Here is a 72089-nt window from a genome sequence, read left to right as displayed (position 1 = left end):
CTCTGACTTCATGCTAAGTCCTGGATTACCCTTCCTTTATACTAAAGTTCAGACTTGGGGGTTCTGTTTGACAACTCCTACCACATTGACTAAATCACTAGGAAGCTAGTCTCAAAAGGTTTCAACTTTTTGGATCCTGGTCAGGATTCTCTAGCACAGATCTAAACTTTCCATTGTATTTGGCCTCAGTTGGGTTCATGTCTTTAATCCCAGTACTACAGAGGCAGAGGCAGGAGAATCTCAGGATTTGAGGCCAGCATGGTCTACAGAATGAACTGTAGGACAGCCAGGACTACACAGAGGGCAAGCCAATATGTCATCTCATCCTCTCTTATTCCCATTGCTTCTGCCTCTACAAATCAGAGACCAGTGCAGAAAACAGTTTCCACGTGTCTTTTCTCCTATTGTACTCACTCACTTACACAGGCATGCTCTTTTGGAGACACGGGTATTTATTCCATGTCTTATCACCTAGAATAAAGGTCTTATAACTGACACCACAATTTGCTTATAATCTTTTTCTGTTTGTGCTACTTTCAGAGATTCTCTAGTCTACTGGCAACTCTGGAGGGATTTCCATCCTTGTATGGTGAGCATCATTCTCAAGGATGTACGCTACTTCATACCAAGTAAAGGAAGATGGGTTCCTTGGGATTCCCACCAGGGTACTCCACTATCAGATGGATTTTTCTTGGTTGTATCTGTTGTCTTCATCATAGCATCTCTATAGCAAGAAAGCTTACCACCCCCAACAACATGGGAAAAGTAGCTGTGCTGGGTCAACTCACATGGATCAGCTTTTGTTACATGTCTAATAATCCATTGCAGTAACTATGTAACCACTCCTCCCCAACTCATCTTTGCTCCTTTTGGCTTCTATTTGGATATCAATGTGTTGTGCGAACAAACAAGTGTCTATTCATGCCAGAGAAGACACTGATGACGAAAGAAACAATTCTACCTAATTATGGCTTAGTGAACCAGTTAGTTTACTGAGGTTACTTATGGAGAACGGGTGACTCAAAGGCAGCTGAATCACGCAAGAAAATTATAAAACAAAAAACCAAAAAACCCCATGGTTTGTAGCATTACTTCCCGAGTCTTATGAGGCCCCTTCCTTCCTCTAAGGAAGAATTTTAATTTGGGGGAAATAGCTTACAACTAAGAATATGTGAGCTTACAAGAGACTTATTATGGGTAATAGAGAGAAATGGTGTATGTCTTAATTACTTTTCTATTGCCATAATAAGTCACCATGACCAAGGAAACTTATAGAAGAAAGTTAATTTTATTTGGGGCTTGTAGTTTCACAGGATGAGTGTGTGACCATCATGGAGAGGAGCAGAGCAACAAACAGGCAGGCATGGCAGGTCATGACAGATGCCGAAGCAGTAGCTAAAAGCTTACATTTTGAGAATGCCACAGGAAGGACAAAGAGGGAGGGAGGGAGGGAGGGAGGAAAAGGGGCAGAGTCTACTATGGTGTGGCCACCACCAGCAGGAGCTTCAGGAGCCTCCTGGCTGCAGTGTGTCCCCAGTTTATTTTCTGTTTTTAAGTCAGTCAAGGATCCCAGCTAAGGAGACTGCACCCCTACAGTTAAGGTGGATCTGTGTGCTTCACCTAACCCAATCTAAAAGCTCCCTCTTATAACTATCCCTGTATCTGCTCTTTTGTGTCCCTATGACCTGATTTCTCTGTAAAATAACCCTAGGTGTGGAGTAGTTGGGTCATAAACAAGCACAAGTACTGCTTTGGTGAGCCCTGCTGGACAGTGCTCCAAATAACAGCACCGCTTTCACTTCCCCGACAGTGAAAGAGATTTCCAGTTGCTTCACAACTTCGCTGTGCTGGTCACTTAGTGTTGGCCATAGCTTGATTTAAGTCTTTTTGTGGGAGTGTAGTTACATCACATTGTGGTTTCCATCCTCATTTACTTGGTGTCCTAGTAATACTATCAGGGAATTATTAACTCATCTGACACACAGCAATCACTTTGTTCAAATCATTAGCTCAATATACATTTGAATGGATACTATGTGTCCATATGAAGATGATTTGTCTTTTTAATGGACTTGTAGAGATTTTCATGTGGCTCTGAATCCTTTACTACATAGCAAGGGTCTTCTCAATATGTGATTTTTCAATTCACTTACATAGGGGGAACCAAAAGTTCTTCATTTCAGTAAGTTCTAGGTTAAAAGATTTGTGTTCTGTGCACTTCTTCTTCATATCATGAAGGTATTCTATATATTATCTTAAAAGCTTTGTTGTCTTACTGTACTATATCCAGATTATTTTTTTGAGATAGGGTTTCCCTGTGAAACAGTCCGAGCTGTCCTGGAACTCATTCTGTAGACCAGGCTGGTCTCAAACCCACAGAGATCCACCTGCCTCTACCTCTCAAATGCTGGCATTAAAAATGTGTGCAATCACCATCTGGCCTGATTCTAATTTTTATTGTATGGTATGTACCAAGTGCAGGAACCAATAATACATATTATGTAGATAGTCAATTGTTCTGACATTTTTTACTAGGGAGAATATTGACATCTTCTTGCTGTTATTCAAATATACCTAAGTATTTGAATTCATTTACCTGTTTTTCTCTTCCTGTTTTAATTTGCTTTGCTTTGTAGTAAGTCAACTTCTGACGATAAGTCTCACAATTTGCTCATGTTTTTCAAAGCTATTTTGAATATTTTAAGTTCTGTGCATTTTCAAATCGATTTCACAGTTTGTCAACTTCTTTTCTTTCACTTTTTTTTTTTTTTGTGGTGCTGGAGATGAGACCCAGGTCTTCAAACATTCTAGGTAAAAACTCTGCAACAGAACCATGTCTTCAATCTAGTTTGTCAACTTCTTTTCTTTTTTGATAGTATATGATTCTTTTTTGATAGAATATGATTTTGTGATCATATTCGCCTTCACAGCCCCCTTTCATTTCCTGCTTTACCCCCTCTTCTTTCTACCTAGTTCCACAGTGGCTATGTTAGAGAAAAATGACACCCTGTTTTATTTACTTTCCTATTGCTCTTACAAAATATCAAACCAAGAAACTTATAAAAGAAAGCATTTAATTGCTCCTATGGTTGGTTCCAAACTGTTAGAGTCCATGATGACAGAGCAAAGGCAGAGCAGCAGGAACAGCTGAGAGTTCACATTTCGATGTACAAGTGGGATACGAGAATCTTATGAAACCTCTTAGATTATCCCTAGTCCTCCAATAATGCCACACCCCCAATTTCTTCCAAAAGGTTCCACCAACTGGAGATCAAGTTTTCAAAGGTAGGAACCTATGTGAACCTTTCTCATTCAAGCTACACCTCCTCCAGTCACTAGTGATCATTAGTTCCTAAAGAAGGGATGTGCCTCATGGGTACTGTCATGGATGTTTTTTTCATTAGTTTCCTAATTTCTATTAGAAAAACCACACTTGTAGGAATTTTAGCTGGCATGGCATTGTTCTTCAGGCTCAGTTTGGGTAGACTTTTTTGGCTTATACTTGCAGTCTCTGTGTAAGGTCCTTATCTTCTCCCAGAACTGTTTTAGTGTTTTCAGTCTGAAGGATGTTTACATCTCTCATTAGAAATTACCTTCATTTCTGTGAAATTTTAAGTATATAATTGCTCTACTTCCCCAAGTATTATTTTCCAATTACTTCTTGGCAGCTTAAGGGATAGAATTTATTTATAGATATCCACACTTTACCTATCAACTTGTTAAAGAGGGAAAGAGACTGGAGGAAGATGGAGACTAGTGGGAGCTGAGAAAACAAAAGTATGGGGATTAAGATGAGCAAATAAGAGGGGAGTAAATACTGTAAAATGACGTGGTATGCTTAAGGAGCTTCATGAAATGCAATACCATGAGCAAAGAATAGATACCAGTACAATTGCTTATAAATCTATTAACTTAAAATTATTTACATTCTATCATAATGCAAAATTTTATGTCATATCTTACTTTATTTATTTACTTTACTTTTTTTTTAATATTTATTTATTTATTTATTTATTTATTTATTTATTTATTTATTATGTATACAATATTCTGTCTGTATGCCCAAAGGCCAGAAGAGGGCACAAGACCTCATTACAGATGGTTGTGAGCCACCATGTGGTTGCTGGGAATTGAACTCAGGACCTTTGGAAGAGCAGGCAATGCTCTTAACCTCTGAGCCATCTCTCCAGCCCTTACTTTACTTTTTAAACTCTGTCTAGATGCTCACTTTGGTATTGAATGGGCAATAATGGGCAACCCTCAGTATTCTACCACGGAGCTTTATGTTAAGGGGCAATGAATGCAGGAGGCACACTCCCATTCTTTAGGCTTTTCTTCCAACAGAAGAAGTAAGATGCATGCTACTCCATGCCCCCCCTTGGCTCCTGTTTATTCAGCCCCAGGAAGGGCCACTCACGGATCTGCTTGGTGCCTGTGCTGACTGGTGAAATATTATGTTGACACAAACTGGAGCCATCTGAGAGGAGGGAGCCCCAGTTAAGAATGTTTCTGTAAGGTCTGGTTGTTTGCAAGGCTGAAGGGAATCTGCTCAACGACTGAAGTAGGATGACCCAACTCATTGTGGGTGGTGCCACCCGTGGCCTCTACATCAGCGCCTGCCTCCAGGTTCCTGCCCTGTGTGAGTGTCTGACATGACGGCCTTCAATGAGGTGATCAGTGATGTGGAAATCAAATAAACCCTTCTTCCTCGAGTTGTTTCTGGTCATGGAATTTCATCCCAGCAGCAGTGACACTTTCTAAGACAGTTCCTCTGGAAACAGTGACTACTTTACATTGTCTCTGTAACGTTTGCAGTTTTACATGGTTTTGGGAATCTAATTCATGTTACTAGGCAACTATCATCTCAGCAGCCCATCTCAGTATTTTTTAATAAAACATGTTTGTCTGAGCAAGACATATTCAAAGTATGATATTCAGGGATCCTTGGCTTCTCCTTCTTCATCTGGCCTTTTCCCTGCCCCATTTCCTCTCTGGTGCTCTTCCTAATATACTTTTCCAGTCTTGATCCCCCCACATATGCACACCTATTATGGTCCCCCTTCTTCCCCAGCGGGTGCGATTTACAGGGTGGCTTCCTAATTTATTTCAGAGCTACACCCTCAATCAGCCACCACTACCACCATGTACACTGAACTAAATTAGTCTCTCAGGACCTTGATTGCTTCTCTTGAAATTGGGGATAATAATAGGATCAACCCCACAGAAATAGGATGGAATGAGCCCTCTGGAAGTAAAAGACCTTAAACAACTGACTGACTGGTGTAAGCTCATTGCACGTCATTTGTGCTTTCCAAGCTCCACAAAAGCACATTTCTCATTTCCATTGTACTCATCAAATTTGCTAACCAAAATGAAATAATAAATTGGAATTTGGGGGTTTTAAAATCTATATTTCTGGTAATATCATCAGCCTGAGCCTTTCCTAGGTGGGGATGGCAGTATGCTGCTCTGTGCTGATCTTTTGTTCTTTTGAGTAGCCATGGAAGAGATGAAGAAAGCTTCTCAGAAACTGAATGAAAACAAACTTGTCTGAAAATCTGACTTGAAGCACCAAGGAAGCTCTTCTCAGTGGGGTGTCCTTTGTCTCATCTTTAGCATCTGGACTTCATGTCTTTAAAGTGGAAACACAATAACTCTCTTTTAACTCCATATTTAGCTTTCTCTCATATTCAGATTTAAAATTACTCAAATAGTCATGTCTCTTCAATGAGAATGGTTCTCAAAGGTTGCTGGAGCACTGGAATACAGTGTCAATTTTGCAGTCATGCATGCATGTGAGAATCTGTGTGTCCACTAATACAACATTGTTGAGTTGACAACAGCTGTAAAGAAAGTGGACCAATTACCCAGGACAATTTTCCTACAAATACTAAACAGTTTGGGTTGGAGCAGGTTTAATAATAGGCAAAAAAAAAAAAAAAGAATAACCATAAATTTGAATGTACAATAACCACAGAGGAAAAAAAATCAGTTCTATTGTTTAGGTCATAAATTATGTTTTATGTTTTTATGGGTAAGACTTATGTGTATTGCTACCAATTTTCTGCAACTTTCAGAATTATGACAATTTAGAGACACTGGAAGCTTGAAATAACCTCACTTTGTGAAGAAATGCCCCTAGGAAGCTTGTGTCTCAGAATTCCCTTCTTTACCTCTTTTTTTCTCAAGTAGAGCATCATTTTTGTTCATGCTTCATGTAAAAGGAGAAAAGAGTAAACACAGGAAGTGTGTGTTTGTAAGAGACAGCAACTTCTATTTAAATCAAGCTGCCCACCACGTGACTCAAAGAGCAATGGTGGTGGCATTTTGTCCTTACTGGTCATCTACTGTGTTTCTCCTCTCTCAATGATGTGCTTTGGTGCATGTTTTTAGCAAGCCCTCATGTCTGTTATTATAATTGTAGAAGGAGGAGTAGTTCAATCTAAAATAAACTGTAAAGAGAATTTTAAAATCCATATCACTAAATGCTCCTTACTAATGTAAATGGAAAAATCATTTTCCTTTCCCTCCAGCTCACCACCTGATACTACCTTGGGTAAGTAGCTACCTGAAGACCAAAACAAAGACTCACAGAGCAGAAACCATGAGATAGCTTTCCTGAAGCATTGCCTTCTCATATCTTCTTTAGACAGACTTTTATTCAACTCCCTTACATTTTCTTAACTTTCTGAGATGAGATCTTCAGTTTGCTATATCTTCAAACTCTCCTCCTGCCTCGCCCTCCGCCCCCCACAATGCTGGTTCTACATGCGCAGACCAGGCCCAGGTCAGAAGCCTCCTCACTACCCTAAGTTCACATACTCACATGGCAGCCTCCTCATTCCCAGACAGTCTTGGCTTTGGTAACCAGATAGGCTAATGCACCTTTAAAACCAAATGAACTCTTGGCCTGTCAGATCAAATCCAAAGTTTAGATAGCAGGAAGCTCTCAGCAGCTGATTCTCTAACTCAGTACATCAAGATTTAAAATGAAATAAAAAACAAAACAAAACAAAATAACAATATACAACAACAAAATAAATACGTTGTTAAAATGCAGCTATGGCAGACTTCTCTTATTGTAAGAGTGGGCAGGATTTTACTTCTGTTTAGAGGGTCCATGCTGTTACCTTTTTCTTCTTTCTACTTTTGTTAGATTTGTGTCAGGGGCCTCTCTTTTCTTCCCTCCCTCCCTCTCTTTCTCCTTCCTTTCTTCCTCGTCTTCCACTCTTTTCAAAACTTTCACATTAGGGAGATAAAGAAATGTTACCAAGTACACGGTTAAGGCCTGTGAATCCTGCAAACATTGACAGACATAACTAAAAACTTTGATTCATCCCCCTATCACAGCAGGCAGTCTTGAGGGGTTCAGGTAGAGGTGTTGCGTGTGACTCTCTTTGTGGGTGAATTTATAATGTGTGTGAGTGTGAACATACACAGCACCGATAATAACCACCATGGCTGATCAATATTTTCTGTGAAGGGCCAACAGACTTTCAGAAGTGTAGGAGCTCTTGCGAGAGCAGTCAGCCTCCTCACTGCTGGTAAGCAAAATCAGCCATGCATTCTGAGCAATGAAGGATGAGGCTGTTCTTTAATTGGCAGAGGCTGCCCCTTGCTGACCCCTAAGCACAGTGTAGCACTGGATAAAAAAATATCAATACCAGGGACCCCCAGTCTTTCTCAGTGGACAGCACTGCTGAGTTCTCTCATCTGTCATTTTAAGTAATTGTTTTGTAAACTCAAAAGCGCTGTGTAGGCACCGAGGATTGCATTTGCTCTATCTGTCATTTATTGACGAAATATACATAAAATCCCCACTGTGTGCCAAGAGTGGTCCTCGGATGACAGTGATGATAGAGCCGGACGACTCACACGACGCTTAGGAAAGGCGCTAATGCTGGTGTTGCTGGCTGTCAGGCTGGGCTTCTAGCACAAGATGACTGTATGAAAGTGGGGGTGGGGTTTTACCCCAGAAGGAATGAGTTCTCAGACAGGCCCTCATGAAGGGAAGTGGTTTGTCCTGGGCAGGAAATGAGTACACACTTCGGGATGGGGGCGGCAAAGCTTCTTCCTCTCTCTGGTGCCCAGAAAAGTTGTGCCAAGACTCCAAATTACAGAAAGATCTGGGTGATTCTGTATGGGGGAGTGAGCTGTTTCCTGGCTATTTTAAGTGTGGTTTAGGGTGATTGGCATTATTCAGTTCATAATTTTCCACTTGCCAGTGTCGGTGGCAAAAAGGAGAAATATGGCATTTCTGGAGCAGCCAGCCTCAAAACTCAAGATTCTGCAGAGTCTCAAAAGGGCAGGTCCTTTCCAACAGCCCAGAGTAGACTGTGAAGGGCAGAGGATCAGGCCGGAGTAACTGAAGGAAGAATGTCCACTTCGCAGACATGAGAGGGTCTGCGTTTAGACAGCTGACAGAGCAAAGACACACACACACACACACAGGGTGTCAAGTGTGAGTGGCTGGTGGTGAGGACGGCATGCTCCTGTTGCAGGTCCAATCTAACCTGACAGTGGTTCTTGAAAAATGACGTCTAATTTGAAATTTTATCAAAGAAGTCAAGTTAACCAAGCTGAAGGGGTAGAGGTGGGCAAAATCCTTGTGGATGATGCTTGCACAAGGTCAAGTGGCCTCCTGTCTGCTTGCAGCACACTGAGGCTGGATGAGATTCTGGAGCCAGATGGAGAATGTTTACATCTGGTTCTACAACTAAAAAGTTGCCTATGCTGGGACAAGCTTTTACATTTCTTCGAACTCGTGTTTCTCCAATATATCTCGTGTGACTAGCGGGAGGGTGAAAGGGCTCCAGTTTCTGAAGGTTTCGGCTCACCGCTTGGAACCCGGTGATCAAAGATTCAGTAAGAATTACCCATCATGCTTACGTGCCCGAGTGGACTAAGTCTATGCGCCGTGACTGACATCAGAGGGGCGTGAGAAGAGCACGGTAGAGGTCTGTGCATTTGTGAGGGTGCAGTAGCGCCAGAAACCAGGTCTCCTTCAGCATCTGGGTGCTGGTTCCTTAACTGCACTGCGTGAGGACAGCCAGCAGAAGGAAAGCAGAGAGACAACAGAGGACAGTTGCGACATCTGTGGTCCTGGCCATGGGAATGGAATGGTTATTTACTTAGGCTGGGGATCTTTTGGAGGAAGACTGACCTTCAGCTTCATGTGTCCTGAGATACTTTAGTCAAAAACCTGGGTTGGTCATTCCCTCATTCTAATCTTCAGAGTCCTGTCTGTGCTAGACACCTGTTTCTGTGCTGTCTCAGAGATGGATTCTGTTTTCATTTCTGTATGGACAAGTGGCACACCTGTGGTGTGTCTGGAGTTGCTTCAAGGGGATACTTAAAGAGAGAGCCCGAGCTCTCTGTTTTGTGGGGATTGTGGAAAGACTCGCCCTTTGAGTGTCTGCTTCATGGAGACCTTTGCTGAGGCTGTTTGCTCCAGATGCAGAACGAAACATAATAAACCTCTACTTCTTTCAAACCCGAGTTGACTCATTTTCTTTTGCTCTGCTCCCCACAAGCTAAGGTCTTTCAGAGACGACATCCACAAACACACTCCCCAGTTGCATACTCTTCAGGCTTAGTATACCTATTCTCCCAATGATTGGGAAACGACTCTTCTCATTTTAAAGCAGAGGAATGAGGTCTCTTTGAGACTTGGCCAGGTCAGAAAGCTAGCCATCACTTGAATCAGGACTCACACTTGAGTGTGCTGAGACTTTAAGTCTTTCCCACTAGCCACTATGTGTCTTCTCTCCTTTCTCTGCTTCAGGGAAAGTGCAACCTTCCCTGATTCCTCTGGATGGTGGCCAAAGCTTTCAGCACAATGGCCAGACTCTTATCCTAGCTCCAGCTCCTCCCCAAGAGTCTCAATGGAGAAATCAGGCTAAAATGCAAGGTTTAAAGGCTGATGACAATTACCAATGAATAGTAACATAATGTTGTCTCCGTGATGTGTTCTCTAAAGTTTAGACTCTCACATTTGCCTAGATGCACAAAGGGAAGGGAGACTCTATTTTCGGAAGGCAGATAGAATAGGGGACACAGTGGATTCTAATCAGTCTTCTTTACTAGGGAAGCCAGTGTCCTTCAGACATCTTGGTATTTGGGGATAGCCCACGATCCTTAACAAAATTCCACATTATGTTTCATCTCTATAAGAAATGCTACATTTTATACAAATCTGGCAATGCCAAATACCAGGACATAATTTGAATGGTAAAAATTTGAACCACTAACTTTAATATTTTATTTAATTTAGCACACATTTACACTTTTAATTTAAAATATTTTTAATTATTCTTTACCAGTTGCAGAATAAATACAATGTATCTGGCTCATATTATGCTCCACCCACCTTTATCTCTTCTTGTTTTAATGACCCACCGAATTCTATTAGTTTTGTCTGAATGTTCACGTGCAACCTACCAGCAGTTACACCCACAAAGGAAAATGGTGCTCCTTAGTTATTAATTGCCAGCATTAGCCCCAAGAAATGAGTTTGTACTCAGGTACTGGAGTCAGGAAGAGGAGTGGGAAGCACAGTTGTTTCTTTCTAGGTCTGGGCACCTGGAGTGCATACAATAACTCCATTTCTTCACTGTTTCACCTTCATTCCTGAAACATGCAACAGATAGAACAAAACACATGTGGCACAAGACACCACACACTGCAAGCTATCCCATGCAGAAATTTTTAATTAAAATTTTTATTAATTTTTGTGAGAATTTTGTATAGCATGTCTTCATCATATTTACCTCTTTTTCTTTTTTTTTGATGGGTGTAGTTTCTTTTCTTTTTTTTAAATAAATTTATTTATTTATTAAAGATTTCTGTCTCTTCCCCGCCACCCAATTCCCTCCCCCTCCCACATCAGCCCAAAGAGCAATCAGGGTTCCCTGCCCTGTGGTAAGCCCAAGGAACCCCCACCTCCATCCAGGTCTAGTAAGGTGAGCATCCAAACTGCCTAGGCTCCCACAAAGCCAGTACGTGCAGTAGGATCAGAAACCCATTGCCATTGTTCTTGAGTTCTCAGTAGTCCTCATTGTCCGCTCTGTTCAGAGAGTCCGGTTTTATCCCAGGTTTTTTCAGACCCAGTCCAGCTGGCCTTGGTGAGTTCCCAATAGAACATCCCCATTGTCTCAGTGTGTGGGTGTACCCCTTGCGGTCCTGAGTTCCTTGCTCGTGCACTCTGTCCTTCTGCTCCTGATTTGGACCTTGAGATTTCTGTCCTGTGCTCCAATGTGGGTCTCTGTCTCTGTCTCCTTTCATTGCCTGATGAAGGTTAATATTCAAGAGGTGCCTATGTTTTTCTTTGGGTTCTCCTATTTAGCTTCTCTAGGATCACTAATTATAGGCTCAATGTCCTTTGTTTATGGCTAGAAACCAAATATGAGTGAGTACATCCCATGCTCCTCTTTTTGGGTCTGGCTTACCTCACTCAGGATAGTGTTTTCTATTTCCATCCATTTGCATGCAAAATTCAAGAAGTCCTTGTTTTTTATTGCTGAGTAGTACTCTAATATGTATATATTCCATACTTTCTTCATCCATTCTTCCATTGAAGGGCATCTAGGTTGTTTCCAGGTTCTGGCTATTACAAACAATGCTGCTATGAACATCGTAGAGCATATACTTTTGTTGTATGATAGGGCATCTCGTGGGTGCCAAGAGTGGTATTGCTGGGTCCAGGGGTAAGTTGATCCCGAATTTCCTGAGAAACCGCCACACTGCTTTCCAGAGTGGTTGCACAAGTTTGCATTCCCACCAGCAATGGATGAGTGTACCCCTTTCTCCACAATCTCTCCAGCAAAGGCTATCATTGGTGTTTTCTATTTTAGCCATTCTGACAGGTGTAAGATGGTATCTTAAAGTTGTTTTGATTTGCATTTTCCTGATCGCTAAGGAAGTTGAACATGACCTTATCTTGCTAAAAATAGTGCTCTATACATTCATTAATATCACAATTCAAAGTTTAAATATATATTAATCTTATAAACTTTGAGATAATATTTATATCTTAAGAAAAGTTTTAAAGAGTCAAAGTAAAACCAAAGGATTATGAGATTAGTGACAATAGAAATAGTTCCTGAATTTTGGTATTTCTTCTGTGTTACAAGGAGGGGGTCCCTTGTTTGTCTCAGCCACCAGCTAGCTTACACCTGAAATAATCACACAGAAATTGTATTCTTTTAAACATTGCCTTGCCCATTAGCTCTAACTTCTTATTGGCTAATTCTTACATATTAGTTTAACCCATCTCCATTAATCTGTGTATTGCCACGGGACTGTGGCTTACTGGCAAGATTCTAACCAGCATCTGTCTTGGGCAGAAGATCCATGGCTCCTGCCCTCTGCCTGTCTTCTCAGAATTTAGTTCTATCTGCTCTGCCTACCTACAATGGAAGAAAGAATAAATGGGACCTCCTGAAACCGAGAAGCTTCTGTAAAGCAAAGGACACTGTCATTAAGACAAAAAAGGCAACCCACTGACTGGGAGAAGATCTTCACCACCCTCTTTTTTTTTAAACAAAGGAAAATATCCATAGGCCATTTATTCAATGTTGCCTTTTAATATTTGTGCTGCTGGGGTTATACGTAGGAAGTGGTCTCCTGTGCCCATGTGTTGTAGAGTACTTCCCACTTTCTCTTCTATCAGGTTCAGTGTGTTCGGTCTGATATTGAGGTCTTTAATCCATTTGGACTTAAGTTTTGTGCATGGTGATAGATAAGGATCTATTTTCATTCTTCTACAGGTTGACATCCAGTTTTGCCAGCACAATTTGTTGAAGATGCTTTCTTTCTTCCATTGTATACTTTTAGCTCCTTTATCGAAAATCAGGTGTTCATAGGTTTGTGGGTTAATGTCAGGGTCTTCTATTCGATTCCATTGGTCGACTTCTCTGTTTTTATGCCAATACCAAGCTGTTTTCAATACTGTAGCTCTGTAGTAGAGTTTGAAGTCAGGGATGTATTTACCTCTTTTTCAACTCATTCCAGAATCATTCCCTTCTCTAATCCACCCAACTCTGTGTCCTCCAAGTCCATTGACTCTTTTGAACTGATGTTTTATCTGTTCTTTGAAAATTCCATCCATGAGTCAAACACATTCTGATGGTTCCTGACTCCCTCTCCAACTCTCCCCCACCCAGTTTCATGCCCTCCTCTCTCTCTCTTCATCTTCCTGCCCCTCTCCATGTCTCCATCTCTATCTCACTTTCTTTGTAATATTTCACCTAGTCCAGAGAGTGGCATATGTGTGCACATGGGCTTGGGGACTGCACAGGGACGCATGGGTGACCTCCTAGTCGCTACTCTCCCCCCAAAAAAACGATTCTTATTTCCCCATCAATGGACAACGTATCTTCAGCTATGAGTATGACCTCGTGAGTCCCTGCCTCATCATGTTGGAGATTTGATTGGCTAGATCTGTGCAGGTTTTATGCGCTAAACATGGTTTCTGTGCGTTCATAAGCACAACGGCCATGTTGTATCTAGAAGATGGTATTCCACAGCATTCCCCCACCATCCTCTAGCTCTTACGGCTTTTCTGCCTCCTCGGCTGCTAAGTGCTGGTGAGAGTTTATAATTCTCCCATATAGGGGTGAGCTCGTATAGTCACTTATTGCAGACTGCTTATGACTGGTGCTCACTGCAAAAAGCAGTTTCTCTGACCGGTTGAGTGTAGCACAGATTTATGGTAGGATTTAGATTTAGATATAAGGATTTAGAGAGTAATTTGCAAACTGATCATTCAGCCAATTAACACCAGTGGGATCTTCCTTAGGGCCAAAGACCTCCCAGCCATGGACTTTTGACTATGTTTATGGCAACAGGCAGGAGTTCTATCTGGTGGTGGTGGTGGTCGGGGAAGACCACGAAGGGACTCTCTGAGGAGCAGTTTAAATAGACTGGGGAGGGGCCAAGGTTTGGTGGGCTGCTTTGACCCTCCTCCAGGGGAGGGGCCAAGGTTTGGTGGGCAGCTTTGTCACTCCTCAGGGAGGGGCCAAGGTTTGGCAGCAATGGGGGCGGGGCCTCCATAGATGGAGGCCAGAGACCAGGACTTACACTATCCTGGGGAGAGAACTCAAAGTCAACCAGAAGACAGTTTGTCACACCAATGACAGTCATGCCACCATTGCACCACTGGGCATATCTTGTCTAGTAGACAAGTATTATAGCTTGCAGGGTCCACAACTAGGTAAGATCGCTGATGTCTTTTTTCCTCATTGGTAAATATGGCACCTTTTGGCACTATGAGAGCTAGCTAGTGTAGAGGAAGTTTCCTGGCTCATTTGAGATGGATTCCTCTGTATTCTGCAGCCAGCGAGAGTGGAGTCTTCATTGGATCTTATCATACAGTTATGATGGAAAACTAAGAACAACGACAAGAGACCGTGCTGTTTTGGAGACTGCTGGGGCCTCCCTGACCCAATAGAGAGGTGTCTCATGCTGAACACTGAGATTTTTATGTATTAACTCATGTCTTCTGTGAGCAGCATTGTACTCCCATACAGGGTATCTCTGTTCAATAGCCTTTAAAATTATATTTTTTAATTATTTTACAAATATGGAGCTGGTCTCTAAAGGCTTTTACACGCATCCTAAGTTTTGATTAACCCACTCCCTATAAACTCTCTTTATTCCCATCCTCAAAACTATTAACTTTTAAATTTGTTTTAAAATTTGGGAAAGTAAAATAATTCTGATGCTTAAGTCTAACCTTAGAAATTATAATTTAATATAACTATATTTTATATGATTATATATAGATTTATATAATTATATTAGTAATACAATTATTGCTCTTGTATGGAGTCTGAGATTTTAGGATCAATAAAACCCCACAACTTTTGTTTGATTCAGAGGTACACCAAAAGTTAATAAAAACTCCCTAAAGTTAGTCCCCTCACTAATTATTTCTGATATCAATATGATAAAAAACAGCAAATCTCACTCAGAGTAAGAAGAAGGGAGTGCATCATTCCACAGCATATACACTACAGTTTGCCTAGAAGAGCCATCCAGTAAGGCAAGGAAAGATGGTCTTTCCCCCTTTCAAATTCCTGGAAAGCACAGGGGAATGCTATCTTCTGTATCCTTATTTAAAGGGCCTCCCTGGAGTGTTGAAAATCATTCATAAGAAAGGGAGCACACAGTACACTCAAGTTACATCTCTATGTTTTGGGTTATTTTTAAGTGTTGATATGGAAACAGGAAGTCTTATGCAATGTCCTTTCCATAAAATGGACTTTTATTTTAAATGGCTTTCTTCAATATTCATTTATAAAATATTTAATAAATAGTCTGCCACATCCCAGGAACTGTGCTGACTGTGCAGTCTTAGTGCATTCTGGGATTGGAAGTCAGTGGTGATGTCTGTAGAGATAACCAAAGGATGCAAAGAAGAGTGCAGCCACTGGGGTTGGGAGAGCAGCAGAAGAGCCAGAAGGTGCCTTCAGGAGGAAGCATGGAAAAGAAAGAGAGCGTTGAAAAGGAGAATGGGAAGGAAGCTTCCATGTGAATGGTGACAGGGAAAATATGGAAGGCTGGAGGAATGGGAAGATGGGAAGGAGTTAAAAGTGATTTGTGCAAAGGCAACAGGAGGAGGGGCAGGTATAAAGGAGAGATCCGTGTGACTCCGAGTTAAACTCTACCCTCTGCTGGCTGGGAGATGTTGACCATGCACTCAGTGGCTTGGACTCTGTCATTATCGGGAGCACAGGGGTAATGATGTCTTCTCCTAAGGCTGCTTTGAGGAAGAAACGAGTGCGGGTATGGAAAATGGACAACCAGGTGCTCACTTATGAAAGCTATCTGGGGAGGGGCTTGTAAGGACCGCCAAGGATGTGAGTTGGCAAGGATTTTGGATAGTGTGAGTGAGCTGACGGTGGTTGGAATGAGATACTGGAGGATTGGTCAGATGCCGACTGGATAGGAAAGACCACCAGGAAGAGGACAGTGGCTGAGTGCAGCAAGCTTGAACATATTGAGAGTGTACCCAAAGGAATCATGGGAGTGAACAGACTTCATTCTAGTGACATTACCAAGGCCAACAATGGATTGATCACAGTGCTTTAAATGGACTGACAAAACAGAATGGGCCTTTGCAGGGACAACTTTACGGTCGCTCCCAGAACGTGAGATGCCGCAGTAGCAGTCACCTCCTCAATAATCCGCAACCAGGAGCCTGGCCCTTCCAGAACCATAGCACTGTCATGACCTGGACACCAACTCAACCAGGAAGCTGCTGCACTGCTGTGGACAGCATTGCATTATCAGAATGGATGTTCTCCCTGCTCTATCCAGCCCCCCATCATGATATATTTTGCTTGTAACTGAACACTGGGACTTCTGCCACTATAGGTGTAGAGGAAATCCAAGTGCCTCTCCACAGCTGTGCTTGCTGATTCAGGGGACAAACATTCCCAAGTCCTGCCTGTCCCGGACATCGCATTGGAGTCCTTGCCCCTCTGTAGTGAAGGAAGAATATTTCAGCTTTGAAACGTCTGGATTGCTTACTAACATAGTGGTTTACAAAACATAGTGTGTGACTAATGAGATTATCATATAGTCAAGATGGTAAATACAAGGGTTAATTTGTTATTTGTTTGTTCTTTTTATTCTTGGTCCTAGCTGGCAATGTGAGATACTTCTTCTGGTTTGGAAAGATCAGTTCTGGAAAAAGCAGTGTACTGGCTGGTGCATGCTAGTCTTCAGTATAAAGTCTCAGGAGAGAACCATGGGTAGACGCCAATGGCTACTGAAGGCATGTGACTGGATTTAATGATAAAAGCAAGTTAGGGATGTATTTTTACAAGAGCTTGGAGAAAGCTGACTCAAAGACAGAAAAGTGGATTGTGACCCCATGAGATACTGGGGAAGATGAGGAAAAAGTGACCTGGACCAGACACCAGGAATCTAGTTGTTCTTGGAGAAGAACCCCTTTCTGGGACTTTTCTTTATCCTTATGCATGCTGGTGCTTCTCAGAAAAAGAACGGCGTCCAGAAAGGGCCCAGACTGCATTGGAGAGATAGAGTGTAAATGCACTCCACCATGGTGGGTCACAAACTGGGGCCTTGCATGGGACTTGCTGTGTGCTGCTGCTCAGGACAGGAGTGCCAGATGTGTTTACAGACGGGGGCAGTTCTCATGATGGAAGGGGCATTTCAGATTCCCCGGACTGAGATCCACTTCTCCAGGGTGTTTATGTTCTCCTAGCCAAGGTGGACTAGTAGCTATGGGAATCACCATTTTCCTTTGTATGGAGAAATGAGAGTGAGAGGTGGGAGCTACACACACACACACACACACACACACACACACACATACACACACACTCACACACACACTGCATAAATAGTAAAGCCTTGGAAATAAATTAAATGTTTTTCTTATGAGAATGGGCAAAGGTATATTGAAACAAGGAAATAAATATCTCACATTTAAGTGAATGAACTAGATTTACGTGTGTCAGGGTAAACCTCAAAATTTTACTGTTACATGAAAAAATACAAGTCACAAAATGCTACATAAAGTATATCTTTTATTAAAAAATTTATAATCGCACAAAATTGTACTATATATCCTTATTAGAAAATAAATGTAAATTTATGTAAATGAAAGGCAAGCACAGACTTCTAGACAGCAGTTATGACTCCCTTGAGAGAGCGTGGGGGAGGGGAGAGTAGGGCGAAGCTCTAGCTGCATTTTTCTTATTTTCAAAGAAGCAGATGTAAATATGGTGAAATATTAATAATTATTAAATAAGCTGATGAAGCCTGGGAGAAATATTATTTTCACTTATCTTCTTAATTAAAAATAAATATATAATCATATACAAGCTTTGCAATGCTCAAACAGGAGTCAGGCTTCCTCCCCCTAAGCAGGCTAAGCAGGCTAAGCAGATGTTATACAAAACATGACTGGAAAAGCATATGCAAACATACATGTGTATATACGAACATACCTGTACACTTGCATGTACACCTATACATGTGAATAGGTACAAATTAAACAATAAGCTTTATTATTTCAATCAAGAAATGCTATTGGCTTGATCACAAACATCTACGGTTTAACTTTAACAGCTCCAACCCTCTTCTGTGACTTGGTCATGGACCAATCTACAGAAGCTGGAGATGGCTGGGGTAGAGAAGGGGGATGGAGGATTCCCTGGATGCAGAGCTTGAAAGATATGACCTGAAACTTCACCAAGGCTACGGGGGCCCAATAAAGGATGGTGAGAAGAGCAGAGCAGGAGTCAGGAGGCTGGGAGCCATTCCTCGAGGGCGGGATGAGGCTGGGCATGTGTGTGTGTGTGTGTGTGTGTGTGTGTGTGTGTACATGCTGTGGGTAGAGAATAAGAGGAGCATATGAGTGCATAGTGCAGAAAATCACTGAATTTTTGTTAAATAAGCATATGTATTAGGTAGCCTAAGTATCCAGTTAGAAAAATGTTCTCACAGGCTTTAATCCCAGCACTTGGGAGGCAGAGGCAGGCAGATCACTGTGAGTTTGAGGCCAGCTTGGTCTACAAGAGCTAGTTCCAGGATAGGCTCCAAAGCTACAGAGAAACCTTGTCTCGAAACACAAGAAAAAAAATACCAAACCGAGCCAAAACAAAACAAAAAAAAAAAAAGAAAAAGAAAGAAAGAAAAGCATGCTCATGTACATATGCGTGATGACAATAATTGCCAAGTTGACAGGATTTGAAGTCTCTTAGGAGACACACATCTGGGAATGTCTCTAGAGAGATTCAGCTGGGGATTGGAGACCCATCCTGAATGCGGGCAGCTGTACCCTGAAGAATCCCTGACTGGATAAATCGAGAAAAGGAGGACATGCGATGGGTACTGGTGTCCATCTCTCTCTACTTCCTGACTGTGGATCCAATGTGACCAGCTCCCCACACTCCTGCTGCCATGTCTTCCAGCTGAGGGGACTGTGTCCTCTCCTGAAGTGTAAGACAAAATAATCTTTTCTTCAGCTGTGTCTAGCAGGTACTCTGTCATATCAATGAAAAATATAATTATTGCAGATGTGCCAGGCAGTCCTCCAAAGTATCATAATCCCTGAATTGTACACTCCCTGTTTCCATTCCGGCTGACTTAATAATTATTATCTATTATTTATTTTCATTTTGCCACATTTCACTTTTTCTTTTAATTGAAGTGCCCTCCTTACTGAACCTTTATAGAGATTACAATTAGAAACAGATCAAACCATAGTGCAAAGATCAGGTACCTCTGCCCAGAGGATAGTCTATGAAAAACAAAAATGGAATCTTTCTTGACTCAGAATCTGAGAGGGTAGAACATTTGTTAGTTTTCATGTAGGTTACACGTGCCTTTTCTACAAGGTTATTTCTAGTTGACTTAAGCTAAGATTTACTTGCCCCACATTTGAGTCAGCACAGACACTGCAGGTCCCCTTATTCTCCAGCACTGTGTCCACAACACTTGATTCTTTTTGACCTATACAATGCAATTCCTTTTCCAATACCTGCAGAAGGGAGCCAGGAGGAGAATTGTAGGCTGCCTTCCTTTCTGCTTTGTTTTCTTGTGTTCCACTCACACGTCAAACAGCTGAGTTTTCTTCTTATAATTTTAACTCTTTCCTAGGCTTTCTGTTAAAAACTTTCTCCTCTTTTATTTCAGAGAAATTCATATTTCTCTATCCTTTCATACAGGACAGGCAGGACTTGCTTTCTTTGCTAAAGTGTACCACCTCCTAGGGGCTCCCACATCAATTCAAATAATTTGTCAAAGTCTGTCCCCCACAATGGTGCAGAAATCTTAAGCCTGACCAGACTGGGGAACTAAGTGGCCATTCAGGTCAGGAGAGGCTCTTGCTGTTTGTTGTCCTGAAGGGCTCCCCTTTTTCACAATCCTCATTGTCTGTCAACAACTTTCTTGGGGACTTAAAAGCCACATGAAGAATGGACTAACAGGTGTTTGAAGCAGGGAATCCTATATGCACATCCCAGGAGATGTCAGCAGGTCTTCCCTAGAAAAGACAGAGCATCACCTTGGCATTCCAAGCTCATAGAGTATCATTCTACAAAGCAGCATGGAAGTCCCTGGGACCTGCTGAGATGATGAGCAGACAGATACTCCTGGCGGTATCAGTTTCATTGTGACATGTGGGGCCTGTCTCTGTTTGGGACCTTCCAGAACTCTATCTGGAACCTCAACTCACAAGTTTCATCTGAGATGAAGGAAACACTGGGGAGACACAAATCCACCCTCTAGCCTTTCAGATTCAGACCCTGAGTTTCAGGGGGAGGAAAAAGGTTCAAGATCAAACAATGAATTAGTGGTTAGACTGGGGCTACCCGGCTTTTTCTAGAACCCATGTGAGTATCTGTCCACACACTATATCCCTTCCTTCCTCTCCATCTGAAAGAGACTTCACGTTTCAAGGCTGTGTATTTCCCAAGGACAGAAGGAGAGTACACTAATTCACACACTTTGCTTCAGTTGCAGTAACACTCTCTTGCTGCCCACATTTGGACAGATGAAGAGCTGTCTGACAGACAGCGTTTTTCTACCTGAAGGCCAAGAGAGACTGTTCAGTCTGAACTACTATATAAGAAGAGAGACAGCACGTTTTCAAGAGGAAAAGTGTTTGTGTCCACGTACTGGAAGTTATCCACCACGACTGATATGGTGGAGTTGACCTGTAAGTAATACAGCAAGAACTGAGAGAGATTCTGGTAGATGTTCTCGGTTTGAATTCCAGACTTGCACACTGTTACCAGTGCCTGTTTCTTGACCGTGGTATTGACAAGAAGCTGCAATGTCAGGTCCACAGAATGATTGGAGCATTGCACGAAGAATTGCAGTTGACAGATAATGAAGTACCAGCCCGGGAACTGGACTACCAGGCTTCCATCCTGGTATCCGACTCCATGAATGTGGCCATCTTGGTTCCATGACAGTTTGGTACTGTTGAGCTGTTTTGACACTGGAACGATAGAAGCAGAATTATTACTCAAATGTTAGGTACAGGCTGGAAAGCTGTTGTTCAAGGTCCCCACTAAACAACCATGTTGTCTAGAGCACCGCCCACTGTACCACACATTTAACATCTTCTGAAGTACTCTTTCTAGAATATTCTTTCATAGCTCATTGTTTCTATTTAGGAAGGCACAGAAAGAACACCACCTGTCGTTTTTTTTTTTTGTTTTTGTTTTTGTTTTGTTTTGTTTAATGCTCAAAGCTGGAGGGCTGTATCACATACAACAGAGTGCAGGAAAAGGAAAGACCTAGCAGGAGGGTTTCCTAAAGGAAGGCAGCACCTGCAGATGGTTTTAATTATTTTCTATCACATATGATTGTTGATATTTTCTTTTTACTTTTTTTTCAGTGTCTATGTGTATATGTATATATGTGTTTGTATTAGATCCATGAATGTCTTTAAGTGCAGGTACACACATGTACAAGTGTGTATTTAGCCCAGAGGACAACCTTGGGTATCAGTCTTAACACACTATGTATCTTGTTTCTGTTTTTTCCCTAAAGATATATTTGTATTTGTGTGTATGAATATGTATATGAGTATATGCAGTGTGTGTGTGTGTGTGTGTGTGTGTGTGTGTGTGTGTGCTTTTGGAGACCAGAGGTGGGCATAAGATACTCTGGAGATGGAACTCAAAGCAGGTAGTTTTGAGACATCTGATGTGAGTGCTGGGAACCGAACTTGGGTCTTCTTGAAGAGCAGCAAGTGCTCTTAACTGCTGAGCCATCTCTCTAGCCCATTGCCTTGTGTTTTTGACACAGACTTTCATTGGCCAGAATCTTGCCAAATAGATTAGGCTGGTCAGCCAATGCGCCCCACAGATCCCTTGTCCTTGCCTTGGCAGTCCTGGCATTGTAAACATGAGGAACCATGCTTGGCTTTTACCCCAAAGTCACTTCCCTGGCTCCTTTCTCTTTTAGACCTTGCCTACCTGGACTGTAGTTTGCAACAAGGTCTATGCTATTGTGTCATTTGACATGAATGAGCATTTAGTGTTGATTACTGGTTTGATAGTCATTGAAGATGATGTCAGAGAGGTGACACTCAATATTGTTCAGTTTCAGTATTGAGTAGCCCAGGAAAATCTGTTAACTTTTGCGTTTAAGATAAAATCACAGTATGATTTGACATGCACGAAACTGTCAACAATGAAACCCGTTATGGCAGGCAATTGACATATGCTAATAAAAAATAAGATACACCTTTTAAGTTGGTCTGAAGTTTTTAATGTATCCTTTCCTTAAAGGGCAGTCAAGCATCCTTGCACAGGCTGCTCACGTGCACAGTGAGAGGCCTGCCACATAAGACTGTTAGAAAGGCAGAGAATCAACAGAGCCTCTAAGCTAAAATGTTTGTGTGAAAGCCAATTCTCTGAGTCCTAACAAATGAAAATTAACACTGACTGGTAAAGGTGTGTCCAGACCTGGGAAGCTGGTGTGCTAGTTTAAGTTGATTCAACGCTTTCTCTTGCTGCAATTCAACTGAAAGGCATGAACCAATCTGACTGCAAAATGGCTGTTCAGAGAATCTTGGTCATCTCTTCCGTAGTTCATTCTTTCATGCTCTAAGTGCCTCTTACTTGCTCATTTACAAGGGATTCTCACCTGAAGGACACCGCAATATGCAAACAGGCCCTGTTCTAAGGAGCTCATTAAGCTGTCAGTTTGAGGACCAGACAATTTTGTAGTTCCCCTGAGAAGAACTTGGAAAAGGTAGAGATGGAGGCCGTTCTTTCTTCACACTGGGGAAAAGACTGAGAAGACAGGTGCACAGCTGTGGGGTATTGGGAGAAGGGAGAGGTGATGGAGGTGAGGGACAAAAGAGTCTTCAAAGGCCAGGTAGGAGGCACAGATGGGTGATGCACCTGCTGAGGGAGCTTTTGAACGTCTGTCCATCTGTCTGTGGCCGTATCCACTCACTGTACAATTCCTAACACGGTTTCCTCCAAGCTCATGGTTATCTATTTATTTTAATTGTGCCACTGAATTGTGCCATTTCTAAACCTACAACTAAACTTTTTGTTGTTGTTTTCAGCAAATGGGGCTAAGAAAAGAAGAATCTTGTAGCTTTGGGGAGAAATACTCTCATCTTTTTCATCTAAGACATTCAAATTCAATTTATGAAAAGTATGATGTTAGCTAAGAGCACATGCATGGGCCAGGTTTAGCTAGAGGACTCGAACTGCGTCTTCTGGGGTAGAAATTGGCACAGGGCATGGCCTTTGCAGGGTTAGATTTTTCTGTCTTTGGTTACTGACCTTTAAGGTAGGCCCATGACTTCTTGAAGGGAGTTCTTTTCAGGGTACATAAGAGGTCTTCCGAGCAGTTTCCTACAAACAAGATCAGGTGTGAATCATCTTGTGCTTCTCTGGGAACTGCAGGCAACCATATCCTTTGCCGTGACCCTCGGAGACTGCCATTTACTACCCTGTTTGTGGGATTAAATGAAAACAACTCCAAGCTTTGGTTTTCATTTTTCTGTTAAAAGGCTTAAGATTTTTCACATTTCTGGAGTTTATTTTATTTATTATTGCTACTTGGGTTGTTACAGAAGATTATGGAAGTTAAACAAATATGATTCGAGTTGCCATGGTGTACTGGGCACCATTTCTGACAGTCCTCATGAAAGGTGTTATTGGGTACCTATAATAGGTGGAGGGAGGCTGGAACCTCATGTCCTTCAGCCCAAACACTGGTCTTCCCAACAGCAACACTGATTGAGTTATTGCTACCCAGCCTGCCGTGTGGACACTAGACGTGCGGCTTTTACCTGCATCAGCTAATCTGGTTCTCAGACTAAGCCAGGATCAACTTTTATGAAGACACTCAAGGACATTCTTAAGTCTAAGTAAACAGGTGGAAATGTGAGGATTCCCTACATCTGTCTCATTCTAGAAGATGGAATTCTTTCTTTAGGCAACCCTGCTAAACAACAAAGATAAAAAAAATCCCTTTCAATTTTAAGAGGACAGAGCAACACTGGCATTTTACAGGAAGCCTCCCATCTGGGGCTTCTTTGGTTGAGGCAAACACAGTATTTGTGTCATTACAGCATCTGAGAAATATAAGTATTTTTAATGTCTTCACTAAGGATGATAGCTCTTTCTTATTATAACAAGCTATTTTGTATGATAAGAACCAAGTTATACATTTTTTGTAATGACTTATGAATTCGATTTATTTTGAGCAAATCTCTTCTCTTCTTTGGGCCCTGGCATTCCTGTCTGTAAACTGATGCTGATGTCTTTTTGATGATGTCATCAGAGATAACCACTCAGTCCAGCCATTAGAGACTAACAGGCATAAGCTCATGCACTAGGGCCTGTGCCCTGCTGTGCTTTCTTATTCTGTCTCTGAATATTATGAGCACCCTGCCCATCCCCTTGTTTTCTCTGCCCAGATTTGAGAAAATCCCTGGAACCTGAGAGTGGTTCAAAGTTGAGCGAAGAGTTCCCTCTGCTGTCCCAGCAAGTTCACTACCAGAGGAAGCTCCAGCAGAAGTGGGGGCTGTGTTCTTCCCCATCTGCTCCTGCCCCACAGGAGCATCTGGCTCCGCAAGGGCTGATGGCCAGCATTCATTCTCTAGATCCTATCCATGCTCATCATCTAAGCAGTTTTCTTGTGAGGCCTGCTGCCGCCCTGCACACAGACATGAGTGTGTATAATTAGAACCCCGATCCCAAAGTGTGATATTTGAATGGATTGTGACTGCAGATTGTGACCTTGTTGTCCACTGTAATCTTGGAGGTTGTGGAACATCAACCAGAAGGAAACAGAGAGATGCAAATCTGGTTCTCTTTGCTGGTAACCACTCTCTGATTTCTGTTACCTACAGCTCCACGAGTGGTATTCATGACTTCTTGGGTTCTGACTCCTCCCTATCTCTCTAGTTGCAGCCTGTACCATCCCTCATCCCCCTTTACTCTGTGTCTTAATAGTAAACAAGGTCACCATCACTACCAGCATCACAGCTGATGTTGATTATTTTTTGTGGTACTTTGGTGAACATGTTATAGCCATGATTTCATTTCATTTTCACAATTGTCCTGTGAAAGACAGTTTATAGTTTATAGTTGTTTCCATCCTGGATATAAGAAACTCTAGGCTTTAAAGGTTAACTTGCTTATTCTTAGCAGCACAGCAGGTTGCTGGTAGGCTGGAGATTAAAACTCAGCCAATGAGACTCTAATGCCCAAACACATTTTCTCCCACTCGTTGGAATTTGGAGGCTTGCTGGTTCCCCAAACAACCACATAGATATGCTTCTGCCTGAAGACCTCCCGTTCCTGACCCTGGAATTCCTTCTTCCGTCAAGTCCTTTGAAACAACCCTGGCAGAGACTGCTGTTTAGTCTCTCTTGCTGCTCAGGCTAGAAGACCCTTCATAAGCATTTGCTGCTGGGGTCATTTCTTATCTCCTTTGGTAGGTACCAACTCAGTCAGTACTTGGAACATAGGTGGTGAGCAGGGATGTTTGACTTGTCCCCCACCCCCACAGGAAGAACGCTGATCCCACTCTCACAGTTCCACCAGTTAGTTGGGAAAGTAGGACTCGCGCCCTTCACCAGAGTCAGGAAGTCACATAAAATACAGACTCTATCTCTCTTGTCCAAAGGCCCCTTCGCATCAGGTGGCTTGTGGTGACATTTGCAAGAGCTGAGCATCTACAAATGAATGGTGGAAGAAGTACAAGCCCAGGCTTGCCTTTCACACATGCAGGTTTTTTTTTCTTTCTGTTTTCCCCCTCTTTGGTCTTCACTTGTATAGTGGGGTAACCTCAGCTGTAATTCTGAGAAACCCAACGATGGAAAAAAGCAATCTTATTTTGCATTTCCTGAAGTCAAATGGCAGGCATTTTTAAACTTTTCTTAAAGAATCAATTCATGCTAAAGGAGAAACATGGGCTTCTCCTTCTAAGAATGGTGTTGCTGGAGCTGGTTGTCAAGGGAGTCACACTGTTGAGCTTAGGAAGACCTCAGAGGCAACTGTCTGTTCTTTCACACCTGGACATATTGCCAGGGAAGTAGAGAAACAGATGCTTGGTGAGGCCCAAACGCCAAAGATCTCAGTGGTTTCTGAAGGATTGAAAAGCCCTCAGCCAGTGACTAACACCCCTCTGAGGCACTGTCTCACACATAGTGGTGGATAGACCTACACCAAGTACACCCTAAGTTATAACTCAAGTCAGAGAGATGCAAGCTTAAATATTTGGCCATCCAGGGCTGATCAAGGACTGGGTAGGATGCTTTGAAAGTCACAGGACTCTTGTTATGACCTACACAGTGTTATGTGGGGTACCAGCCATGTAGCTCAAGTCTCATCAGCCTGTGACTCAATGATAAGATATTCTACAGTGGATATGAAGACTTCTAGAGGGGACTTCATGCAGCAGGAACCCCGCAGGGGCCCTAGAGCTTTGAGGATTGGCTGCCAAGACTGTGAATCTCTGTTCTCTGCTTTCCCAGTGAATATGAGTCTAGAGGGGCTTAGTTTGAGAAATAGAATATGAGAACTATCTGGACGTGGAGGCTAAATTGATGGGTTGGGTGTTGGGATTCTGGGAGTTTCTCTTTCCGATTTTATGTTCCTATCTAGATGGAGAGCACTGTAGACTGAGATCTGGAAATGCCTCTCTAGATGATTCTAACAGACAGACCTGCTGTATCTCTGCAGTGCTGTTACCGATGTGGGGTGGCAGGGGGCTGGGAACTGGGGCCAGGACTTCAGTTCTGGCTCTAATGTTTGTGCCTGCTGCTCTAACCCCAGGTAGGAGACCATGTCTGCACATGTTCAGATTTTCAGAGCCCCAGGGGACAAAAGAGAAAAAAATTCACCTCGGTGGCAATCTAAGTTATGACCATTCTTCTTCTGTAAGAATTTAGTATGGCTTTTGAAAGAGAAGCTGCCTTCAAGAGCCCCTGTCCAAAGTTGGCAAGCACATCCCTTCCATGCTCCCAGTGTTGCCCCCATTGCAGGCTAGTCCTACGTCACAGAGTGAGTTATGACAGAGACAGAATGAGAGTCTAAAACTGCAGATTCTTTGGCTGGTCAATCTGTCTTTAGACCATTGGGGACTCCATAAATGTCTTGGGAATCAAAGCGTTCAGATAGATGGAGTTGGTGCTTTGTGTTTTTTGTTGACAAGTTCTGACTTCTAGAGGGATGATGGACTAATCTTTTGCTTTGGAAAGCTGGAGAGAAAGGTATGTCAACCATACCCCAGTGTCTCCTTCCCAAGAGAGGAGGGGAGAGAAGGGGGTAGGGATGGAGATTGCTGAAGGCAGTGGAATGGACTGTGCACTGGATGGTGAGGACTGTGGCAAACGTAAAACTAGACCCTGCCCTGGAGAATTTATAATGCTGTGTCCAAAGGCCAAGGGAGTGGAGACGATGGATTTTATGAGTGGGAAGATTGAGCCCAGAAATGCGGAGTTTGGGGACCTCACAGCAGGTGAAAGATCACCAGCGCTGGGCTCAACACTTGCTGTCCTCACTCCTAGTGCTGGGCTCTGTCTTCATATGGAGCAGGGATGTTAGAGGAAGAAACGAGTCTGCAGCCATTCCACACAGTGCAGCTGAAGTCTCAGACACAGCTGGAGGGAGGGGCTGGGAAAGCAGCCCTGGAACCTTCCCATATCCTGCAGTGTGGGAGAATGGCAGAAGAGAACTTCAAGTCTGTGTTCAGAACCGGGCCAAGTCAAAGGTCAGGGTAACTGGGCTTTCTAGTCAGATGATATGTGATCTAAATGACAGTCAGCTTATGCTCTGCAGAGCCTCTCCTGTTGGGACCAGGCAGACAGCCCTTCTCAGAGCACATGTGATTCCACTGAAAGCTCTGGCTCCATCTTTCCCTTTCCCGGATTTCAGCTTCGGTACCAGCAATGTTAGGACAGTAATAACACAGATCTGGGGCTGATGTGACACACATCAAGATTACAAATGGCAGCCGGCCCAGCACATGGCTTTCAGAGACACTGCAAATGTGAGGTCCCTCTCTTCCTGTCTCTTGTTACCTCGGCGCAGCTCTGTGGTGGCACTGCACGGTAGAGAGGACCGGCTAACGAGACGCCATTAAAATGAAACCCGTGCGATTGCCTGTCAGATTAGACTTTCTAGATTCTGCAAACAATGGTTCGAGGCTTTCTGATACTTTTAGGGAAGTATAAGGACTTCTTGGAAATATTTTAATCTTTGAAGAAACAGAGTCCTGTATTTCAGTTTCAGCTCCCTTGGAGAGCACTCAGGAAAGTCCCAACAGCGACATCTAGAGGAATCTCCACTCCAGGAGCATTTGGGACCAAAGCAAACCCTTAAACTGGTGGGGTCAAGTTGGGGTGGGGGTAAAGGGGGTAAGTCATTTCACAGGCCTTAAACCTAACAATTTCCTTATTACCACCAGGCCAAGAGCATTTATGATACAGACATAAAGAGCAAGTAAGAAGCCATTTGTAAAGGGCACGTGGCTGATGGCTCTGGATTCAGGACAGCACTTGGGAAACCCCAGATAAATAGAACGCTTATTGTTGAACACAGAGAAAACAAAGGTTGAAATCAAGTTGGAATTCGCATAAATCCTGTGAAGGTTTTTGGGAGCTGGAAGCCTTTTAAATCCCAAACTGTTGTGGTATGTACGGTAAATGTAATCGACTCGAGGAGTACTTATCTGGAGTTCATGTACAGTGAAGGCAGGTTGAATTGGCATTGTTGGGGCCTGGTGTTTAAGGAACACCCTCAAGTTCTTCTAACATTCTAAAGAGCCCTTACAGTGCCCAGCTTATTTGCAATGAGGAAGCACAGAAACACTCTGAGAAAGTTAGACTTTGGCTCAGACATGGGTCTGAATCCCATCCTGGGTACATGCTAGCTGTATGGCATAGCACAAGCATGTGGGCCTCTTTGAACTGTTCTTTCTTCTCCAAGGTGAAAATAATATACACCTCAGCAGCTGGCCAGAGGATTGAATGCCATGGGTACACCACTGGCCCTGCTATCTAGCTCACACTGATATACAACACAAACAATACCAAGCAGTTGGTTCCTCTTCTCTGGCCTGGGGCCTGGGCTACCTGCTGGCAGGGATTCAGGATCACAGATGTTGTATCTGGGGCTTGAACTGAGTATAAAAAGCAACCAGTTTGAAGTCTAGGACTATCTGCCCTTCTTCCTCCTCCTTCCCCTCCTTTGCTCTCTTTAGGATAATAGGACAAGGAGACATAGCCGCTGGGTTAGAGATTTGCAAATCGTATCTGCCAATTTTAGCATCAAATTTCAGCCTTTCCACCTTCTTCCTGTTCTCTCCTCTCCCCTGCCCTACCTCTTTTCCCCTCCCCCTCATTCTTTTTGGGTGTGAGGATTAGGAAGTGTGACTTTAGAACCTCCGAGACTCTCCAGAACCCCACTGCACTTCAGTCTGAAGGGCTCACTTCCTGGGTACTTTTGACCGATTCCTGTTAGCTCTGCCTTGAGTAAGAGAAAGTGGCTGTCAGAGTGGATTTTAGGGAGAGTGTTCGGACTGAATGGAGGACAGATAGTTTTTTTGTGGCCAGTGCAGTAACTGGCTAAAAGGCAACTTACCACTGCCCCCACCCGCCCAAGGAGCTGAGGGAAAGTGTCCAGCAAAGGGGAACAAAGTAACAAAGTGGAGACTCAGGCCTTCTGAATACAGCTCCATCCCTCAGAGTGGAGCTGGGCCCTTCTCTTACTTTCTTGAGAGGAAGGGATTGTGAGGGAAAGGAAGGCTGCCACTCTGTCATCTTTGTCCTTATTGTTTCCGTATGGCACGTTGCCATAGACTGCCCGGGTCAGTGGTGTCCTGGGGAGAGCCTGGTCAGCTTGGGTGCTCAGTTTCCTCACCTCGGGATGTCTTTCTCACAGGCCCTCCCCATGTAGTCCCTTTGTGTTTCCCTTTGAGTCCCAGAGGCTGGGGAGGCAGTTTGCCAAAGCATAAAAAAGCCAACATAATGAAATGGTCAAACAATCCTAGGATAGCTATTCAATTCGCAGATTTTATATTGGAAGCAAAATCCACCTGTCCCATGCTTCAGCGGTATGGTTTAGCCATGAGATAAAACCTCAGAAGTGGGAAACACAACATTCTGGGAGGAAACAGAATTGCTTCACGTTCCAAGCCAGGACTGTAAGAATGCCATGTTCTGGTCTAGTTCTTTGTCATTGGGGTCCATTTTCAGCTGGAGGCAGAATTCAAGCCAGACTGGATAGTGAGCAGAAGGGATCCCCAGAACCTGCATTTAATGTCTGAGTTTCCTTCAGGCTTTCAGGACTTCTGGGTCCCATGAACCACACAGCCTTTGCAGGGAAAAGATATCTTTTTCTACCGACAGGGATGGAATCAACCCAGGTCACACGACCTCAAATCTACACAGAAGCCGCAGTGGCCCCCTGTGTTCCAGAACTTAATGACAGAGTATGCTATCTTTTGAGAAGTTCCTAGTGGCTGGAATAGCTTCTGCCCTACAGGGCAGAGTCTCAGAGGGAGACGGTGTGCTGTCCCTTGCCGCCATGTTAATTTTTCTGCATGTCTCAAATTTTTCTGCAGACATTGCCATACAAAGAAGCAAGGCTCTGCTGGGACTCCTGGGAAATCCAGGTAAAGGGGGCTGCGATCTGAGATTCAGACTAATAAGCCCAGCTCACAAGGAACATAAAAGGTTCTAAATTCTGTGGAAGCAGAACATTTGACTATGAAGTGGGGCAGCAATGCAGGAGCCTTAGTATGTGGAGAAGGTAGGGTCATTTCATGGAACGTGGGAGAGCAAAGCATACCAGACGGATGCTCTGAGGTTCAACGCAGAGGAAAATGAAGATATAACTTGGTTCACTTCACGTTTATGGTAGGCTCCCTGTAGCAGGAACTAAACCCAGTGAGAAGAATATGGAAACGGTTTGCCTCCCAGGGCTTCTGTTTGGCCACGAATCCATCTGAGCCCTCAGAATGCCCCACAAGTCTCAAGTGGGGTAAGTTTGGGTTGGCAGTTGCCTGGGGCCTATCCTGGCCAGGAATGGCAAGTTTGTGGTAGAACTCATTACCAACACGGGTGTGGTTTTCTATGGTTTCCCTGTTGCTAAGGATATCCTGTGCCAGGGTATTTCGGTATGTCTGCAGAGCCTGCATCCCAGGCTCCGGTCACTGCTGGTTTCCTGGAGCTGGGAGATTTACAACAGCTGTCATGACTGAGGGCTCCCCATCCTCGTGGCTTCTGTCCTTGGGACAAAGCTCATGACACCCCAAGGATTTCTTTCCAGAAACTGTGGAACGTAGGTCTTCCCTGCTTGGGATGTCTCCTAACAGTGTCCCCCTTTTTTTCTCCTCCTCTTTCCTTTACAAAGAAGGCAGTTTGCTTCTTGTTTATGCTGAAGCCCAGCTTGGTGGTGAAGGAGGCTGTGGCTTCAGATTTTCTTCAGACAAGTGTCAGGCTGTTTCCTTCTGTCTTTGTATACAGGACAAGAGGGTTCTAGTTGCAGGAAGTGTCAAAGAACTCTGCTACTGTGTGTGTGTGTGTGTGTGTGTGTGTGTATTCCTGTATGTATATATGTGTAGAGGTCAGAGGTCAACACTGGATATCTTTCTCAATTGCTTCTGTCTTATTTTTTAAGACAAGGTCTATCATTGAACCTGAAGCCTTCTGATTTGGCTAGACTGGCTGGTTAGTGAACCCCAAAGATCTTCCTGTCTCTACCTTCTCAGTGCTAGTTGTAAGTATACACAGGTGCTCCTGGTTTTTCTGCGGACGACGGGATCTGATGGAGCTTTCACATGCTACAGTAGGCACTTTACTTACCTACAAGTCTGTGCAGCGAGCACTCTTCCCAGCCCCAATGTCAAATACTTTAGAATATTTAGTAGTGATGTTTGGAGAGGAGAAAAGATGTTCCTAAAGAGACCTCCCTGCTGGTGTGGGAAGCCAGGTTTTGCCCTCAGATGTTATTCTTTCTCCCTCCCCTTGCTACCATGGCCACAGTTTGCAGAGCTAAGGCAAGATGTGCATTAGAGGTGGGCCTCAGGGGCAGGGCGGAGCAGGGCGCTCGCTCCTCAGAGGGAGCCTTGGGTTCTCACAGTTCGCACACTGTGTCTCTGGCAAAACCCCATGCTGTACTCTTAGCTCTTGGGGCTGACTTTGACCTACCCAAAGGAAATAGGGAAAAGGGAGGGTATCATCAGCCTTGATGAACGGAACCTGGTTGTAGAAACACTGAATCAGAAGCTAGTTTTTGTCATTTTTAGTTTTTGCTCTGCTGCTCTGAATCATGAGCCAGGGAAGGAAGGAACTTGTAAAGGGTCAGACCCACGGTTCCCCAAATTTCCCATCTCATGAACTAAAGAAATATCTCCCTCAAATAAAAATCTGGGGAGCAACATGGAGAAGACATTTTGCTTATTATTATCATTAGAACAAAATCAGTGACAGAGGAAACAACTGGTATCTATCAATATTAATTTCCTACCTTGAAGGGAGGGGTATTTTCGCCAAAACACAGGAGGGTGTGAGTTCCAAGAATGTTTTACCTTAAGTGTAACTGACTAGCTGGCAAGAGAAAAGCTTTGTTTTCTATTTCCTATTCCATGTGATCTGGTACTAACTATAACCTGCTAATTGGAGTGGAATTTTGTACTTGGTAACCTATGATTGGAGTGTCCACAAACAAAAAACATGTCTTCACTGTGGCTGGGGTCCTGATGCCTAATCAGGGCTATCTTTGTCATTGACACTATTTCCAAGGGAGGTGTGGCTCCTGTCCCTCACCAGGTGGAAACTTCCAGTCTTACTGAGAAATATCTAAGTGGAGGTGGCAGAGGACAATGGAAGCATAGACTAGGGGGGTTATCTTTAATCGGTGATGATCATTCCTTGAAAAGCTCCATGGAAACATATGTAATAAGTTAGCAGAGTGTCTAACTGTATATACTTCCTGTACCACAAATATATATCTCTATCTATCTATCTATCTATCTATCTATCTATATCTATATCTATATCTATATATATATATATATTGTACACACACACGCACACACACACACACGCACACACACTGTCTGTTATTCTGGTTCCTGGGTCAAATCCAACCACTGCTCATTCTGTAAATGAGTTCTAGAGGGAATGCAGGCAGGCCTGCACAATTGTTTGTCTCTCCTAATCACGGCAAACTGCAGGACTGATTTTAGTCAAGATGAGATGTGCAGAGCCTGGAATATTTACAGTCTGGATCTCTGGAGACAATGTCTGTGGTCTCTGCACTTTACCTCAGGCATGGGAAATGATATCACATTCTAGGGACTAAGTGACTTTGGCCAATATTGAGATATTGTTCATCAAGCTAAGGTTATTTATTTGTCTGAAAATATTCAGATTGCTTGTCCATCCAGGGCTCCTTGCTCACACTTTCTAAGTCTCCAGTAGGATGCCCCGAAGGAAAGAAACAATAACTGCAGTGCTCTTGGTGTAAGACCTGCGTCTGTTTCTCTATGTCCTCTGGTCTCAAGGATGCCCAGGATCTCTACCTGGTGTCTGGGAGGGACTTCATATCTATCCTGTCTGCTTCCCTTTCCTCTCTTAGTTCTGTGGGTAATTATCTGTGCTCGCTACCCAGGTCTTGAATATTGTGGGTGGAATTTAGGTAGGGACTGATGTTTTGAATGTAGAGAAACTGGGAGACATAGACATTTTTGTGTAGCCCTTATGATATTGAGCAAGACACTTTCTCTCTAAGTCTGATTTGTCTTTCTCTGAGCTATGACATTAGATAGATGATCTTGAGTTTAATATTCAGTATTATCTGAACTCTGCACGTATGCCCTTAGGGACTAGTAGGGACAATATGCTAATCAGTAGCTTCTGTGGCTGCTAATGTAGAGGGAATGAGTCTGTTTTCACAAGTCTTCAACTTCGTTAGGCATTTTGGCTATCGCCAGTTATTTGACCATGACTATCTATATGCTGCCTGTGATGCCAAGCAATTGTGAGCTTGCTCTGATTGGCTCCTCTAGAACCACAGAGAGATAAGCACAGTAATTTCTGTTTAAGGGAAGTGTAATAGACTTCCTTGTGGGACATACAGTTATATTAAATTTTTTTTCAATTTTTCAATAAAAAAATTTCAACACGTTTCTAGCTCTAAATACAAGGTTGCCTTGTGTCCCTGCCAGAGTTCACAGCCTGGCTGCACCGATGGTGAATTTTGTTAGGCAGGTGGGAGGTTGTGTGGCTAGGCACAGTGATCGGGAATTACCCAGATAAGTCAGAAGCATCATCTCACCCAGCCCCCACCTCCATCCGCCCCACTCCTATTGTGGACGGTGATGGCATTTCTTGTAGATAAGCAGGCACTGCGTCTTGTGATGGCATCTGAATGATTCATCCTAAATCTGAGCTCTTACCTCCTTTCAGGGGAACCTTCTCAGTTGTTCTGGGAGTAGAGTCCTGGAAGGAAAGAGAGGAGCAGGGTCAACATCCATATCTCACAAACAAGAAACAGGACAAGATGGCTCGACCAGGGGTACACAGCAAGTTCACGGAACTCAGGCCCACAAGTGAAGCTTCCACCTCCCAGTTGAGAGCTTTCTTCCTCTCCTCACATGCGACTGGTTTTCCCCTTAAGTCAACATGAGATCAAATAAAGTCAATAAATATATGCACTTTTTTTCTTTCCATATTTGGTTCATCTCTAAGTGTTGTGAATATACATGGAAAATATCTTTCTACTTAGAAGGTTTTTGGAAATTCTGTATTAATTAGTGTTTATATTCCAATGATTGTGATGATATGGTAATAAACTGGTTCTCTGACCTCATGGATTTACTGCAAGTTTATGTCCAGCTATAATGAACAACAATTTATAAATATGTAGCATGAACAGAAGTATATTCATTCCCATTGTATTGCATATGATTCTTTCTATAATAATCATAAATGTTTACATAGACTTTATGTAAAATGGGTAAGAGGTTGATGGGAACATTGTCTGCTAGAGAGGAAACTATGCTGGGGGTCAGAGAGGCTTAAAGAGAAAGGTAGCTACAGTGTTCCGAGAAGGTGGCCCACAGAGATGGAGGGGCACTAGTTTAAAACAGATTCCTCAGAGACTAGCTTTCCAACGTCCCTCACTTTTTACCTAATGTTAGTCTAGGAGGGCATGAAAGAGATCTTCCATAAAGGAATGGAATGTCACATTTGCCTTTGGACATCTAGGTCATAGTCACCTCTAGTGCATGTCTCTGAGACAACAATGCAGAATAGAAAGGATGCGTATTCACATGGGAAATCTCTACCAAGCTAGAAGATGGCCTCTGAGTCCATGGGGCTTGCCAGGTAAGGGCTGATGACCATCTGGGGTACCATTTTAACTTATGTCCCCAGGAACCCCGTCATTCTCCTTCTGTGGACACTGTGATCTGAGAAGTAGGTCTTTTCTCTAGTCCAAAAGACGGTGCTCAGCCAGGGAGGCCTTGGGAATACAAGTCCGAGTGTCACACTGATCTGGAGACAGTCTATAAATTTGGGCCTCAGTTTTTCAGGGGAAGGGATGGGAAATTGACTTTGAAGATCCCTTCCCCCTTTTTGTTTTCTGATTGTGTTTTTTCCCCTGAGAGTTCTGAACGAGGATAATACTGTTTTACATCTGTGATTGCACGATCACCCATATGCTTCTTAGGAAAACCTGACATCACAAAATTCCCCTTTATGTTGTCTCTGTCAGACAACAGGCAGCATTTCAAAACTTATCAAGCAGCTGACTCAATACCAAGCATGACTTTCGATTGACATGAAGTTCAAACACACGAAGACAGGAGTCTCCATTTAGATGAAGCCTGACGTGACTGATGCACCGAGTGCCCTGTATCCAACTAGGTACCTAGAGTGACTGGTAGGAGAAAAGACACCAGCAGAGCCACCCCAGGGGCAGAGATGCTAGCGAATCATTTACTCAGCTTTGGGTGACCTGCGGTGTGCACTGTGTCATATAGACACGCTGTGGACCTAGTTTATAAACACAGCCATTGAAGACCTACTGAAAAATATGGAATCATAACTGTGAGTTGTGGCAGAGCTATGAAAGGACAAGAGTGCTTAAAAACAGAATTTCGTTTATTTTTTTTTTAATTTATTTATTTATTAAAGATTTCTGTCTCCTCCCCTCCACCGCCTTCCATATCCCTCTCCCTCCCGCAATCAAGTCCCCCTCCCTCATCAGCCCAAAGAGCAGTCCAGGTTCCCTGCCCTGTGGGAAGCCCAAGGACCGCCCACCTCCATCCAGGTCTAGTAAGGTGAGCATCCAAACTGCCTAGGCTCCCACAAAGCCAGTACGTGCAGTAGGATCAGAAACCCATTGCCATTGTTCTTGAGTTCTCAGTAATCCTCATTGTCCACTATGTTCAGAGAGTCCGGATTTATCCCATGCTTTTTCAGACCCAGTCCAGCTGGCCTTGGTGAGTTCCCGATAGAACATCCCCATTGTCTCAGGATGTAGGTGCACCCCTTGCGGTCCTGAGTTCCTTGCTCGTGCTCTCTCTCCTTCTGCTCCTGATTTGGACCTTGGGATTTCAGTCTGGTGCTCCAATTTGGGTCTCTGTCTCTGTCTGCTTTCATCGCCCGATGAAAGTTAGTCTCCAGGAGGATGACTATATGTGGATTGATCTGTAAATTCTTATTCAGCAAGTTTGGTTAGAGCTTGGCTTGCCATGATTTCTCATAGGTTCCCAGGTGATGCTGATACTCCTGGTCTCCAGAACAGCATTAGCTTTGAACATCAAGGGTATAAGCAGTGTATCTGGGAGGAGGATCAATTGTATGTGATGGCGCTGCAGTCACGGAAGGGAAGGTCTTGCTTTTGCCTGTTAACTGAGAGTTTCTTCTTTCTCTGTAGGCAGGGAAATGCCAAAAATATTGGCAAGGGTTTCTGTAGCTTAATCCTTTATCCAGGGTCCAGGGAATTCAGGACTGTTCCTATGTTGAAGAACACGAGGTCTTTACAGCTTCCTCTAGCTACCTATAGTCGATGTGATTCCAGAGTTAACGTGAGAGACAGGCCCAGACATCTTTCAGAACCTCAAGCTGATTTTGTAAGGAAGGATGCCAAGATACTCTAGTCAAGGGCCAATGCTGGGCTGAACTTCTCCAGCGAGTTTCCTTCTGGCTGAGGACAGAACAGTTCATTGTTCTTTTCTCCCTGGTTTGCAAGCAGTCCTTGTATTGGAGGATGGAGAAGCAAAGCCTGAGGGTATGATGACTGCTCACTTCATCAGACATGACAATTATTGTTAGATTTTGTCAGAGATTGTTTAGACCCCAGGCACTACGCTGAGTGCAGTCTGGAAACTGTTTTAATAAACCTTGCCCAGGAATTCAAGACCTTGACTGAGGGAAAGGAGAGCTATCCTGCTTAGTGACTTGGCTTCGGGTAAGGTAGGGCACAGACTTGACCTAGATGAAAACAAATGAATACCCCCTGGCTGTCCCCCATAGAGTAACTCGGGAAAAACAGTCACCATGGTTACCAGCCCCTTATACATTTCCTTAAAGATATTTCCTCTTTTCTTTTAGCCTCTGTGGGCATCTGATGGGCATTCCAACAGTCCTAGAGTTCTTTCTGTGTAAGGAAAGAATGGTTGTGCTTAGTTTGTCCCCAGGTGAAATGACCCCACCTTAATCGTTAGCCGAGCACTGCTTTCTTCTCTCCTTTCTTTACTGTGATTAGAGGGCCAGTGATTCCTGCTCTAGGGTGTTGGAGTCACACCAAGATGTAAATTATTAGCAATTGTTTGAAAACAGTGGCTGTTTGAGAGAAACTGCTTTAGCCTTAGAATGTGTTTAATTTGTCATAATTCCCTGGAAGCTCACGGAACAAATGTGTACAAGTTCCTGGCTTCCCAAATTTGCTTCTCAAACCAAATCCTTTGTTACTGAAAGTTACCAAAGGCTACCAATGTGTGGATGTTCTAGAGTGAATTCCAGACCCTCTGTCTTTCGGCTTTGTTGTCGTCTAAGGTGGGTCTCTGGCTCACAGCACATGAACATCTCTACTATACGTAGGTTGGTCTGGGAGCCAAATCCTCTCTGGGCCTTTTTGTATGGCCTTTAACTAGATTCCCAGAATTCCAAGTTGTCTAAGACATAGTGGAGTGACTTAAGGATCACGAAAGATCACAGAGATGAGAAACTTGGTCATACTGGCTGTGAAGGCCAATGACATGCAGCGTTGCCTCTCTAGATTCAGGCAGACAAAAAAGCAGCATGTTTTCCCAAAACCCAAGGGGAGACTGAATGACAGTCATCAAAGACTGCCAAGGAAAGTGTTTGTCTTGGGAACTTGTGGTTTGGCAGGTCTGAAATTGCTACCACAGTGACTTAATCAGCATTTTTCCTACTTGCCAAGACTTACCATCCTGTGAGACATTCATGAAACTAGGCATTCTGATGCAGTGTGTAAACTCTGAGGTGTTACTAGGTCTAGTTAGTCTCCTGGCTACGTCAGCATGTCTGAGCCATGGCCCACCCTGTGAGCGTCTGGGGTAAGCTCTGAGGTACTACATAGGTCTAGTAAGTCTCCTGGCTACGTCAGCATGTCTGAGCCTTGGCCCACTCTGTAAGCGTTACTGACTTTAAGACACGACACAATAGCCAAGTATGATACTTATGATCTTGAAAGGTGGCTCCAAGGAGTTGAACTTGGATTAAGATTAGGAAATCTTCCTGCTCTGAAGATAGAATTGGTACTTTGTGCCCTTGGCTTCATCTATCAATGTATTTTGTTATCTAGTTCCACTTCCTGCTTTGTCTTTGTCTGCTCTGGAGTATGGCCATTGTTCATACTGCAGTAACTCATACAATCCAGTTTGTCTTTCTCTGAGGCATGCATGCCTCCACTCCTTGCCTGACTAGCTGGGTTCCACCTCTACCTGCTTTCATCCTGCTAACAGAGAGCTCATCGTTATATAACATAGCGAGTGAGCGGAAGGAATGACAGCATCTAATAATCTTCCGTCATCAGACCTTAGGATGGTAAAGGATTCAGGGAGGAATCATCAGAAAATGCCAGACTTCTAAGTGGAAGACATGTCTTCAGAACGCCACCTCAGATTACACTCACAAGAAATGTAATTCCCAAGAAAGAGTGCTTCACAAATCAGATGTGGCTACCTGTCCCTTAATGATGGGACTAAACATATAGACATATATAACCAGACATATGCCCCTAACTATGCTATAACAAGACCAGCATGGATAAGCCTCAGGCAGACCCAGAACGTATGCTGTTCTACTACATAATTGGCCCATCTCTTGCAGAATAGTCAATGCCACAAAACCAACACTTGAGGGTAGGTGTGATGATGGTTAGCTCAGGGCTTGCCAAATTTTCTTGTTTTTAAAGATGTTCTGGGAAGATTCTTAAAATGAAGGTTTGACTCAGTAGCTCTGGTATGGAACTAGGGAATCTTAATCCCTTTCTGTGTGTGCATTATTGTGTGGGTGTGTACTGTTAATATTCATGAGTCTGAGTGTGAGTATGTATATGCAGTGATGTACTTGAGGTGGTTAAAGGACAGCCTTGAGTATCAGTTCTTAGCTTTTGCCGTGTTTGTTTCTTTGTTGGTCACTACTGCGTTTACTACCTACTAACTGGTTGAGAAGCTACTGTGATTCTGCTGTCTCTAGCTCCTATCTTGTTCTAGGAACATTGGGTTTACGATTGTGTACCTAAATGTTGGACATGCAAATTTAGGTCCTTGTGCTTGGTGGCAAGGGATTTAACCAATGGGCTATTTCTCAAACCAAGTCTGTATTTCTAAGAAGCTCTCAGGATAATTTATTTATTGATTTGCTTGTTTATTTTATTTTTCTTGTGGTATTAGAGATTGAACTCAAGCCTTGTTGCCTATACTAGGCAAGGACCCTAGCACTGAATTATATCCCTAGGCCTTTAAACATTTTTATTTTGATACAGAGTCTCATTAAATTGCCCAAGAAGTTTCTGATCCTACTGCACGTACTGGCTTTGTGGGAGCCTAGGCAGTTTGGATGCTCACCTTACTAGACCTGGATGGAGGTGGGGGTTCCTTGGACTTTCCACAGGGCAGGGAACCCTGATTGCTCTTTGGGCTGACGAGGGAGGGGGACTTGATTGGGGGAGGGGGAGGGAATTGGGTGGCAGGGAAGAGACAGAAATCTTTAATAAATAAATAAATTTATAAAAAAAATAAATTGCCCAAGATGATTGGGAGGGGACTTGATTGGGGGAGGGGGAGGGAATTGGGTGGCAGGGAAGAGACAGAAATCTTTAATTAATAAATAAATTTATAAAAAAAATAAATTGCCCAAGAAGATTTGAACTTTGTGACCTTCTTGCCTTAGCTTTGAGAATAGCTAGGACCACAGGTATGTGATGTCCAACCCAGTAGGGCTACCCATTAAATCACAATGTTTCAGATTTAAACATAAGTAGTTATCACACATAAGGCAGTGTGTGAGCCTAGGTTGAATTCTAGACTCTCCAAATAACAATAAAACAAAACAGCCACAGAAGACATGGGGATGAAATATGGACTGTATTTGATTGTATGCCATTAGGCAAAATTGCCGAGTTAGCGTGAACTTTCTCTGCTCTAGGAACAGTGTGAATAAAGACGGACAGCAGAATACAGGAGAGTGAATCCGCACTGCCTACAGCTTGCTTTCTGATGCTTAGAGGGGTAGCATGAATGTGATGGGTACTTGATTGGTTTAGGTGGAAGCTTAGATGGGCTTTATCATACCAGTTTTGAACATTTTCCAAAGACCATTTCTAAATTTCCTCAGGTTCAGCTTACATTCTAGTTACTGCACAAAACCCACCCTATCCTAAGCAGAGGTCACTACTCTTCTCTTCTTCCGGAACATTCCGCCTGAAGCTCAAGTTCATGGGCTTCATTTTCTCAAACTGAAGAGTCCATGTGAGTCTTTCCCTCAAAACCCTGCGTGGGGCTTGGTCCTTAGAAAATTCTCAGCATCGGGAAAAGCTCAATTAGTTAAACAAATTCTTAAATAGAATGAATCCAAATTCAGGGAGTCACTTAAAAAGTGTCCCAGGGCACTTCCACTATCTACTATCGAACAACAAACTGCTAAACAGCCCCAGTCCTATCCCAGCTCTCCCAACTATCACCACACCCATGTCGGTGCTCAACTTCATTCTCTCTCAAAAGAGAAAGGTAGGCTTACTTGCTTTCTCTTTCTAGAGATGGTGTACAATATGTGGAAAGCAGACAACCTGAGACCTTGCTGTACCACTCTGGATGGTGTGTGTGTGTTTGCCTTGGTCTAGAGAAGCCCAGCCTCCTGGTTTAGGAAGCAAAGAAGTGAATAAGGACAAGGGTCCAGAGCTTTTATTCACATGTAAACACCTGTCTGTAAAGTGACAGGGATTCACTCTTTCCCGGGGGGATAAGAGATGCTCTACTGTGGTTTTTCTTTTGCTCTGCTCTGTGGGTTGACAGTTCATCTTGACTCTGGATCCATACACTCGAATTACTCAGTTTTTCTTTCTTTCTTTCTATAATGATGTAAAGAGATGTGTCTTTTACGATAGACTTCCCTTTCCTCAAAGTAGTACTACCTATGTGGAGGCTGATAGACAACATTTATTTAGGTAACAAAATATATATTCTATTCCCATTCCTAGGCCTGTATTTATAAGTAATGGTTTGGGAAAAAATGCACAGAGGGCAAAAAGTCCTAGAGGGAAATGGAACAGCCCCCTCGAAGGCACAGCTAAATCACGAAGCATCGGCACAACAGAGTGGGATGGTTCTACAGAGGCACAAAGCACGCTCTGCACATAGACATGGAGGTATCGCTAAGATACCCCCGGTGAATAGAATGACATGTGTATGTTGGGTATTTGTAGATTCTCATATTTATGTAAGAGTGCACAGGAATTTGTCCATGGTAGCCGTCTCTGCAAATACAGGTTGTTGTTAGGAGGACAAGGTGTGAGAAACATTTAATTTCTTTTCCCTTAACTGTTAGTTAGTTTCCCCAAGCAATGTGAATGTATTTCATAATAAATGTTTTGTTAAAGGTAAATAAGTACGGATATTGCAGGAGGCTTTGAAAACATCACGAGAAAACTGTATAAGCAGTGCAAGGACAGAAACTTTGCTAAAGGTGTTGGCTAAAGCTGTATACTCGGTGTCTATAGCAGTGTCCTGTACAAAGCAGATCCTTGATAAACACTAAGATTGATGCCTCTGTTTCCCTTTTCTCTTTCCTTTGGAGCTTTCACTTGGAGCTACTTGGTCCTCTAGCCAAGTCTCATGCATGACATGGTTAACTGACCCTTCTCCATCTCCTTTCTCAGACTCTGCTTTTGTCCTGGGGGAGGGCTCTCCCTCACTTCATTCTTTCCTTGAAAAGTGTTCCTATTTCTCACTCTGACCAGACACCGATTTCTTCTTCAGTCTGCTGGGTAAAGACCCCTTCACTGGTGCTCTCAGGTGGTCCTGTGTATGTCAGCAAAGCGATTCTATTCTCACAGCTCCCCAACCAGTCCCGTGGCACACAGAGAATGCTGTGTGGCCATCACCCACCCATGTTTAATACTAGGATCTGAGTCTGAACTCTTTGGACCCTCTTCTTGGTTTCTTTGACAGATTCACCCCTGAGCTTCTTCAGATGCCAAGTCCACCTGTTTCCAAAGTCCCCATCCTTCTTCCTACTGGATGTCTCCCTGAGAGCCCAGGCCTGGGGACCTCACATTTCCCCAGGTCCCGTCACAGTTAATATACTAGAAATGATATACACAAAGCATTAGATTCTCTATGCCATAAGAGTTAAGATGAAAAGCCCTAGCCTGTGACAAAGTACCTGCCATTTGGGAAATCACTGCACACCAGAACATAGACTCAGACTGTGAAGTACATCTTTCCATACCCAGGCACAGAGGTAAGTCAAATCGATGCCCTAGAGGATAAACTTCAGAGAGAGAAATGGGAACCAAGACCTTCCACTCTTCTGCCACCATCAGTGCAAGCAGAGGGAGCAGCCTTCCCACGGAACAATCAAAAGCAATTAAGCAGTCCCCCCGTGCCTCTAGCTCAGGGCAGCTGACTTCAAGCCCTGTCCCCTGCCTGGGCTTCGTTTTCTGTATTGCAGCAGCAGGGCAGAGAAAAGCCCGTCCAGCGTTCACAGAAGGAATCATTTCCACAGCTGACTGGAACACATACTGACTCTACCAGAGTTCCCTCTGGTTCTCTCATCACCATCATCACCCCTCCCTCACACCCACAAGTTCCACCTGCATCCTTCAGCTGAGGAACTTCTCAAGGCACCCGCAGTCTGTCTTTTCTGACCACTGCTTTACAACAGCACATTTCTGTGGCCAAACCACACTGACAGTGGCAAGTGTGTCCAGAAGGTGCCCAAAGGTTTGTCTAGAGAGTCATTCTTAGCAGGTGATGAACCCCACTAGCCCTGACAGCCAAATCAAATGTCAACAACACCATTCTTACACTCCCGCGGAAGAGTAGCCTCAACACTTCCTTTAAATGTCAGTACTTGGTGACACCAAGGCCCGAGTTCTCTCTCAACAACTAGAAAGTTACTGAGCCTTTCGTCCAAGACAAAAAAGAGAAGCCAGAAAAAAGTCTAGAAGATTATAATATGATGAGTGAGAATTATGAAATAGTACCAGACGCATTCACACTTGGCCAGGGAGTTGTCTACGTGGGTACCATTCATACAGTCCCCAAATCCCCATGACTGGCTCTCACCCAAGCTTGTGAGCTGTGCATGTTGATGGTACAATATTTTCTAGAGGCTGAGTTTCTAATTTTCTACAATTTGGCTTTTGTCTTCAGTTCTTTAGTCTTACTCCCCTCCCCCATTTTAAACAAAGTAAATCTCCCAAGTCAGGGTGGTCCTGCATGTTGTGTGAACATCTCAGGGGGTACGGGTGAAAAAACATTGCTATTTTCTGTTCCTCCGCTCTATTTCTCTCAACACCCAAGGCTCTTCAAAGCTGGTGACTTGTGTGAAAGCTTTTGATTTCTTTTGTGGGTTTTAACACTAAAGTACCCAGAGCTCTGGAGGGAGCCTTGGCTTCTCTTCCTTTGTTTTTTCTATACCACAGTTTCTGAAACTTAGCTAAAACACAAAAAACTAAAAACAAACAACAAACAAAACCAACAGTAACAACAAACTCTTGGCAGTAGAGAGGTCTGGGAAGTCCTGGGAGCATAGATTGGGGACATAACCCTAGAAGCAGGCTGAGCGTCTTACAGAGGTGACTTCTCTCTGCCTACTGTGAGGCTCTGCCTCAGCTGGGCTTCCAGCGTCCTTTCTCAAGGCCAGTGGTTCCTCTCTGCTCTTTTGGCTCAAACATGTCTGGAAATTTTTGAGCTCAAGTCCAGTTACATTCCTCTAAAGAGTTACAACTTAGTGCGAGGCCCTCGTTCCTGTTTCTCGCTCCCCTTTCTCTGTTACGACGTCTGTATATATGCATAGTTTTTTTATTTGCATTTTTAATTTTTTTGCTCCCAATTTCTCTTTTCTCTCTCCTAGAGAAGCACAGATTATAAATAAGGAAAGAGAAGCAAAAACAAGTTTACTCACCTTCTTCTGGACTACCAGGACCAGTATGATCGCCATTGCCACAACAAGGCACACCAGCGCGACGGTGCTGAGGTAGAAGTAGCTGTGGCTTGTGGTTCTCCAGGACCTCGTGCTTCTCCAGGCACTGGCCACCGAGTCGGGTGGCATCTGCATGGCTGGGGCAGGGGACAGGGCCCCACAGCTGCCTGCTTGCTGCAGCCCTGGCTCCATGCTTTATATAGTCTGCCCCACATCACACCTTATCTCTGCTCATCTGATTCGATTCTGCCCTCAGCTCTGTTCCAAGAAGGATTTTCCCCCTGCATCCTGGGTCATGTGATTTGGAAAAAAGCCTTCACCAGTTGCCGGACAGAGGAACTCTTCTCTGGGGGCGTGAAGCGAAGGGTGGATGCAAGGGTGGGGGAGAGGTTCATTTTTCATTGCCCGGGATTAATTGGAGTGCAGAGAAATTGTAGCGAGAGATGATGGCTGATGTCAGAGGGCGGTAGGAAGAGGACAGTTCCGCATTTGTGCGCACCAACCACTTCTGTTTCCTCTAGGCTCAGCCACAGAACGCCTTCCCGTGGGTATCCTGCACACTGCATTCTACACGCTGGTGGCCCCTAAACGCTTCCAGATTAGTCTCTTTGCTGGGTCCCTGGGAGACTACAATCCTGCAGTGACTGCTAGGGCTCCCTGACAGTCACGGCCTGCTGGAAACTGGAAACACACCCTTTCTTGAGAAAGAAGAGCCCATAGTGTAGACACTCACGTACCTGGTGACAAGCTTGTGGCTGTAGGACATTTGGGATAGTTTCAAAAAACGGTGAGAGAATAAGAATTTGGAAACAATTAGCTTTTGAATTAAAACTCCTAAAACTCTTGCAGTGTGATTTTGGGGTCTGTTAAATTTGTTGATGGAGCTGTCTTGCCACAAGTTCATATAAGAGGAAAAAATTAGTGAGGTGTCAGGACAGGGAGGTTGAGCGGTGTGCAATGTATGTGCATATGTGTGAGATGTTTGTGGGGTGTGCTGGGGTAAAAATAGTGCTTTAGGTATTTGTGATGAATTCATGCATGGGTGTTACTAGAATTCAGCATTCTGGTTCAGGTACAGTCTTGGGAATTTGCTACAGTGGCTGACTTCACACTCCTCACCAGCCTCAGAGGCAGGTAACATTTCTTCTTTACAGAATGGAAAACAGAGGCCCGACGAGCATAAAAACTTGTCCGTGAAACCTACCAGTGCTAATATAATGGAAGAACTTGGTGTCCAAACCAGGATTGTCTTGAGAGCCTGCAGGAATCTTCTGCTACTGGCTGAAAGCCTTGTATCCCATCCTAACCTTTCCTCTGCTTAGCTTTGGTACTGGGATAAGTCACAATAGCCCTTGCTTTAACCCCCTCTGCCTTACAGTCATTGAGAAGATCAAACAGGATGATGTAAGAGTGCTTCCTGAATGGGAATTGGCTTGGCAGCTGCTGTTGAACAATTCCTGTTAAACAGCCCAAGTTGCCCTCTGGGCCATGTCTGGAATTTAATATAATAAATAGAGTCCCTGGGACATAGAAATGGAGCCCATCTGTGGATATGAACCATTTTCACTTCAGAATACCTCTTAAAGTACTTATCACTGTTTCATAGCTGCCTCCAGATGTGGCCTTCAGGAACCTCATTTTCTATTTCCCTGGGTGTTGACAGCATCCCTCCCTTTTGATTGTAGTCACCTCTGTGAGCCATGGGAGATACCAGAAGCCCCAAAGAAATGCCATGGCCAAAGCCAGTCTTGGGTTGGAACTTTCTGGCTCTCTGGGAATCTCTCTTTGAGCATTTTTCAAGGCATCTTAGACTTGGAAGATGATCTAGAGACCCTTCTGGTGGGTTCATGAAATCAAAATCCACAGCAGTGGGAGAGGCAATGAGAGATGAACTGGTGAACAGGTTTCTTGGCAGCCAGAGTCATCATTACAACTGGAGACATTTGACTGTCAAGGAGGCTGAACCCCCGTGGTCCCAGCTGAGTTTAGGTTTGGAAGAAATATACGTCTACACTAGTTTGCCTGATGGTTTATGTAGGATGAAGTAAGCTAGTATTTTTGGGGGGGTACACTTGGTTGACTTGGGGAGAAGGCCCCGTCCTTTGCTGGGTATGGACAAGGAGTGGGTGGCAATGTGCCCAGGGCTGCTGAGAACTGGCTGCTCCCTTGGCTCTCTCTGTTTAGCCCCTTTGATCAAAATGGAAAACTTCTGATTGCTGAATGGAAGTTGTGGGTGTTGAAAAATAAAAGGGCTTTGCTTAAAGTTCAGGTCTTCCTGAAGGCCTGTGGGGTTGAGGAGGCAGTGGAAAAAAATGTTTGTCTTCTGCTTACAGTTTTGCATACTGTACAATGTCCTGGGAGGGAAGGCTGACAAGGGGGAAAATCACCCTTTGTTCTTAGAACCCTCTCAACAGTTGAGATTTTCAGATTGTGGGCCAAATTTCACTTCTTTTGCTGGTGTACTCCTCTGCTCATGAAATTTCTATGGCTCCCTATTCCCTACTCCTTCGTTCTCAACTACCCTGTGCTTTGCACCTGTAGAATTTGGTCCATCACCTAGGAGTCGGTTCCCTGTGCTAACAGGGTCTTTTCAATTTCTACTTAAGCCACACGATATGCAAATTGAAGGATCCCATAGAGTTCTTTGTTGAGTGATTTTCAAATCCTTCTTGGAGTAAAACTGCACAGGAAATGTAAAATGAAAAAATAAAAGCAGAACTTTCTGGTAGGAGCAGAGGAGGGACAGGCAGAAAGGCTGATGCTAGCTGATTGCTTGCTGTATCAGACCCAGAGTCATTACAAGATAAACAAAACATGGAGCCTTTTGATTGCTTAGCTCAAATTACTCATTTCTCAAAGAAGGAAATGGAAACACTGAAATGAAGTGACTTGAAGGGTTGGGAACTCACCCATTGATCAAGCATGAAAGCCAAGTGTATTCTCCAAAACCCATGTATAAAAGCTGGGCACAGTGGAATGGGTTTATAATTGCACAGCTGGTGAGACAAAGATAAATAGATCCCTGGAATTTGCTGACTAGTCCACCCAGCCTAACCAGTGAGTCTCAGGATACCGAGAGACCCTGTGTCCAAAAGCAAGAGCAGTGGTTCCTAAGGAATAACATCAGAAGCTGACCTGTAACCTCCATGGTGTACTTGTACAATACATGTGCACACTGCACATGTACCTGTGACATTCACATGAACATTCACAGCACACACACCTCTTTCTCAAATGGAGTGTCTTGGTTCACAGGGGGAGGGAGAGAGACAGATTTCTTCCCCCCGTCTTCTTGCTCTCCAGTTGTCTGCTGACATTATGCTGGAGCCACGCAGGTTTCAAGTAATGTTTTCTTACCTTCTCTGGCTCTGTCTTTCTAGTCTCTGATCTCTGGCCATGTGGCTTCATCTCCTTGTGTAAATCTTGCCTATAGCTCAGCAGTCCACCATCATACTCTCTAGATACCCAAGTCCAGGCAATGTGACCTAATTATTTAATTACCTACCTAACTCTACTTATTTACAAGTGTGTGAATGTGTATAATCTCCCTACCTTGTGAGATAACAGAGACTCCAAGCCACTATGTACCTTCTCATTGTCTCTATCCTATCTGCATGATTTAGGGCTGGGTCTATAAAGAGTCAACTTTCAATCAATAGTTGTCTTGACTTGTTGTTTATGGAACAAGAACATTCTAGAAAATTGGCTATACAAAAGAATTGTGTGATGACATTTCTGTCTCTTTTGCTTTTCAACTGTTTCCTATGTCCCGCCTTCCATATGTATCCCCCAAGCTGTACTCCCATTCTAGCATGCTCTAGTGAAACTCTCCATTGGTGTCCTGCTAGTGTATCAGTAGCTGCTAAGGTACCAGTTGCTTCCCGCACCTGACACTGTGCTAAACAAGCTAATCTCTCATCCTTTGATGAGTAAACATTGTTTTGAAAGAGTAGGAAGGACACAGCTGTGGCTTCCCACCTTTCATTGCTTCCTTGTAGCATGCAGTTTGGGAACTCCATCCTACCTAGGGACACCTAAGGGGTGTTCTCTAGCTCAGCACCATTGGCATCAGCATCATTAGGGAAAGAGTAAAGTTTAAAATCTCTGGAGCTACCGAAGCAATTGCTTGAGTTGACATCGGGGAATACATGTTTGGGAAAGCACCTCAGAGTATCCTGGGAACGTTTGACAAACAGGGGGATAATGAGTAAAAAAGAGCCTCTAAGGTCAGCTTTGGGCAGGTATAATATAGTGGTATTCTATACTACTATGTAGCTGTGAAAAGTGAAGAATAAAGTTAGTCTACAGAGTCATATAGTTGGGACGTGCTGGGATGAGAACTGTTTTTCCGGTACCTTGGTGAGCCATCTGTCCAACCTCAGTTACAGCTGTGGGATCTAAACCTACTGTTGCTCATGAAGATAGAGCTATATCTAGAACAAAATGGAGTTGATTTTTTATCTATAGTTTGTTTTATCTATAGTTTGTTTGAAATATCTTTATGTAATAAAGACTTTAAAAATATGTAGTATATAGGGGATGAATTCACCTAAGGTATGTTTAAAGCAACAAAGCCCAGAACTAAACTAATTTTGGAGGAGGACTTGAGAGTCTTCAGTCGTTTGGGGGTAACTTAAAGAACTTGGACAATAGACTTGGCAATTTTCTAAGAGTCATTGTGAGTGAAACAGTGACAGGTTAGGAGCATGGTCAATGAAATATGGCCCATATTTAAATCTGGCAGTGACCTATTTTATTCAATAAAGTTTTATTGAAATAGTCATGGACATTGTTTATGTACAATGGTAGAGATAAGTAGCTGTAGTAATGCTGTGGGACAATGGTCTATACCCTGTCAGTTGTATTTATAATAAATGCTGATTGGCCAGTAGCCAGACTGGAAGTATAGGCAGGGAAACCAGGCAGAATGTAGAGGCAGGGAACGAGAATTCTGGAAAGATGGAAGTTTAAGTCTGCAGTCATCACCTAGACAAAGAGGAAGTCAGACACAGAGCAAGCAAGATGTGACTGCCTCGCCAAAAAAGATACCAAGCCTCATGGCTAATACAGACAAGTGTTATGGGCTAATATAAGTTATAAGACTTAATAAGAAGCCTGAGTTACTACGTCAATCAGTTTATAATTAATGTAGACCTCTGTCCCTCATTGGGACTGGACAGCTGAGGGACCTGGTTGGACGAAAACCTCAGTCAACACAATAAGAACATCATAGTCTTTACAATCTACAATCTTTACTATTTAGTACCTTATAGAGTTTGCTGGCTACTGATTTAGAATGCTAAAATATACTCAAAGCAAAACAGTCAAGAAGGCTTGGGGGAATAACGGAGACAGGGTTAAACTTCCTTCATAAATCCTTGTGAAAGTTTACCTTGTTAACCAATACTTTAAGATAATAAGATTCTTTTGAGGGTTCTGCTGTTGTGGAGAAGCTATGTATATGTGTTGGTGGAATACAAAAGATGACTGTTGGAAAGAACTTAGCATCTGAGAAGAAGGTAGGGTGAAGAGCATCTGGGAGACGCATATCACAGACATTCTCAGCTTTCCATGCTTTTGTTTATAGATTTCATGTGGAAGTTTTCTGACTATTAAAATTTACGGGTAATAATGAAAATGGTCAACATAAAGCCAGAGATTTAAAGGGAGGGAGTAAGGTTAATGAATTGAGAAATACATTTGAGTATGTCAGGTATCTATAAGCATTTTGGTCATCAGGGCAAAGAAGGGAGCATAGTGGATGACATCACTCTCCTTTGCTCATGAAAAGAGAGGATCTCAAGAGCAGAAATGCACAGTTTACTGATTATAAAGACACTTTGAAATATATAATTTTTTAAAAATGACTGAGGTTTATTTAAAGCATGCCATTCCCAAGAATTAGAATAACAACCAACTTTAACCAGTAGAAACCTTGAAGCATGTTTTAAAAACAAATGTAGCTTTAGCCAGACCTGTCAGGACGTGCTTATAATCCTAGCATCTAGATGACAGGGTCAGGAGCACCCAGAGTTTGGGACTAGTCCAGAGTACCCAGTGAGAACTTGCCTCAGCAAAGAAATTTACTTTCTTAATTAGTTCAGTGACACAGAACTAATGATAAAAGTCAGAAAACCAAACAAAGAAACAAGAGATTAAAAATATATTAATTCCCTGACCTCTTCCAGTTAGTTGGTATAGAAAATTCAAATGCTTGTAATTGTCCTTCAGAATTCTGTTAACACTGCATTTGTGTGGTAAGTTGAGGAAAGGGTTTTCCTTGCTGATAAGTAACAGTACAGGAAGAGGCATCCTCACTGAGCATGGGGAGTCTATGTGCAGGACACCATCAAGGCACATTGAGGGAGGCAAGCATCATCATATCATCAAGATAACAGTGAGGATGCCTATGTGTTTGTCTTTGGATTCACCTTATTTAGCTTCTCTAGGAACATGAATTATAGGCTCAATGTCCTTTATTTATGGCTAGAAACCAAATATGAGTGAGTACATCCCATGTTCCTCTTTTTGGGTCTGGCTCACCTCACTCAGGATAGTGTTTTCTATTTCCATCCATTTGTATGCAAAATTCAAGAAGTCCTTATTTTTTACTGCTGAGTAATACTCTAATATGTATATATTCCATACTTTCTTCATCCATTCTTCCGTTGAAGGGCATCTAGGTTGTTTCCAGGTTCTGGCTATTACAAACAATACTGCCATGAACATAGTTGAGCATATACTTTTGTTGTATGATAGGGCCTCTCTTGGGTATATTCCCAAGAGTGGTATTGCTGGATCCAGGGGTAGGTTGATCCCGAATTTCCTGAGAAACCAAAACACTGCTTTCCAGAGTGGTTGCACAAGTTTGCATTCCCACCAGCAATGGGTGAGTGTACCCCTTTCTCCACAACCTCTCCAGCAAAGGCTATCATTGGTGTATTATAGGCATCCTCAGGAATATTAACCTTCATCAGGCGATGAAAGGAGACAGAGACAGAGACCCACACGGGAGCACAGGACAGAAATCTCAAGGTCCAAATCAGGAGCAGAAGGAGACGGAGCACGAGCAAGGAACTCAGGACCACGAGGGGTGCACCCACACACTAAGACAATGGGGATGTTCTATTGGGATCTCACCAAGGCCAGCTGGCCTAGGTCTGAAAAAGCATGGGATAAATCCGGACTAGCTGAACATAGCGGACAATGAGGAATACTGAGAATTCAAGAACAATTGCAGTGGGTTTTTGATCCTACTGCACGTACTGGCTTTGTGGGAGCCTAGGCAGTTTGAATGCTCACCTTACGAGACCTGGATAGAGGTGGGCAGTCCTTGGGCTTCCCACAGGTCAGGGAACCCTGATTGCTCTTCGAGCAGATGAGGGGGGGGGACTTGATTGGGGGAGGGGGAGGGAAATGGGAAGCGGTTGTGGGGACGAGGCAGAAATCCTTAATAAATAAATAAATTAAAAAAAATACTAAATAAAAAAAAGATAACAGTGAGGAAGGCAAACATCATCACATTATTGAGATGACAAAGAGGGAGGTGAGCATCATCACATCACAGAGATAACAAAGAATCATCCCTTTTTTTGCATAGGGCTTATGGGCAGGCTGCTATGACGCTCATTTAAATAAGTACCTGTAAGATAACATGAATGGTGCTCTTAACGTTGGTCAGAAGCTGTGTGCACACTTGGGGAACTCTTGCTGATCTACCATTCTTTAGGGTTCACTTGTAGGGGGGGGGCAGTGTCTTTTTGACTTCTATACTAGCTGTAAATTACTAACAGGAAGGAATCCACCACCATTAGCAAGCCACCCAACTCCTTCCCCTTCTGGCCTGCAGAATCCGAGCTGGATCATTTTGCAAGGCTTCCTTTGCCTCCCTCTACTTCTCATCGGATCCATCCTACTGAATCACTCCCTTCTTAGAGATGCAATGCTTTATTCCATCACCCGTCAACCTCTTCCATGACACCGGCTTGGTAACATCAGAAGCTCTTTCTCTCGTTCTTGAAGTTCACCACATTTTTCTATTTTAATTTTTGAAGCCCTTATTCAAATTTATAACCTCTCTTTTAAAACAATATGTTTAGAAATTTTATTATTTATGTGCATAAGTGTTTTGCCTGAATGCATGTCTTCGCAGCACATATGTAACTGGTACCCGAGGAGGTCAGAAGCAGTCATGGGATTAACTCAGACTAGAGTTACAGATGGTCATAAATTGATATGTGGGTATTGGGAATTAAATCCAGGTCCTATGCAAGAGCAACAAGTGCTCTTAAACACTAGGCAATCAATCTTCCAATCTCATGGCATTTTTCTCTAGTTGTTGCTACACACATACACACACACACACACTCCTAAATATATAAATACAATCTGCTCAGTCCAGGGAATGTTGCTTGTATGTACATGTTTTAAGTTGCTGTTCAAATATTGCCATTCTTTTACCCTTCACTTCCAGTAAATAATAAAACTCTTGCTTTTCTCTTTTTGTTATTTTTTTTAAATGTGTAACCCAAGCTGACCTCGAACTCAACGATCCTCTTGTCTCTACCTCCTTCAGCAAATCCTACTGCGTGCATCACTACAACCGATCTCTCCTCTGTTAGGGTTTATAGCATGCTTCTTTCTCTGGTTACTAGTAATACTTAGAAGAAGAACAATTATTTCTATAGATTCAACAACTTGTCTTCATTTTGGTAAACTTCAAGTGTGTGTCATTCCCTCATGAATATATTTGTTCACTGTTTGGGTAATTTTACAACAATCCCGAGTGCCAGCTTTTATATATGTTCCCCCGTGCTGTTCCTCCCCATGGCTGTCCTTCCTTTGCATAGCAAACATGCATGTCTTCTAAAGAGAAGAGCCCGAAACTGTCACACTACTGACAGAATGGATGCTGGTAACCACTGTGAAGAGTTGGACAAACCAGTGTCATTTACAGAGAGGGGGAAGTGAGGAGGTAGAAGGGCAAAGAGGGCCATTCATTTTGGAAGTTTTGGGTGTGAGAGTTGTTTTTTATTTGTTTTATTTATTATTAGTCATATTAGTATTATTTACTATTATTAGACAGGATTTACCTTGTAGTTTAGTTTGGTTTCAAACTTATGATGCTCCTGCCTCAGCTACCTCAGTTCTGGAACCATCTGATTATACAATGACACTTAGTAGAAATCATTTTGCTGTTGTTTTTACAAAAATAGCTCTTTTGTGGCCCAACTAATGAAATATTTAATTTGAGAAGTCTTGTTGCACACTGTATTGGATGCATGGAGCATCAAGGAGGTGTGAGTAGACACCCATGCCCCACAGAACTCGTTTCTGATGCAGAATCAGGAAGTGACATTTTTCTCTTTTAAGTGGGCTACATTTTCTTCTTTCAGTTTCTAGGAAATAGGTAAGCTCAGCAGTCGTGACTTTGAAGTAAAAATCCATTTATCTCCAGATGGTTAGGGCCGCCAGGTCAGCTATGCTTGCTGTGCAGGGGGCATGATTTCTGGCTGGGAAAGGCCAAGCCAGGGAGGAACAGGCAAACACAGAGATTACACCAATGCCTTTTGTACAGTGATTATTTTTACTGAGAACAAAAACATCTTGACCCAACTTTACCTTTTCTAATATTGATCTTTCAGCTATGAAATGCAGGGCACACTGGTAGGCTAAAAAATGCCCAAGTGTGCAAATGTACTTGTTACCTGTGGGTCATGGGGCTAGAGACACAACTTTGTGGGGACCCAAGTTAGAAAGCTTAGGTGGAGGGTCCTGCTGAGAAATCTTGCCTCAATGAAATGTTAGAAGCTGGTGTGTATTTAAAAACCACTCATAAAGGAACCCAGAGAATATAGAGCCAAGCTCACGTCTCCTTCTACTCCTTCTATTTCAAAGCAAGCATTTGAGGAGAGCCCAGGTGGGGCAGGTGCTTGTAGTCTTTGCACCGGGGAGGCGTCCAGTCATCCCAAATCTGGGTTGCTTTCTTTGGAATATAGCAATCATCTTACTTTTAGTACCATTTGGGTTGGGAGGAAGCTGTGGACTGGAGAAACTTTGGGATCCCTCCAAGTACAAAGTGGGTACTTTTTTTTTTGCATTTTTCAGAATGTACTTGTACTTTCGTTTGTTGACTTGAAGTGTTAGACACATTGGAAGACCATCCCACGTAGGCCACACATCTAGACACACCAGCCATTCATACATATGTATGTATGTATGTATACACATAGGTATAAATGGAACTGTTCTAGTCAAACTGCAGGACATGGGTGGCCCCTCTAGGTATGGACTATTTTTGTTTCAGTGAAAACACATGATTCACCAGTCCATAGAGAGCCTTGCCTATGTGTGGGACCGACGGCTGTAATGAAACATTGTCTTCAGCTTCCAGATACAGATGGGGAAATCAGGAGCTGTGTGGAATCATCTCTTCATATGTGAGTAACACAGGTGAGTAATTTGGGGCTAGAGAGGATATGACTTTCTAGTCTCATTCTCTAAACTGAGAAAAAGGTGGGCCTGAAACTTTTGATCCTTTTCTTTCTTTTTCTAATGTGCTAACACATGTCTTCAAATGCGTCAAGGCAGTACAAGGATAAGCACCCACAAACTGCTAACCTTTAAAGATCAGGGATTTACAAAGCTATCAATTTATTTCTCATTTCTGTGAGATGTAGTCTGTGGCAGGTAGTTCTAGAAGCCTCGAAAGTGGGGAGCAGGCTTTAGTAAATTCCCTTCCAATCTAACCAGTTATTTAAGATGCTGACTTTTACAAAGGGTTGTTTTGTTCCATGGTTTTAGCGATTCAAGCTCATGATATGGTTGATCCATTTTTTTATGACTCAAGTGGAGGCTCAGATGCTAATGGCAGGGAACCAATGGGAGAACAAACTGCTCTCATAGTCAAGAGGCCAAAGAGGAAGGAGGAGGGAATGGATCACAATCTCCGTTTAGAGCATGCGCCGATGCCCTTAAGACCTTTCACTTGGTTCCACTCTCTAAGGGTTCTATTAATTCCCAGCAGCGCCAACCTGGAACCAAGCTTTTGGCAAGTGAATAAGGGCAAGATAAATGTTCAAACTCTTGCAGCAAGGTGACTGTGGAACATCACAATGCAATAGTCTCGGGGCACCTTTGGGAGTTATTGTACTGCTGCCTGCATTCTATAGGATGGAACTGAATCTGACCCCAATCCAAGTACAAGTGAGGCTGGGAAATACGATGTGTGTGCATGTGTATGTATGTGTGTGCGTGTATGTGCATGTGTGTGTGCATGTGTGTGCGTGTGTATGTGTATCTGTGTGCATGTGTGTACACGTGTGTGTTCATGCACACACATGTGTATGTGTGTACATGTGCACGTGTGCGCATGCATGTATGTGTGCACGCATGTGTATGTGTACATGCGTGTATGTGCATGTGTGTATGTGTGCGTGTGTATGTGCATGTGTGTGTGTGTGTGTGTATGTGTATCCTGCAAGAAGAAATACTGTGGTGATCATAAAGCATTTTTCACTTTTTTTGAAAATTATGTTTTGCTAGACGTGGTGGCACATGCCTTTAATCCCAGCACTTGAGAGGCAGAGGCAGGCAGATCTCTGTGATTTTGAGGCCAGCATGTTCTACAGAGCTATTACATAGAGAAACCCATCTCCAAAAAAAAAAAGAAAAACATTATGCTTTAAGAACTGGCCTTGACAACTAATAGGAAATTCTTTAATAAGACTGAAGTTCTCATGGCCACATGCTTGCAAGAAAGAATCTCACACTCCAGTTTTTAATAGGAGACCATGAGCCTGCTTAGGTGGCTGTAATAAAATACCAGATTAAATATAAATTAAACATCGGACATTTATTTCTCTCCTGTCTTGTGCTAGCATGCTTGACTTCTGGGGACTTCTGTCTTGAAGACAAATGTCCTCTGCTGTGCTCACAGGGGAGAGCATGGGCTAATCATAAGAACCTCTCCGCCACAACATTATGTAAGCCCAAGAGCCTCCAAATTCTTTACCTCTGAATGATAGCATATTGGGATAAGCCATTCAGCACACAAATTTGGAGAGAAGTTTTTTTTCTCCATAGCATGTTTTCTTGCATTTCTCTTCCCCATCCCAAGACTCTTCATGATTTGAAATATGCTTCAGTGGGCTCTGGCCCTCCTGTGGTTCTGAAAATTGGAATTTCTATTCATGTGCCTTCTTGATGCCTTAGTTTTCTTAACTGTCTCTCTTTAGAGGCCTCCAAAGAGTGGGAAGTGAGGAGATGAATGTAAAAGTGGTGGTTGTCATGGCACAGGCTAAGTGTCTTCTGAGCACTAAGTTCAAAACCATTTTCTCTAAACTCGATACAATGCTGACCAATAATCCATGCACTTGCTGAACAGTCCTCTTGGGATATTCTTCCTTAGAGACTTGTATTACTTTTGTGCCTTTTGTTTAATGATGCAGTGTGATTAATTTGGTGTAAAAAAAGGAAAGAGGATATTATATATGCACACACACATATAAGGGCAACTGGTCCCCTTTGATAGTGGACATAGAACTTTATGGGGTGGGAATAATACTTGCACAGAGACTTGGAGATCAGGTGATTTTATACATTTCTCATTGTGGCATAAATCACTCAGGGGAGGAAGGTTTACTGTGGCTGACATCTGGAAGGCATGGTGGCAGGAGGCTCCCATCACATCTGAAGCCAGGGAGCAGAGATGAATGCTGCTGTTCGTGCTGTCCTCGTTCCATCTTGAATTCTGTTTAGGACTCCTGGCCCATGAGATGGTAGCACTTATGTACAAGGCAGGTCTTCACTATTCAGTTAAACTTTTCTAGAAACGCCCTTGGTGCCATGCTCAGAAGTGTTATCTTATCTCCTTGGTGATGCCAAATGTAGCCAACTAGACACTGAGGTTTACTCCTTGCAAAGAATAATTAGGAAATAACATAATAATATTGATGATAATAATAGCACTTATTGAGCTCTTACTATGTTCTGAGCCTTATACTAAGTGATTTTTATGTATTGTTTAGGTCATTTAATCACCGTGCCCTAGTTATTAACCTTTTTCTTTATAGTTTTATTATTCTTTTTGGAGAAGGAAAGGGAATACCTTCTTATGAGACATTCCAACTTGAGTGAAATCCTGTACTGAATGCTACTGATTTGTTTGTTTTTGAGACAGGGACTTACTGTGTATTCACAGATGTTTGGGACTTTGCTGTGTAGACCAGGCTAGACTCAAACCCACAGAGATTCTGCCTCCTTAGTGCTAGAATTAAAAGTATCCCCTCCTGCTTCAGTCCTCTTCCTGTTATCACTAGCCACGGTAGCTGTATTGTGGTAGCTTCCTCTTCCTGGTGTCTCTAAACCCCACCTGTTCTCCTGTTTATAGCTGTTTATGAACATTTTACCCCATTTGTCTACAACATCTGGTTCCCGACATTACTCCAATGGGTCTTTCGGGGATATGACTTTTTGTATTGAAACTGAAAATGTCAAAATTTATAGATTATGTACTTAATGGGAGGAAGTGAGTTTTAAAAATATGTAAAAATGTATCTGATGGTTTTGAGGCTGGGCAAGTTTCCATGTTCCTGAGTCATGGTTGGGAGGTTTGTCCATACAGGGACAAAGAGGAAGTAGTACTAGAAGAGGCTGGAAATGGACAGTGGCAGTGGAAAGGATTTATTTTCAGTCTGAGTGAAGTAAATGGATGGATTTAGGAAGGAGGGTGCTATGATCAGATTGATTTCATCATCCGATTAAGCGCTCAAAAGCATCAATGAACACTACTTGTATCTGGGGTCTATATAGATTACCAGGGAGGGGAAGGCATCTTCACAGGCATTAAAGGCCTAATTCTTCCTAGCAGAATCCTGGAACCATAGGGAGACAGATGTATACAATGTTAGCAAATGACTGGGGGCAAAGCAATATCGAACACCGTCACAGATGAGATGAATATGGAGGGCTTGGTCAGGGCGCAAGCATGGGACTGGGACTGTGCCAGACAGATAGGTAGGTCTTGGCTACCAACAGTGGAAAGACAGACCAGAGAAAGGAGAGCAGTGCTGGGCATTGCCAGTCAAAGCCATCGGTGTGTGAACCAGAGAGACAGCATATATGTTTCATCAGGATGTTTTGCCGTCGGCTACTTGGAATCAGTAGTACTAGAAGAGTACCAGAGGAGCCATGAGAGGAAGAGCAGGTTGACAAACTGAAGAGAGACAAGGCATCCCCCATGAGTACAATAATTCCAGGGAAGGGAGTTAGGGCTTTATGCTGTGGACAGTGGTGAGTCATGCAACTCTGTTTTAAATTTAAAAATTTGTTTGTTTACTTTTGAGCTCTTCATAGGTGAGTACAGCACTCCAAGTGCAGCTGAGAATTACACTGCTTTAGGAAGTGACAGTAGTGGGTTCTCCTCTCGGGTCTAGGACTTCATCGGCCACAGGTGTTGAATCTAGGGTTACGGTAGCAGACACGGTGTACTTCCTATTGAATTGACCCTAAGTCCAAGAAGGTGGATGTTGGTAACCCCCAAAACATAAGTGCTTCTGTTGAGCCCCTGAGTATAACTTGCAATGCTGCTCTTTGCTGTGGTTTGTAGGCTTTCTAGCTGGGTAGGACTTTGAACTGCTTCTCTCCTTGAGGGCTTGAACAAATATGAGAATTAATCTTCAGGAGCAGACTTCCAGACTAACTGGAATTCCTCCAAGTCCTGTGCCTGAAGCAGGTGGTGTCTTCAGCAATACGGTCTTACTGCAAATTCTGAGAGGCAAAAACCAGTGTCATTTCTGGAGTCTCTGATGAATGGCTTCGAGGAATGTTTCCCATGGCTAACAATGAAGTGTTCGTTAGGTGTTTTTTGGCTCTTGTGAAGATCATTAGCACCCCAAATGGCATAGCTTGACTCTCTCTCTCTCTCTCTCTCTCTCTCTCTCTCTATATATATATATATATATATATATATATATATATATATATATATATGTGTGTGTGTGTGTGTGTAAAATAAGCATATATATCCATACATATATGTATTTTAAACACAAAATGTTTCCCCATGGCTTTTTACTCATTCTTACTCCTCCATCCCTTTTCTCCCTTCCCCTCCCTCAGTATTGCTCTCTTTTGTTTCCCAAGATAAAGTTCCCAGTTGTTTTCTCCTTCCCCACTTCACTTCCTCTGAGTACTCCTGCCTTCCTATGCAGAGTTCCTTCTTGCCCCTACCTATGTCCCTTTTACTTTTCTTGTTTGTATGCTTACTCCAACTTATTTAAAGATTTAGAATATGAATCACAAATAAGAAAGAATTCCGGGATGAAGCTTGTGATAGTTCTTTTAAGCTATGTGCTCTGAGGTTCATCTAGTTAAATCTCACTGTAGAACGTTTCTACAGCACCGGTGGATTGGGAGTGGGGCGTGCTGTCTAGGCCTTTAATAGTTTGGGTTTTGTAATGATACCTAGGCAATCAGATTTGTTTCATTGTCTGCATGTCTGATATGAGATTCTAGTTTGCCTCTGTTGAGTGGAAGTTTGCTTCTATTTTTATTGTTGCCCAAGTTTGTTTGATTTAAGATTAGCTATGAAGAGTCGGTAGGTGGATCCTTCAGATACTCAGTATGGATTATGGATTGGAAGGACAGGGTGATTCCAGTTCAGCAGTAAACAGGAAAGAATGAAAGTGGGATAAATGACAAGATCTGCTCGGGCTGGTGCACCAGCTCTTCTACCGAAGCTGTGTCTGGGACTGCGAGGATACTGTGGTTGGTTAGGGGTCATGGACACTGCTGTGGTTTGAATGTGAACAGCACCCACAGACTCACAAGTCTGAACACTTGGTCCCCAGTTTCTGTAACTGTTTGGGAAGGATTAGGAGGTGTGGCCTTGCTGGAGGAGATGTGTCACTGCGGGCAGGCTTTTAGATTCCAAAAGACTTGTGATATTCGTAGTGTCTCTCTTTTTGCCTCTATCTCGAATCAAGATGTACAATCTCAGCTCCACAATTATGGACTCTGACCCCCTGATACTCTGACCTGAAATTAAATGCTTTTTTTTTATAAGTTACCTTGAACACAGTATTTTATTACAGTAATAGAAGAATCACTAAAATAGGTACCCACCAAGAGATTCCAGTCTGCAACGCAGTGTACAGATGGAGGCTAGGCCTGAGGATTGGAGGTGGTACCGGCAGGTAAACTCCCAGAGATTCACCAGCCCAGACACAAATGTATATCCCAGACTAGGCTTGGAGGGTAGACATGGTACAGGTAGGCTAGGACACAAGGAACTCACAGATTTGGCCAGCTGGCAGGATATGTTGCCTGGGCTAAGCCAAGATGTTGGGCAACAGTCCAGGCAGGACTCACCAGAGCCCAGGATGTGCCGCGTGGGCTAGGTTTGGAGCTTGGGGAGGGTACCGGGGACTAGGGTTAGGTGAGCTCATCAGACTGGGTTGGAGCACAGGATGTGTAACCTGGGTAGAACTGGAGGTTGCGTAAGATGTGGCTGCACTAGGGTCAGGAGTGCACACCAGACTCAGCCAGTATGCTGGATGTGTGGCCTGGGAAAGGACATTGACTATGGCAGAATTGATTAATTTATTGTATGTGTGTGTTCATATGTGTGTTTGTGTGTGTGTGTATGTGTGTGTGCCATGGCAGTGTAGGTCAGAGGATAACTTGTAGGAATAGATATTTTCCTTATATGCTGTGTACCTCAGGGGTTGAATCAGGTCACCAGTCATTGTAGGAACTATTTGTAAAAATAAGCATTTTCAATAGACCATGGAACATTTGTATTTGTTGGTTTTTATTTGCGCGCGCACGCGTGTGTGTGTGTGCGCACGTGCACACGCATGTGTAGAGGTAGAGTCTCATTTAGTAGCTGCGGTTGACCTGGAACTTCCTACACAGACTAGGCTTGGCCTCTAGCTCACAGATACTCACCTGACTTTGCCTCCTGAGTGCTGAGATTAAAGGTACATGCAGTCATGCCTAGTTTTGTTTTGTTTTGAAATACTATTTTAAATGTTATTCATGTTTTGAAATGTAATTATATCATTTTGTCCTTTCTCCTTTCTCTCTCCAATTCCTTTTACACATCTCCATTTTGCTGTTTCTCAAATCCATAGCCTCTGGCCTCTTTGTGTGTACACAGCTGTGCAAGTGTTAGGCTGACCACTTAACCGGGGGATGTGGACTTTTCCTGAGAAAGGCTATTTTCTCCCGCCTCAGAATTCCTTACCTACCTGTAATTTCTTCTGTAGGGCTGAGCCCATGAACTTCCCCCTTCCATGTTAGCTTGTCTGTTGGTGTTTTCCTTGTTTAGGCTGCTGCATTGCTGAGACTGCATGAACACTTCCCTGACATTTCTAGGAAAGGAAATCTCACAGCAGACACCATGTTCCTCTGGATCTCACTATCTTTCTGCCCCTCTTTCTCAGTGTCCCTGAACTTAGGTGCAGGAGTTGTGTTGAAGGTGATCAGTGGGGCTGGGCATCACATGGGCACTTTGACCAGCTGTGGTTTTCAGTAATGGTCTCTGTCCGGCTGGTCTCTGGTACAAGATGTAGCACTTTGTTTAAAGATTCAATTTTGCCAGGCGGTGGTGGAGCACGCCTTTAATCCCAGCACTTGGGAGGCAGAGGCAGGCGGATCTCTGTGAGTTCGAGACCAGCCTGGTCTACAAGAGCTAGCTCCAGGACAGGCTCCAAAACCACAGAGAAACCCTGTCTCGAAAAACCAAAAAAAAAAAATAATAATAAAATATTCAATTTTTATCATTTTCAGTTATGTGGAGGATGTACGCCTGCATGCGGCCATATACACACAACGCCAAAGGCATCAGATCCCCTGGAGTTGGAGTTACAGAAGACTATAATCCACCTGACGTGGCTGAGAACTGAACCCAGATGCTCTGGAAGAGCAGCAAGTGCTCTTAACCACTGAGTCATCTCTCCAGCACCCTCCTCCTTCCTACCCCTGGAACATTTTTGAGCTCCATGTAGGAACATCAAACAGAACAGGGCTGGATAGATTCCCAGGAGAAAAGTGTGGGCTGGTTATCAGAAAACCACTGGAGAGATTCAGCTATCTCTCCTGTGATTTTATTAGCAGCAGGCCTTGTTTTATCTTTGAAATGCTGGCTGTGGTCTCAAATGTGCTATCATTTACCGCCACCCTCCTATGTCAACTTCTCAGCATGAGGAAGTTTATCTCTAATGAAATAGAATAGAAATCTCTTAAGAACCATGGCTGCTAATCTTTTAGTCTGATTTGGGGGTCATGGAAACATTGTTATATATAATCTATGACTTCTGTGAAGTTTTAGCACAGACTTCTACTTGTTTGAGTGATACAAGTGAGTTTTGGTGAGAAATTGGTGAGTTGCCAGAATATTGTTTAGTTGTGTGTAAGGAGTTTACTATTTTTTTTTTTGACTAAGAGAGGGCCCAAGGAAGGTTTACAAAAGAAGAAGAGAGGGAGGGAAGAGAGAAAAACCCACATTCAGGCCATGTAGAAAATGGAAAGCTCTTGTGAACACTTTCTGGCATTAAATATTACTTGAGTTTCTTGCTTCCCATTACATTGAGTGAGCCAGCTGGAGAGCTTGTGTGGGTGGTGACGATGAGGGAAAGTGGGCTAACTCATAGTCCTGGTTCTAGGCTTGGGTGGTAGCTTGGTTGTTCAGCCTGCCCACTTTATACCTGAAATAACAACACACAAATTATATTCTTTTAAACACTGCTCAGCCCATTAGTTCTAGCCTCTTATTGGCTAACTCTCATATCTTGATTAACCCATTTCTATTAATCTGTGTAGTACCGCAAGGTGGTGGCTTACAAGGAAGGATCTCAACCTGTGTCCATCTTGGAGAGGAGAGCTATAGCGTCTGCCTCAGTACCTTCTTCCCAGCATTCTGTTCGGTCTACTCTGCCTATCTAAATTCTGCCCTATCAGGCCAAGCAGTTTTCTTTATTAATTAACCAATGAAAGCAACAGATAGACAAATGACCCTCCTCCATTGTATAAGGTCTAATCTGAGGTGCTTGATCCACTTGACATTGAGTTTTGTATAGGAGGAGAAATAAAGATTTAGCTGCATTTTTGTATAGAAGGAGAAATAAAGATCTAGCTGCCGTTTTGTGCATTTTGAAATTCAGCTTTCCCAGACAGCTTGCTGAAAATATTCTTTTTCCAGAAAGTGTGTATTTTGGTATCTTTACCAAAAACCAGTTAATTTTAATTGTGTGGACTTATATCTGAGTTCTTAAGTCTCTCATTGATTTGTGTGTCTGTTTCATCTCACTTTCCCTCTGTTTTTATTAGTATCTATAGCAGGATCTGAAATCAGGTATGGTGATATCCCAACAGGGTTCTTTTTGCTCAGGATGGGTTAGGCTAGACTTGGTCTTTTGTGCTTCCATATACTTAATTTTCTTTTATGTCTGTAAAGAATGACATTGGGATTCTGATAGGACATGGGCTGAATCTTCAGGTTGATTTTGGTAAAATGGTCATTTCCACGTTAATTCTTCCAATTCATAAACATGGGATGTCTTTCTATCTTCCAATGTCTTCCTTAATTTTTTCCTCAGTGTTTGAAAATTTTCATCATAGATGTCTTTCCCCCTGTCAGTTAAGTTTGTTCTCTAGACATTTTAATTTCTTTTTTGGTGGTTATTAATGGGGTTGTTTCCTTCATTCCTATATTCCTCTTTCAGTCTGTCATTGATATATAGAAATGATACTAAATTTTGTATGTTAATTCTGCATCCTGTCTCTTTTTTAAAGGTATTTGTCAATTCTACTTAACCATCAGGGAAATGCGAATTAAAAGTTCTTTACAATTTTTTTTTACTTCAGTCAAAAGGGCTATCTAATATCAAGAATACAAATAAAACCTAATGTTGAATGGGTGTGGTGAAAGGGGAGCACTTACTCCCTCTTGGTGGGAGTATAAACTAATATAGTGACTTGGAAATCAAAATGAAAGATTACCCTTTCACCCTTGAGAAACAAAGATATGGAACTGCCATGTGACCCAGCTATACTGTTCAAGGGAACATATCCAGTAGGCTTTACAGCCTATGGTAGAGACACATGCATCCATGCTCTTTGATACTCTATTCATTTTATAGCCTATGATTAGAGACACATATATCCATGCTCATCGCTGCTCTGTTCACAATATCCTGAAACTGAATCAACCTATATATGTCTGTCCATCAGCAGACAAATAGGGAGGGAATTATAAAGGATAAGAAAATGTGATACAAAGGCACAATGGGGTAGTACTCAGATGTAAAGAAAAATGAAAATATCAAATGCAAAAGGAAATGGATAGAACTGGGAAAAAGTATTGGATATGGTGACTCAGGCCAAGAAAGACAAATGCCTGACAAATGTTCTCAACTCTGGCTCTCGACCTCTAATGTTAAGAGCAGAAATCGGAGTCAGGAAAACCAGAAGAGGTCTTTGTGGGGTGTAGGAGCGTGTTAAGGGAAGCTAGATGGAAGATCATAGGTGGGATGACTATGGCAAGGTGGGATACTAAGAAAAGCTTACCTAGAAAAGAGTATGGGAGTGTGAGGTAAATGAGGGGTGAGTGATGGAAAGGCTGACACAAAGGAGAAGTCACATGGAATCTCCTGGCTGAAAATCCCAGCTTAAAGTCAGTAGAACACATGGGGAACGATAAGAGGTGAGGATCCTGAGGGTTAAAAGATTAAGTAGGGATGAGACAGGAGAATGGGGGAGAAGAAGCAAAGCTAAGCCTTAGGCAAACCCACTAGTTAGAGAACTAGTTTCTAAATACAACTTTAGAATAAAGAGTTTGAAAGCCAACACAAAGATATCCTTGCTTAGTGTCTCATAGGGACTGGGTATCAGCCATGACTACACAATGAGGCATTGATTTTGAAGTTTACTGAGATAATTTTTGGTGAGAAGAAAAAACAATCCTTGCTAGGAATTGAAGCCGGGTCCTCTGGAAGAGCAGCCAGGAAAATACCTCAGTTGTTTAAGTGCTTTCTGCATAAGTAGAAGAATCAGACTTTAATTATTGGAGCCTACATTAAATCAATTGATCAATCATCAATCAACCAATAAATAAACACAAGCTGACATTTGTGCTCTTGGGAGGCAGAAATAGCAAGCCTTCAATGGCTTGTCAGCCAGACAGTCCAGCTGGGTCAGTGAGCCCTGGATTAACCACACGATCTTGTCTTGGAAAGTAAGGTGGAGAGTGACAGATGAGCGTACCAATGCTGACTTCTGCCTGCCACATATGTGTTCATATTCATTCATATGCAGTGGAATTAAGATAATGGGATGGATGGTGGATTCAAGTGGCATACTCACAATGAATATCAAAACAAAATGTTTGTGTAAGTGAATTTATCTGTGTGGTAGTTGGGTCCATGGTTCTCAGCACGTGACTCAGGAATCTCCCTGTAATAGTTGTGTTCCTCGATACTGTGAACAAAAGCAGCTTAAAAGAGGAAGGGTTTGCCTTGGCTCACGGTTTGGGAAGTGAAGGGGCATAAATGTCCGGCAATAAGAATTAACCAGACTAGCTTTAATATAAAATATTCAGCTTTAATGAAGGGATGAGGGGGAACTTACAAAGCAGGGTTCCAGCGGAGCGCAGGAAAACAAAGAGGAGGAGACAAACACACATGAATGTTTTATATGTTTTCTTTGGCCCAAGGAAAACACCCAAAACAGAATGTGATTGGATGAGGTTCCCCATAAGGGAAGATGGACAAAGGGGAAGGAACAGCATCAGGCAGTCTGTTGGTGGCAGCAGCTTAAAGCTGGGACCCCTCCTCCTGCTGTGAAGCAGGAGGCAAGAGAGATGGAAGTTAGGTTGATATAAGCCTCAAGGCCTGACACTCAGCACCTCACTTATCCACTGGACTCCCCTTTTCCAAGGGTCCACACATTCCAAAACACCAGCTGGAGGCCAAGTATTCACACTCATGGGCCTCTGGAGGATGTGGGATGTTCACATCTAAACCACAGCAAGCACTAAATTCATGGCACCAGTGAGATGAATCTATTTCCACTGCATCTCCAACCTGCTCTGGGCTTTCTTCATTTCATTTTCTTACGGGTGTAAATGGAGTTGTCAGACGTTTGAAGATATGTGACGTGTGCAAGAGACTGATTGGAGGCACAGAATATAAGAATTCCCCTGCCTCGCATTAACAGATGTCACCTCACCACAGGGTTGTATACTTGTAAAACCAATGTCACTTTTCTTAGTAATTTTAAAAAATGTTTTTTCAATTTGATATATTTTTCTTAATATGTAATGGGATCAATATTGTTATGTTAAAACCAGTTTACAAAATATTAAAAGTTTCTTGATATGAGATAGCTAAAGTCATAAGTATAAAAGTTCTTTGGATTCTTTGTTTTCAAAAAGAATTTTCAGACCAAAACAACTGAGGACCACTGCTTATGTTATTAATCCACTGTTCTCTAGTCCCAGTATAATAAAACGTACTTTCTCTTCAATAATTCCAACACAAAAAGCCAGTGGTGGTGATGTAGGTGCTCACTGCTGCTGTTGTAGGGCGCAAGAATCAACACAAGAGAGGTTATAAGGAATCTTGTACGCAATACTCCAAGAGGGGTAAGTGACAGGAGCAGGTGGGACAGCAACACAGTTGGAATTTACTTGAAAAAGCAGCTTCCAAGAGATCCACCACTCATAAATGGAAGAAGACATTCCTCAGGAGTGAGTGACCATTTCCAAAAGATGTCAGGGACATGGGGAGAACGGTTCATCAGCTGTGGTTGAGTTTGATATGTTGTGTTGGGAAAGAGAGACAGACTGGCTGTGTCTCATGGGCTGGTAGTTTCTCCTGTTAGGTTGTGTATTTGATTCTGTTAAAATGTAAAAATGATATGCAATGGTTGATATTACCAACTTGACAAGATCTAGAATTACCTAGGAGACACACCTCTGGATATGCCTGTGAGGGACTAATTTGGTCAGGTTAACTGAGGTAGAAAACACATTAAAGTGAACACCATTCCTTGCCCTTGGGTCCTAGGCTATCTGTAAAGTGAAAAGCCAACTGAGCACAGGCTGGGGATGCAATGTGACCAGTTCAGACTTCTGCTTCCGGGACTTCCTTGTCATGAAGAACTGTACCCTCAAATTGTGAGCCAAAATACACTCTTTCTTCCTTAAGTTGCATTTGCTAGGATATATTTCATAACAAATAATTAAACTAAGACTATGAAAGAAAGAGGCTACAAATGCTGTTAACGACCTTGCAAGCATTTTTTTTTAAATAAATCCACTAATATAGTCATGCAGAGACACAGGGTTGACTTTGGACTGAGGACCTGCACTCTTTTCCTTTCACCTTCACACTTCCCTTTAAGCCAGTCAATCACATGAAGTTTCCTTACTCCGAGTGATTGATGCTCCACTCCATAGGCATGCATTTGCCCCTCTACTTGAATGGTTCCTTTCTCAACAAGGCCGGTTAGTTTTGAAATTCTCATTTAAGTCTCATTTTCTTAGAGCCACCTTCTCTGAAGGTGGAAGTGAGTCTGTAGTTCCTCTAGTGTGGTGCTTTGAAAAAGTGTCCCCAGCAGGCTCAGATATTTGAAACTTGTTCCATAGCTGGTGTTGTTATTAGGAAAGCAATGAAGTCACAGGATGCCAGGAGCTTTAGGAGATGTGGCATTATTGGAGAAAGTGAGTGAGTGAGAGTTGAGAGCCTTGTGCCACTTCCAGCTTCCTCTCTCTGCTTGATGCTCGTTGTTTTTAAACTGTTTTTATTAAGCTATACATTTTTTTCACTCCCCTACCTTCTCCCCACCCCCTTCTACCCTATTCCATGGTCCCTCATACTCCCAATTTACTCAGGAAATCTTGTCTTTTTCTACGTCTCATGTAGTTTGGAACCATGTATGTTTCTCTTAGGATCCTCTTTGTTGTTTTGGTTTTCTGGGACAGTGATTTGTAGGCTGGTTTTCTTCATTTTATGTCTAAAAGCCACTTATGAGTAAGTACATATTATATTTGACTTTCTGGATCTGAGTTGCTTCACTCAATATGACGTTTTCTAGATCCATCTATTTGCCTGCAAATTTCAAGATGTCATTATTTTTCTGCTGTGTAGTACTACATTGTGTAAAAGTATCACATCTTTTTTATACATTCTTTGGTCAAGAGGCATTTGGATTGTTTCCAGGTTCTGACTATGACAAACAATGCTGCTATGAACACAGTTGAGCACATGTCCTTATAGTGTGATTGGGTATATACCTAAAAGTGGTATTGCTGGGTCTTGAGATAGATTGTTTCCTAATTTTCTGAGAAATCACCATACTAACTCATCTCTAATAAACTGTATAGCACCGGTCTTACCGGGAAAGATTCAGCATGTCTGCTCCTGGCAGCACCAATCCACTTCAAGAAGAAGATAGGCATCAAAGAGGATCCTTATGGAGTTTGATAGCCATTTGGGCAAGAAAACTGCTCTTGCCTGGACTATTACATAAACCGGACACAGAGAATCCACAGAGAGAGGACTACTGAACTTGCCTAAAGTTGAGATGATCTTTCGGGGTTCCTGATTCATGAAAGAGTCTGCAAGACATTCTTCCGGACAAGCAGATAGTGACTGCCTTTGAATTTTCCTGCTTCATGGAAATGTCTGCTGGATACCTTGGACCTGTAGGCCGAAGATGGATGTCCCAACGGTACAGAGGAACTTTGGGTGACTGTCCAGGCAGCGAGATGTCTCTATCATTTCTAGAGTTTAGAAGTTGCTTATTTCTTGTTTAATTAGGAAATATTATATCCTTCTGGAGTCTTTGATGGAGTTAAAGAATATATAGATAGTTATAGTTTTCTTTAGTTATGATAAAGATAAAATAGATATAAATATTGTAATTTTTACTTGATAACTTTTGTTATATGTAATTTTGCTATGTTAAAGTTAAAGCCTTTCCTTTTTGTTTAAACAGAAAAAGGGGAAATGACGGAGGAAGGTCATTGGTTAAGTAATAAACTGCTTGGCCTCATAGGTTAAAACATAGGTGGGAGGAGTAAACAGAACAGAACGCTGGGAGGAAGAGGAAGTGAGGTAAGACGCCTCAGACAGACGCCATAGCTCAGCTCTCGGGGGCACACGCCATGAAGCAAGCTGCCAGGTCAGACATGCTGAATCTTTCCCGGTAAGACTTGTGCTACACAGTTCATTCCCCACCGCTCCTATCACAACAGATATAAAAAGGGGCTGTACCAGTTTGCACTCCCCCAAGCAATGGAGGAGTGTTCTCTTTACCCCACATCCTCTCTAGCATAAGTTGTCATCAGTGTTTTTGATCTTGGCCATTCTTATAGGTGTAAGATGGAATCTCGGAGTAGTTTTGGTTTGCATTTTTCTGAGGGCTAAGGATGTTGAGCATTTCCTTAAGTGCCTTTTAGGCATTTTAGATTTCTCTGTTGAGAATTCTCTGTTTAGGTCTGTACCCCATTTGTTTTATTGTATTATTTGTTGTTTCAATGACCAATTTCTTGAGTTCTTTATAAATTTGGAGATCAGCCCTTTGTCAAATGTGGGGTTGGTGAAAATCTTTTCTCATTCTGTTGGCTGATGTTTTGTCTTCTTGGCCATGTCCTTTGCTTTACAGAAGCTTCTCAGTTTCAGAAGGTCCCAATTATTAATTGTTTCTCTCAGTGTCTGTGCTACTGGTTTATATTTGGAAAGTGGGATCCTGTGCCAATGAGTTCAAGTGTACTTTCCACTTTCTTGTCTATGAGGTTCCATATGGTTGGTTTTATGTTGACATCTTTGATCCATTTGGAATTGAGATTTGTGTGTGGCAATAGATAAGGATCTATTTTGATTCTTCTACATGTTGATATCCAGTTGTGCCAGCACCAATTGTTGAATAGGCTTTCTTTTTTCCATTTTATAGTTTTTGCTTCTTTGCCAAAAAATCAGGTGTTTGTAGGTGTGTGGATTGGTATCCAGGTCTTCAATTCAGTTCCATTGGTCCCCCCTGTCTATTTTTATGCCAATACCAGGCTGTTTTCAGTACTGTAGCTCTGTAGTAAAGCTTGAAGTCAGGAATTGTGATGCCTCCAGAAGTTCCTTTATTTTACAGTATTGCTTTGGCTATCTTGGGTTTCTTTCCTTTTCCATATGAAGTTGACTGTTGTTCTTTCGAGGTCTGTGAAGAATTTTGTTGGGATTTTATGGGCATTGCATTGAATCTATTGATTTCTTTTGGTAAGATTGCCATTTTTATTATGTTGATTCCACCTACCCAAGAGCATGGGAAGATCTGGTGTCTTCTTTAAAGATTTAAAGTTTTAGTCATACAAGTCTTCCACTTGTTTGGTTAGAATTACTGCAAGATATTTTATGTAATTTTTGATTATTGTGAAAAATGTTGTTTCACTGATTTCTTTCTCAGCCCATTTATCAAATGTGTAAATGAGGGCTACTGATTTTTTTGAGTTAATCTTGTATCCTGCTGCATTACTGAAGCTGTTTTTAAGTTGTAAAAGTTCCTCTGTAGATTTTGGGGGGTCACGTATGCAAACTATCACATCATCAGAAAACAGAGAGTCTGACTTCTCCATTTTTGATTTATATCTTCTTGATCTCCTTTTGTTGTCTTATTTCTCTAGCTAGAACCTTAAGTACTATATTGAATAGATATGGAGGGAGTGGATAGACAACCTTGTCTTGTTATTGATTTCAGAGGATCTGCTTTGAGTTTCTCTCCATTTAGTTTGATGTTGGCTGTTGGCTTGCTACATGTTGCCTTTATTATTGTTTATGAATGTTCCTTATGTCCCTGCTCTCTTCAAGACCTCTATCCTAAAGGGATGTTGAATTTTCTTGAAGGATTTTTCGGCATCTAATGAGATGATCATGTGGACTTTTTTTCAGTTCATTTATATGGTGGATTACTTTGACATATTTCCGTATGTTAAACCATTCCTGCAGCTCTGGGATGAAGCTTACTTGGTCACAGTGGATGATTATTCTGATGTGTTATTGAATTTGATTTTCCAGTATTTTATTGAGTATTTTTACATCAATGTTCATGTGCCCATGTAATTCTCTTTCTTTTTTCTTCTTTTTTCTTTTTTTTAATTAAGTAATTAATTTATTTATTAAGGATTTCTGCCTCCTCCCCGCAACCGCTTCCCATTTCCCTCCCCCTCCCCCATCAAGTCCCCCTCCCTCATCTGCTCGAAGAGCAATCGGGGTTCCCTGACCTGTGGGAAGCCGAAGGACCGCCCACCTCCATCCAGGTCTAGTAAGGTGAGCATCCAAACTGCCTAGGCACCCCCAAAGCCAGTACGTGCAGTAGGATCAGAAACCCATTGCCATTGTTCTTGAGTTCTCAGTAGTCCTCATTGTCCGCTATGTTCAGCTAG

General features: G+C 42.8%; 1 protein-coding gene across 1 annotated transcript; it reads right to left on the bottom strand.

Annotated features, from left to right (window-relative positions):
* Positions 1–20585: 20585 nt before the first annotated feature.
* Positions 20586–44869, bottom strand: Tnfsf8 (TNF superfamily member 8). The gene is made up of 4 exons (XM_041632569.1): positions 44636–44869; positions 34429–34471; positions 23292–23363; positions 20586–20980 (listed from the first exon to the last, which is right to left on the bottom strand). The coding sequence occupies exons 1-4, from the start codon at positions 44843–44845 to the stop codon at positions 20586–20588; spliced, it is 720 nt and encodes a 239-aa protein (XP_041488503.1). The 5' UTR covers positions 44846–44869.
* Between the last annotated feature and the right edge of the window lie 27220 nt (positions 44870–72089).

Source organism: Microtus oregoni, unplaced genomic scaffold, assembly GCF_018167655.1.
Source record: "Microtus oregoni isolate MIOR12 unplaced genomic scaffold, Mior012 000041F_ref0000270, whole genome shotgun sequence".
NCBI lineage: Eukaryota > Metazoa > Chordata > Mammalia > Rodentia > Cricetidae > Microtus > Microtus oregoni.
This window is presented reverse-complemented; position numbering and strand designations above follow the sequence as displayed.

Excerpts from the sequence above, each read along its gene's own strand:
- Tnfsf8 (XM_041632569.1), bottom strand. The coding sequence starts at position 44,845 with ATGGAGCCAGGGCTGCAGCAAGCAGGCAGCTGTGGGGCCCTGTCCCCT. Across the intron at positions 34,472-44,635 it reads TCCTGGTAGTCCAGAAGAAG|GACTCTACTCCCAGAACAAC; the intron begins GTGAGTAAACTT and ends CTTTCCTTCCAG. Across the intron at positions 20,981-23,291 it reads GTCATGGGCCTACCTTAAAG|TGTCAAAACAGCTCAACAGT; the intron begins GTCAGTAACCAA and ends CTATCGTTCCAG.